This window comes from Amblyraja radiata, chromosome 23, assembly GCF_010909765.2.
Source record: "Amblyraja radiata isolate CabotCenter1 chromosome 23, sAmbRad1.1.pri, whole genome shotgun sequence".
Taxonomy (NCBI): domain Eukaryota; kingdom Metazoa; phylum Chordata; class Chondrichthyes; order Rajiformes; family Rajidae; genus Amblyraja; species Amblyraja radiata.
Genome location: NC_045978.1, coordinates 20,855,239 through 20,927,327, shown reverse-complemented (window position 1 = coordinate 20,927,327; position 72,089 = coordinate 20,855,239). Strand labels below are relative to the sequence as shown.

The 72,089-nt window shown below is 43.6% G+C and overlaps 2 protein-coding genes across 3 annotated transcripts in view; one reads left to right on the top strand and one right to left on the bottom strand.

Moving 5' to 3' along the window:
- The window catches only part of tmem74b (transmembrane protein 74B), a 3,307-nt gene extending 1,451 nt beyond the window's left edge, over positions 1-1,856 (top strand). Inside the window, exon 2 of one of the 2 annotated variants that reach the window (XM_033041718.1) lies at positions 385-1,856. In XM_033041718.1, coding sequence (XP_032897609.1) covers positions 439-1,167 — 729 coding nt within the window. In that variant the 5' untranslated portion in view covers positions 385-438 and the 3' untranslated portion in view covers positions 1,168-1,856. The remainder of the gene's footprint in view (positions 1-384) is intronic. The other variant, XM_033041717.1, reaches the window with a different exon arrangement.
- Positions 1,857-28,201: 26,345 nt separating this feature from the next.
- On the bottom strand, positions 28,202-68,321 carry psmf1 (proteasome inhibitor subunit 1). The gene is made up of 7 exons (XM_033041716.1): positions 68,150-68,321; positions 65,118-65,270; positions 63,959-64,041; positions 55,493-55,684; positions 34,500-34,553; positions 30,212-30,370; positions 28,202-28,622 (listed from the first exon to the last, which is right to left on the bottom strand). The coding sequence occupies exons 1-7, from the start codon at positions 68,276-68,278 to the stop codon at positions 28,571-28,573; spliced, it is 822 nt and encodes a 273-aa protein (XP_032897607.1). The 5' UTR covers positions 68,279-68,321; the 3' UTR covers positions 28,202-28,570.
- Positions 68,322-72,089: the final 3,768 nt, after the last annotated feature.

Here is a 72,089-nt window from a genome sequence, read left to right as displayed (position 1 = left end):
GTTGTCTCTCGGATTTCTATGAAATCTTTTCCCCCTCACCTTAAACATACGTTATCTGATGTTTTTATTCCCTAACCCTGGGGAAAAAGACTCTCATTAGCTCGCCTAGTGTGCTCTCTGTCTGGAATTTGCACGTTCTCTCTGTGACCGTGTTGGTTTCCTCCGGGTGCTCCGGTTACTAGGTTAGAAACCCAGGTTTGTAGATTAGCTGGTCTCTTTAAATTGCCCCCAAAGTGTGGAGAGTGGATGGGAATGTGGGATAACATAACTGGTGTGAACGGGTGATGGATGGTCGGCGTGGACTCGGCGGGTTGAAGGGCCTGTTGTATCTCTTAACAAAACTAGACAAAACTCTGCATTTACCCTTTCTCTTCTTGTTTCCAGTTTTGCAGGGTTCTTGCCGAGCATCGCTGGGATGTGCAGAGCAAACCATCACCAATGGCGTGTGCGGAATGTTACCACCCACTAGAAGTGAGTGACCAAGACCTAGAACTCAGCGGCCTCGGCTCCCGGCCTCAGCTGGCGGCGAACGGCGCTCCCTGCAAGCGCCAGCTTTCAGCACCGAGGATAGCGCCGCCTGCTCCGGATCAAGTGCAGGAGACTTCCTTCACTTCTCACCCCGAGCCGTCTGGTCTGCCCACCGTCCACGGGAGCCGGGCTGAGGTCGTGAATTCCCATTGCAACCGGGACAGACCCCAGGAAACGTCACCTCGCTCCGAGGAGGAGCCTGAACCCGAGGCGAATGGCCAGTCGGTTGACTATGGGTTCATGGTGGCGCTGGTATTTCTGGTGGCCGGCATCTCCTTGGTCGTTGTAGCCTATGCCATCCCGAGAGAGTCCAGGGTGGATCCGGACACGGTGACGGCCCGGGAGATGGAGAGGCTGGAGTTACACTACGCTCTCTTGGGCTCGCATCTGGACAAGTGCATCATCGCCGGCCTGGGTCTGCTGACTTTGGGAGGCATGCTGCTCTCCTTGTTGCTCATGGTCTCCATCTGCAAGGGTGACCTATACGCCAGGAGGAACTTCATGGTGACTGGCAGGGCCAGGAAGACCTACGGCTCCATCAATCTGAGAATGAAGCCGTTGGACGGAGAAGGGCATCAGTCCCTGGTGGAGTCGGAGGTGGTACAGATATGTGAGAATCTCGGCCAGACCGGCTCTTGAGGGAATACTGCCGCTCCCTCAACTCTTCGCCCCGTTCCTCCAACCGCGAGAGTTCCCTTATGAAAAGAGTATTTAAATGCATGTATTTATTATACATTTTCTTTTGGTGAGGAAATGCCACAGGACATACTCGGAACCGACCCTGTAAACCTCGTGGCAACTCAGCTGGACCATAGACGCCATCTCAATCCCAAGGATTCAAACTTTGGTCAGGGGGAGATTGGGGTTAAATTCGTGTTACCGCCATAGAATTTAAGGAGGACGGCAGATGGGGAGGGAGTGGGAGTCGGATAGGTCGCCACCCTTTAAATTTGAGTCATTATGTGCAGTTGTCAATAGGTCTGCTGTCTAAATAATGTGGTACATTGATTGCCACATATTGCATCATCTGTTGGGTCCCACACATATTCACCGAATTGTTAGCGCACAAGAGGCAGTAAGATTGAGCCAACAATGTCTAAAGACAGTTACCAGGAATATTTGGTCCTACACTAGTTTGAACCCATACATATTGATCTCCAGATCCTTGGAGCACATGCAGATCACACTTCGCACATTCAATTCCAGGTAAATAAGTTAATGTTCATATGTTATAGGAGCAGAAGTAGGCCATTTGGCCATTAAGTGTAGTCCCGTCCGTCATTCAATCATGGTTGATCTATCTTTCTTTCTCAAACCCATTCTCCTGCCTTCGCCCCATAACCCTTATATTAATCCTTACTAATCAAAAATCTATCAATCTCCGCCTTAAAAATATCAATTGACTTGGCCTCCACAGCTATCTGTGGCAATGTATTCCACAGATTCACCGCACTCTGACTAAAGAAATTCCCCCACATCTCCTTTCTGAACACAAATGTTTCTGTAGCTCCTTTGCTGACCTTAGGATGTCTTGGAAAATTTAAATGCTGATTTAACTTTTAAATATGGGTATCTAATAATGGATTTGAGTTGTACTGTAACATAACCCAGAACTTCACTGAACTCTAGAGACTATTATAGCACATTGGCAACTTGCACACCAAGTATGCTCCCACAAATGACAATGTTTTAATAATTACTCTTTTCTAAGGGATAAGCATTGTCCAGCTCACCAGGAATCACTCCCTTGCTGTTCTCGAGACTGAGATAAGAATGAGCCTCACCTTAGCCATAAAGGGCACCTCAAACATTTCGACAGTCCGTCAGTTCCCCACTGCATCCCTATGGTTTGTGCTCAACTTTCTGGAGTGGGTCATAACTTGCCCATGTACTAGAGTGCTACCACTGACCAACAATATCTTCAAGCTACATCCCATACAATCCAAACTTGATCATATTAGCTGCCTTTTTGAGGCAGAACTTCCCATAATTCCCTTCAATACCTGCAATGACATAGGAGCAGAATTAGGCCATTCAGCCCATCGAGTGCGTTCTACTATTTAATCATGATTAATCTATTATTCCCTCAACCCCATTCTCCTGCCATCTCCCCATAAACTTTGACACTTTTACTAATCAAAAACCTATCAATCTCCACTTTAAAAATACCCAATGACTTAGCCTCCACATACGTCTGTGGCAATGAATTCTATTAGATTCACCACCCTTTGGCTAAAGAAATTCCTCCTCGTCTCCATTGTAAAGATGTGGCCCTTTATTTTGAGGCTGTGCCCTCTGGTTCTACACTCTCCCACTATTGGAAACATCCTCTCCACATCCATCATCTCCAAGCCTTACACTATTTGACCCACAGTGGGCAGCCACTGCCTCACAGCGCTAGAGTTCGTAAGTTTATGAGTCATAGGAGCAGAATTGGGCCATTCAGCCCATCGAGGCCACACTACCATTCAATTGTGGCTGATTTATTTTTCCTTCTCAAGCCCATTCTCCTGCCTTTTCCTTGTAACCTTTGATGCCCTTACTAATGAAGAACCTATCAATCTCTGCTTTAAAAATACCTAATGAATGGGCAGTGAATTCCACAGATTCCCCGCCCTCTGGCTAAATAAATTAGCTGCAGACTGAATAGCACACCCAGTCATCCCTTCCCGAGGCTTCAGCACAGTGTTGTTGGTGGCCCAAATGCGAATATGGTAGAGTGCATTATGTTACATTGCAGCACAAATCCATTATCTGAAACCTATATTTAAAAGCTAAATAATCTGCATTCTAACCCCAGCTCAGCAGATTTTTTTAATGTGGACTAGTGCAACAGCTTTTACGTAGTATGTTACATATAACTCTTACAGTACAACAGTATTAGATATCATTTTACAGTATTATTAAGGACAGCCTTTCCAACAGCAATGTGATTACAAATAAACTCCAGTGCTATAATAGAGGTGGATTTCTCCAGGAGTTTACTTGTTAGCCCTGCATTACTGGCAGAAGAGTCACAGAAACCCAAAGAACATTGCATTAATGACGCTAACGGTGTATTTCTGGGATTATGTTGGTCCCCTGCCAAAGTTGCAGCGAAGAGCGGGAGAACTTCCAAGGAAATTCATTTCTACTCAGTCATTCCGATCAGGTTTGATTCCCAGTCTCTCTGTTGTGAGAGTGAAAATAATCCAATAGAGCGCTGGATAAGTGTTTTCTTGGCAGTTTCAGCATTTTATTGTCCCTACTTGCCCTTGAGGAAGCTCACAGTGAAATGCCTCCTTATACAGCCAGAGGTTTGCAGGAGGAAGGTGCTCCCGTGATGCTACAAGGTCGGAAGAATTTTGAAAAGCAATAAAAAAGGAACAATGACGGTCATTTGATACATCTTTGTATACCTCCCTGGAAAATCCTTGCAGTCCACAAACCATCAAATGAAAAATCCATAGTCAAAAATCAAACAGCACAGGACAAGAACCGGCCCTTTGGCCCATAATGTCTGTGCCGAACATGATGCCAAGACCATCACTGATCTACCTACACAAAACCCATATCCCTCTATTCCCTGCATATCCATGTGTCCATGCAAAGTCTTTGAAATGCCACTAAGATATCTGCTTCAACCACGGCAGTGCGTTCCAGGCAACCACCATCTTCTATGTAAAAAACATGCCTTGCACATCTCCTTAAATTTTGCCCCTCCCAACTTAAAGTTATGTCCTCTAGTATTTGATTTTTCCATCCTGGGAGAAAGATTCTAACAGTCTACCCTATCTATGTCCCTCAAAATTTTACATGTTTCTATCAGGTCTCCCCGCATCCCCCGGCATTCCTGGGAAAATTACCCAAGTCTGTCCAACTTTCCCCCTGTAGCTAATACTCCCTAATCCATGCATCATTCTGGTAAACCTCCTTCGGAACCTCTTCAATGTCTCCACACCATTCTTGTAATGGGGCGACCAAAACTGCATGAAATACTCCAAATGTGGCCCAACTGAAGTCCTACAAAGCTGCATCATGACATTGACCTTTTAATTAACTTCCTGACCTAAGAATGTAAGTATACCATTGATAGACTCAAAGTGCTGGATAAACTCAGCGGGCCAGGCAGCATCTCTGGAGAGAAGGAATGGGTAAAGTTTTGGGTCGAGACCCTTCCTATAAAGACATGGATGGATATGGAGGCAGATAAGATTGGTCTTGGCATCATGTTTGGCACAGACATTATTGGCGAAGAGGCCTGTTCTTGTGCTGTCGTGTTCTGTGCTCTATGTTGCACTAACTAAAAACTGCAAAATCCTTACAGCCCTCTAATCATCAACCGGAAAATTCATATCCCATGAACCATTCACTGGAATGTTCAAATCAAGTTGCTCTGACACCTTGTGTCTCTTGTTTGTAAACCAGCATCTGTAGTTCCATATGTCGAACTGGAAATACATCAATTAATTAAACAAGCCTAAATATTTTGTCTCTGTCATTAAACATGGAATTCACTTCATGTATTAATGAAGCAGCTTGTGTGGAGTTTGCTAGTTATAACTGATCACTTTGCTTGCATTATGGTGCTTTATTTACCTATGCTCTACTTTTTACAAGGCCATATTTCAGGCATCTCCAGGCTTAGAAGACAGACATGAGGAACACACTTTTTTGCTTCTTCAATGTCGGGTGCCTGGCCTTAAAGGTTATGCTGCAAATGGGTTGTTTGTTCTTGGGTAAGGGAGGAACATCCGATTACTACCCCCATTGCCTGAAAAGACAGTGATGATCTCAAGCCAACATTCATTGTCGGCACAGTGGCGCAGCAGGTAGAGCCACTGCCTCACAGCACCAGTGAACTGGGTTTGATCCTGACCTCAGGGTGCTGGCTGTGCGTGGAGTTTGTGACCCTGTGTGTTTCCTCTAGGTGCTCCAGTTTCCTCCTGCATCCTAAACACGTGCAGGTTTGTAGGTTAATTGGCCCTCTGTAAATTGTCCCTAGTGTGTAGGGAGTGGATGAGAAAGTGGGAAAACATAGAACTCGAGTGAATGGGTGATCAATGGTCAGCATGGACTGAGTGGGCCGAAGGTCCTGTTTCCATGCTGTATATTTCAATCAATTGTCTCTGACTGAAGATGTAGCCCCTGTACCCAACTGCTGGGACATATGTTTTGAAAATATTTCAAAAGAAGCCCTGTGCACATATTAGTTTTAATATGTTCATTAATTTTTGGGTCAGGATATATTGTCTCAAAATTATGCAATGAGTCTGAGGCCCTCTTGTTGTTATAAGACTTTCACTGTATACTTGACAATACATTGACATTGTACCAAATCATATTGCTGTATTCTACAATCCATTACATTTATATTATACAAAACTGACTGTTAGCAGGTAGAAAACGGAGTTTTTAAAAACTTTTTTAATGGTGCAATATTTCAAATGTGTAAATTAATGTCTCAAGCACATCTTGTTGACTGGGAATGTGTTGTTTAACCGTAAGAGACAGTAAAGATTTTGATAAAACACTACAACCTCTGATCTGCGGCTCTCACTATGAAGCTTGGGAAATTAAAAGGATGTTTTAAAATGTATTCATATGTTTGTGGCATTTCTCAGTGTAATCTCTTTTTAATCATTTTTTAAAATCATTAAATAAACACTGTTCTGTTATGCCCACAAGGATCAGACATAATAAAAATATGAATGAGAGTACTTTGAAGCAACTTCCTTTTCTTTCTCTTGCATAGCACATGGAAAAGATCAGTTCCATTTAGATACATAGAAACATAGACAATAGGTGCAGGAGTAGGCCATTCGGCCCTTCAAGCCAGTAACACCATTCAATGTGATCATAGCTGATCATCCACAACCAGTACCCCATTCCTGCCTTCTCCCCATACCCCTTGATTCTGCTAACCCTAAGAGCTCTATCTAACTCTCTTTTGAATGCATCCAGTGCATCTTAGGCAGAGAAATCCACAAATTCACAACTCTCTGTGAGAAAAAGGTTTTCCTCATCTTAGTTCTAAATGGCCTACCCCTTATTCTTAAACTGTGGCCCCTGGTTCTGGACTCCCCCAAACATTGGGAACTTGATTCCTGCATCTAGAGTGTCCAAACCCTTAAGAATTTTATATGTTTCTATCAGATCTCCTCTCATCCTTCTAAATTCACCTGAATACACCCAGTTGCTCCATTCTTTCATCATATGACAGTCCCGCCATCCTTGTGAATTAACCTTGTGAACCTACGCCGCACTCCCTCAATAGCAAGAATGTCCCTCCTCAAATTAGAAGACCAAAACTGCACACAATACACCAGGTGTGGTCACTTTCTGGATGGACATTTCTCCCAAATGTTGGCTTTACTCATGACCATGTAATATGTATGGGTCTTTGTTTGTTTGTTTATTTTTGTTTGTTTAGAGATACAGCATGGAACCAGGCCCTTCAGCCGACCGAGTCCATGCGAACCATCGGTCACACTAGTTCTGTTATCCCACTTTCTCATCCACTCCCCACACACTAGGGGCAATTTACAGTGAGATAATTAACCTACTCTGTGGGAGTAACCATGGACTCTGCGGGCCTGTATCTTTCAATCAATTCAACCAATCTTCATCATTTTGAAGATCGATATATAAGTTGCCCTTCTCTTTCTTGGAACTTAGAACATACAACATCGAACAGTACAGCATAGGAACGGGCCATTAGGGTTACAATGTCTGTGCTGAACATGAAGCCGGGACCTACTCTTATCTGCCTGCATGTAAACCATGTCTCCCCACTTCCCGCATATCCATGTGGCTATCATAAAATCTCTTAAACAAGACTATTTTGAAAAAAATCTTAGTTTAAACAGGCTTTCCGTACAGTTGTGATAGCAGTGCAGGGATTATCTGTGCATATCAAGTGTCTTCATATCCTTTCAAGGCAAGTTGTGGCAATTCAGAAGGGCTCCCAGCATCTGGTATGAGACAGCATGTCGATTACCAAAGGGCTGCAACAACCTGCTGCATTGTACTCTTAAATTGATTGAGGATGAGGTGGCAAAGTTCATTGACACATTAACATGAAGTGTTATGAACAGAGTTGCAGTGAAAAGCTTTGTCTTGCATGTTATCCAAACAGGTCAGATATACTATACATTCATATATTCAAGTCAAACTCATAGTCATAGATTCATAGGGACGGCACGGTGGCGCAGCGGTAGAGTTGCTGCCTTACAGCGCTTACAGCACCAGAGACCCTGGCTCGATCCCGACACACGGGTACTGTCTGTACGGAGTTTGTACGTTCTTCCCGTGACCGCGTGGGTTTTCTCCAAAATCTTCGGTTTCCTCTAACACTCCAAAGACATACTGGATTATAGGTTAATTGGCTTGGTATAAATGTAAAATTCTCCCTAGTGTGTGTAGGATAGTGTTAGTATGCGGGGATCACTGGCCGGTGCGGACTCGGTGGGCTGAAGGGTCTGTATCCGCGCTGTATCTCTGAAACTGATACTGAAGTCATAGAATCATACAGCATGCAAATAGACCCTTTGGCCTACCTTGCCCATGCTAACCAAGATACCCCATCTACACTAGTCCCATTTGTCCATATTTGGTCCATATCCCTCTATGGACCAAAGAGATACCAGAGCTTATGAAAGGACCGTTCAGAAGCCTGATTAGAGAGGGGAAGAAGCTGTTCCTGAGTGGTGGTGCTTGCTTTCAAGCCTCTGTATCTTCTGCCGGATGGGAGCTGGGAGAAAATGGAATGTCCAGCATGAGACAAGTCTTTGAAATTGATGTTATTAAAACTGAACCAAGACCAGAATACAAACTTTATTCACCTTTCCCTAACTGGGATGAAAGGCTCATGTGTCAAAATATTAATGAAATTACCAACTAATTGGAACGGCTTCTTAACTTTTACACAATTATTATGTGAGTGAGACATCTATTACTGAACTGCAGTGCCAAGTCTGAGATGAATATCACAGCCAGCTATACACCACCCAGCTGTAAGAAAATCTAATTATATATAGTGGGATTGGTTGGATTATTTTAACAGCCATTCAACACATGTTATCAGAATGGCCTGAAAGTAAATTAGATGAAGATAATAGTAATTGCAGAATGTTGAGCCAAGCAAATCCTTGGAAGACACAAGGAACTGCAGATGCTGCTTTACAAAAATGACACAAAGTGCGACAGGAACTCAGCGGCTCACGTAGCATCTCAGGGGACCATGGATAGGCGCCCTTTAATGTCGCGATCCTTCTTCAGATGGATTGTAGTGGGGGGGGAGAAAGCTAGAAGAGAGGTAAGCCAGGTAAGAGAGGTAGCTACAAAGCCAGGTAAGTGATACAGGTGAGGAGGCTTTTGATAGGCAGATGGTTGGACAGAGGCCAGAGACCTAGAGTGCTGTTTGTGTGGAGTTTGCGCATTCTCCCTGTGACCGTGTGGTTTTCCTCCCGGTGCTCCCACATTCCAAAGACGTGTGGGTTTGTAGGATAATTGGCCCTCAGGAAATTACCTCTCGTGTGTAGAGAGTGGATGTGTAAATGCGATAACATAGAACTAGTGAGAACGGGTGATCGATGGTCGGCACGGACTTGGTGGGTCGAAGGGCCTGTTTCCATACTATATCTTTCAATCAATCAATTGTTTGTTGATCCAGTATTCTGAACATAATTTTGGACCATTCAAATTAAAGTGAGGGCTCTTAGTTGGAAATTTTATGTGGCTATAAATGAGGGAATGTGGGATTCTGATGCCTCTTTAGTATAAAAAAGGTGTTTAATAAATCTAGAGCAAAACACAAAGTGCTGGAGGAACGCAGTGGGTTAGGCATCATCCATGGATCGAAGTGGACAGACGATGACCCCTTTTCAGTCAGGACCCTTTTTCAGAAATCCAGAATACATGAGAGAAGAGGTAGATAAAATTAAATGGTGATAGGTTAAAATGAGACAGATGGGATGCGTGGGGACAACCACGATCATCAACTGACAGTTATCAGCTAAGTTATGAACTCAGGTGTTCAGGCAATAAGAGTAAGTTAGGTTCACTTCCCAGTCTCTCGCAGTAGTCAAGGGTGAATTAGTTAAAATCCATCTTATCTCCCCATCAGTGACATTTCCAGGATTCAGATACTTGCACTGATTATCAGTGTTACAAATATCTCTCTCCACAGATGGACTTGGAATCAATAATAGTCTATTTGGCTGGGACGAGTTGCACTGGCTGCAATGCATGAGATTACTACATTATCACACAACGAATGATTAGATCTGATTCAGTCGAGCTGACAGATTAATGGCTATTTCTGTCAGTGCAGAATCAACAGTGCTGCTCAACAAACCCAGTCCCTCTCATTCATTTACTTTTCAGAAATGTTCAGAATATTTTACAACAAAATAGAACTCCAAATATTCCCAACTCAACTCCCACACAATCATTTTTACTTAATATGGCCCGAAGTACGCATTGGATATTCATCTGGCTGTGGTAGGATTTAGAATTGTAAACGCACATGCATGGCACAGTGGCGCAGCTGGTAGAGCTGCTGCACCACCGCACCAGAGACCCTGGTTCGATACTGACCTCGGGTGTGGAGTATGCACATTCTCCCTGTGACCACTTGAGTTTCCCCTCACAGACTTGCATGTTTGTTGGTTAATTGTCCCTCTGTATAGAATCCTTCATGTGGAGAAAGTGGATGAGAAAATGGGATAACATAGAACTAGTGTGAATGGATGATTGATGGTCGGCGTGGACGTGGTGGGCCGAAGGGCCCGTTCCTATGCTGTATCTCTAAACTAAACTATAATTATAACGGAGAAAAGTTACTTTTTTTCTTTCAGCCTATTGCAGGCACATACAACATTTTGCTTTAAAAAAATACCTGCCTCAGAAATCTCTATTAAACTTCCCATCTTTTGACCTTAAACCTATACTTTCTAGTATTGGATATTTACACCCTGGGAAAAATGATTTGACTGTCTACCTATCACTGTCTCTCATAATTCTTTATACTTCCAACCGCTCACCCCTCAGCCTCTGAAATCACCAGTACAGGATACTGAGTTGGAAGATCAGCCATGATCATATTGAATGGCGGTGCAGGCTCGAAGGGCTGAATGGCCTACTCCTGCACCTATTTTCTATGAAAGAAAACAACTCTCTTTATAACTAATACCTTCCAATCCAGGCAGCATCCTGGTAAACCTCTTCTCCCACACATTAGGACATGGATATGCAGGGAATGGGGGGATATGGATTATGTGCAGACAGAGGAGATTAGTTTAAATTGGCATCATGTTCAGCACAGGCATTGTGGGCTGAAGGGCCTGTTCCCATGCTGTACTGTTCTACTGTATGTTCTACCCCATCAGCATATTGAAAGGCGACTTGAATACACCCGACTGGTGGAGCAAGCTGATTTTAGCCCCTTGCAATGAATTTGTCTCAGTTACTCCAGTCAGTCAAACTGGCACTTTCATTTATACTCTAGAAGGCATGAGTAACTGTAAAATGTAAGTCAATTCTCTATAATTTAAGCATTGCCATTTACCAGGCTCCTATTTCTCACAGATAAAGCAAGTGCATTAAAGTAATATTTGTGGACTTTATAACCACTCCTGCGTTCTGCAGTTAGCTGCGAGGCATTGTAATAGATCGAGTTGAAACTGAACAAATTTAAACAAAGGATGGTGGGCGCATGGAACGAGCTGCCGGAGGAGGTAGTTGAGGCAGGAACTATTACAATATTTACGAAATATTTAGACAGGTACATGGATAGGACAGGTTTAGAGGGATATGGGCCAAACACAGGCAGGTGGGATGAGTGTAGATGGGGGATGTTGGTCGTGTGTGGGCAAGTTGGGCCGATGGGCCTGTTTCCACGCTGTATGACTCTATTACTCGATGTCTCTAAAGGGTCCCACTTAAGCAGGGGGAACATACAACATAATAATAATAATAATAAATTTTATTTTTGGGCGCCTTTCAGAAATCTCAAGGACACCTTACAGAGATTAACAGGAATAAAAAACATATAATCAGAATAAAATAAATAATAAAGACATCACAGAAACACAAAATAAAAACAGAATTCAGTCCAAAAACAAAAAAATCAAAAACACAATGTGAAAAGAGAGCAGCGGCATCTAAAGCGCGCCAGCGTCCACTCTCCCTTCCGACAGCCATCTTGGACAAAGGCTAACAGGATTACTTACAGACAAAAAAAATCATCCCCCCACAATGGATACCACTGTGGGGGAAGGCACAATGTCCAGTCCCCATCCCCAAGTTCACCCAAAGTCAGGCCTATTGAGGCCACCGCAATTGCCTCTACGGTGGCCCGATGTTCCTGGCCGTTCTCACCGGGTGAACTTGCCCCGGCGTCGGGAGAGTCCTCTCAGCGGCTGGGCCACCTGGAACGGCCGCTTCCTAGCTGGAGACCGCGGCTTCCGAAGCCGACAAGGCCGCGCCGGCCTGGAGCTCCCAGGCTCCCGATGTTGAAATCGGCGCCGCCCGCTCCGCTCCGCAGACCCGCAGCCCGGAGGTGTCGAACACGGCGGACACAGTTCACCGGAGCTCCAGCGCGTCGATCCAGCACGGCGACCCAGGCAAGGCATCGCCCGCTCCGCTCCGCGACAGCGCCCCAGCTGTGCCGCCACCGAGGCCGAGGTGCTGGGCGGTCCCCGCCAGGAAACGGCGCTCCAAGCCCGCTGGTAGGCCACGAGGACGGGTCGACGGGCAGCCCGGAGAAAAAGCTGCCTCACCAACCAGGTAGGGACCTAGAAGTAAAATTGCCCCCAACATTAAAAAGTCCACTTCTCCAACGGACGAAACACAGGACTTACTAAAAACTTTTTAAAAAAGCGAAGTAAACGGACGGCTGCTGGTTAGCAACCGCTCCCCAAGATGGCTCCTCCACTAGAACAGTACAGTACAGGAACAGGCCTTTCGGCCCACAATGTCTGTGCCGAACCCGATGCCAAGACCAACTCTTATCTGCCTTCACAAAATCCCGATCCTTCCATTCCCTGCATATCTATGTGCTTATCCAAAAATCTCTCAAACGCCACTATCATATCTGCCTCCACCACCAGCCCTGGCAGCACATTCCAGGCACCTAGCACTCTCTGGGCACAAAAACATGCCCCGCACATCTCTTTTGAACTTTGCCCCTTTCATCTTTGATATGCCTCATAATTTTATATACTTCTATCAGTTCTCCCCTCAACCTCCGGCGGTCCAGAGAAAACTATACACGTTTATGTTAGTTGAGAGATACAACATGGAAATCGGCCCTTCGGCCCACCGAGTCCATGCCGGCCATCAATCACCCATTCACACTAGTTCTATGTTATCCCACTTTCTTATCCACTTCCTATGCACTAGGAGCAATTTACAGAGGCCAATTAATCTACAAATCCGCAAGTCTTGGGGCAATGGGAGGAAACCAGAGGAAAACTACGCAGTCACAGGGAGAACGTGCATTCTCCACACAGACAGCAACTGAGGTTAGGATCGAACCCGAGTCTCTGGCGCTGTGATGCAGCAGCTCTACCAGCTGCGTCGCCCTTAAATCCAAGTCTGTCCAACCTCTCCCTGAAGCTATTACTCCCTAATCCAGGTGTCATTCTGGTTGACCTCCTTTTCAGTCTTTCTGAAGGTAAATAGCAATTGAAAGATGGGCTAACTGGGTAGAGTGGCATCTCACTCAAGACTGCAGGAACTGAGGGTGACCCATTGCATGGAGTGAAGGTGAGAGTCTACCATCCCTGCCCAGTGTAAACTGAAACGTCCCAACTCACCCAACCCCAACTAGAGTGTGGGAGACAATCTGACTGCTTAATTGTCGACCCAGTGATATGAATGTTGATTTCTCTAATTTCCAGTAACATTCTTTCCCCTTCCCTCTCTTCGCCCCTCCCCCTATCCCTAGTCATCCAACCAGTTCCACTGCTCAATCGTTGTGTCCCGTTTGTTGTCGCACCTTCCCAGCCAATAATTTGAAAGCTGGAAAAGGGATTTCATGTTTCATGTATTTTGTGTTTTTCGGTCTATTGGCAGGTCAATTTCCCTCATGGGAAAATAAAGTTCTATCGTATCGTACACATCTGTCCTGGAAATGAAGTAATTTTTAGAAAACCCAGAATCTCATTATCTCTCTCTCAAGCAAGGGAGTAAATCAATTTATCATCACCACGGCAGGGTATTAAGAGATAAGGTTCCACACAGACTACTATTTGCCTGTACCCACCCCTTTCACACAATAACAAATATATGTATTTTTCACCTGCACTCCATTAACAAATCAAAGATTTATTTTCGAAAAATGACCCATTAAGCTACATGTAGAAGAGGCTAAAATTCCTCTGTCTCTGATTTTGAATTTAGTTTGACCTAGAGATACACCGTGGCAAAGGTCCCTCGGTCCACCAAGTCCACGCAGTCCAACAATGTCCCCGTCCAGTGGTTCTATACTACACTCCAGGGACAATTTACAGAAGCCAATTAACCTACAAACTTGCGCGCCTTTAGAATGTGGGAGGAAGCCAGAGCACCCAAAGAAAACTCACGTGGTCACAAGGAGAATGTACAAACTCTGTACAGACAGCACCCGCAGTCAGGATCGAACCCGGGTCTCTGGCGTTGTAAGGTATAACTCTACCGCTGTTCCACCCCAATTTAATTTAGATTCTCTTTAGCAATATTACTGACGTTACAGCACAGGTCTTTATAATGTCAGTAATATTACTAAATTATTTAGTAATTTGCCAACGAACTGTCAGCTCTAAGCTTGCAACTATAACAGGGTGCCTCGCGAAGCAATGAATCCTGGAAGTAATTCTAAAGCCTGGAGGCAATAGTTAAGCCTATTCTACCCCCGTCATTCCTTCTTCTCCCTACTCCTGTCCAGTGAAAGATACAGATGCATGAAAGCGTGTACCACCAGACTCAGGAACAGCTTCTTCCCCTCTGTTATCAAGCTTCTGAATGATCCTTCCATAAGCTAGGGTACTGTCCGTTTCACCTCTACCCCATTGCGGACATTGAACTTTGTCTCTGGAAATGATGCACTACAATGCTCAGGACTATATTCTGCACTATGTATCTTCTCCTTTGCTTTACTGATTGTACTTGAGTTTGAGTTTATGAATGGTTTATCTGATTTGATTGGATTGCATGCAAAACAAAGCTTTTCAGTCTGAAGAAGGACCCCGACACAAAACGTCACCTATTCTGTTGTCCAGAGATGCTGCATAATCTGATGAGTAACTCGAGCACTTTGTGTGTCTTCACTGTACCTGTAAAACTAAACCTAAAACCAAACGCAGGCTGACTGTTCCTTATTGTTTATGTTTTTCTCAGTGCTTGTTTGTTTTTGTAAATGCCTTTGCGGGAATAGTCTTTTCTAATGACATCCAGTAATTCCAAAAGATGTGCGGGTTTGTAGATTAATTGGCCCCTGTAAATTGCCCCTTGTGTGTAGGAACCAGATGCGAAAGTGGGATAACATAGAACTGGTGTGAACGGGTTTGGCGTGGACTTGGTGTAGCAATGTTACAAAATTTTGAGATTTTAAAAATCAAGTCTGTAATTTATCCCATCAGATAAAGCATAAAAATAAGTTTAATTTGACACCTAATTCACTTTCATATCTCAAGTATTTAAAAAGTTATGGCCATTTTCATACTCGGAAATGAGCATCTTGTTCCCTATTGATTTTCTATGGACATAACAAAAAAGTTGTGATCGTGAACAGTCAAAAGCCCATAACTTTCTTAAAAATTAAGAGAACTGAATGAAATTTTCAGTTATCATAGATTGAAGCATTCTGAAACAAATATAAAATAATCTTACTTGGATGACCTGAAATTAAAGCATATAATTAGTTAGTTACCTAATTGTAGCTAATTTCAGACTTCAATTACTAGATCTAAACATCTATCCATTTCTTAATAAATTATTAACATTTTTAAATCGCCTAAATGTCCAAATAATATTCACAAATAATTCACAATAAAACATGATTTTAAAATCTCATTTACATTAATTTATAGACCAAATGGAAGGAATTCAGTGTTCAATTGCTGTAAATAAATGCCCATTTAAATCAGCTTTCCAGTGGGTCCCTGTGGAACGCGCTGGTTTAGAACGTTCACATTGCGGTAGATTTGTGCCCCAAATGCCCAGAAAAATACTGCGCGATATAATGGGCCCAAATTGAGCTACTCGCAATATTAAACTTTGTATAAAGGGATCTTTAGAAGCCCTTTTAATGTAAAAATATACAACCTAACTTCTGCTATTTGCTTTATGAGACCCTGCGGTTGCTGGCGGTCGCGGGTTTAGAGATTGATTTTTAAACTACTATAACTATTATTCAAGGCCTTTAAACCTAATAATAGCTTTTGCGACGGGGTCTTCCAGCGATTTTTCGTTAATAATTAACTAGGCTGAACATCTTCGATTTGAACAGCCTAGAGAAAATCGCGTTTTAAACCCGCCCCCTCTAAACGGCGCCAAAATCGCGCACACCCGCAACGGCAGATTTTCAAAGACGCTTCAGGTAGGCTTTGCAACATACCTACTTGGTGGGTTGAATGACCTGTTTCCATATCGTATCTCTGAACTCTAAACCAAATTAAACTCAACGTTTTTCATTTCTGCGTCCCTGAATTTCATGTTCATAAGCTATAAGAGCAAAATTAGACCATTCGGCCCATCAAGTCTACTCCGCCATTCCTCTCAACCGCATTTTCCTGCATGGTGAATGGATTCAACTAGAATGGATTCAGAATGTACAATGCATTGTTGCATGCAATGTATGTTGCATGTATGCAAGAATGTTTTCAGCAATACATGTAACAATGTATTCAGCAATGAGGTGAAAGAGGGAACCTGGTCGAGGCTGACCTACCGGACGTGAGCACACAGTTAGCTGCAGACTCCGCCCAGGACAGGAAGGCTCTGCAGGAACGGAAGGGACGTCACGACCGCGGTGCCACAGGTGCTGTCGCCGAGGGAGGACGGACGGAGCCGCGGCTCGAGAGACTAACTGAGACTAACAGAGGCAAAGAGGTTTGCCACGCACTGCAAGGGAGCAGTGGACCAGACAGGAAGAGCGGACGGAATTACCACTAGACAGCCAAATCAGTAGGTAATTTACGGCTGGGGTGAGTACTTTCCCATTTATAGGAGGTAGGATTATATAAATAAGGGGTGTATCAATACAGTAGGGGATTCTTAAATAGGACCAGTTAATTACTTATATAAGATGGGCGGTCAGGAGATGTGCCAATACTGCGAGATGTGGGAATTTGTCGACACCATTGATGTAGAAGATCCCTACAGCTGCAGTAAGTGTTTGAGGCTAGAGGAACTCCAGCTCCGCATTGATGAGCTGGAGACCCAACTTCATACGCTGCGGTACATCAGGGAGGGGGAGTATTACCTGGATGTTTTGTGCCAGGGGATGGTCACACCGACCAGTTTAACTAATTCAGTAGGCAGTGAGCAAGGAAAGGAAGGTGTGGCCATAAGCGAGGCAGGTAGGGGGAACCAGGAGGAGATGCGGCAGGAGCCACAGCCCTTGTCCCTGACGAGCATGACCGAGGCTCTTACTCAATGTAAGGACGGGATCAGGGGCTGTGGGAGGGATGAGCAACCTGGCTGCAGCACCGTGGATCAGGAGGCCATTCAAGAGGGGGGAGTTAGAAGAAATGCCGTAGTGATAGGGGATAGTATTATTCGGGGGGTAGATAAGGTTCTCTGCGGCCAGCAGAACATGTCCCGAAGGCTGTGTTGCCTACCCGGTGCTAGGGTTAAGGATATCTCTGCGATGCTGGAGAGAAATTTGCAGAGGGAGGGGGAGGATCCAGTGGTCGTGGTCCATGTGGGGACCAATGACATAGGAAGGACGAGGAAGGAGGATCTGCTGAAGGAGTTTGAGCAGTTAGGGAATAAATTAAAAAGCAGAACCTCGAGGGTACTGATCTCCGGATTGCTACCTGAGCCACGGGCCAAATCGGCGAGGGTACGTAAAATTAAAAAGCTAAATGCGTGGCTCAAAGACTGGTGTGGGAATAATGGGTTTGGTTTCTTGGGCCACTGGCACCAGTACTGGGACAGGGGGGATCTGTTCTGTAAGGACGGACTTCACCTGAACGGTGCTGGGACTGGGGTCCTGGCAAATCATATAACTAGGGCAGTAGAGAGGTCTTTAAACTAAGTAGCGGGGGGGAGGTATCAAGGGGTGTAATAACGGCAGGGGTAGAGGAAATAGAGCAGGGTATCAGTGGGGAAGCGGAAAGTCAAAATGTGACAGGAGACAGAATGTGTGAAGATAAAGCTCTAGATGTAAAAGGGGCAAAAACGGAAAGGAAGGGTAGTAAAAATCATCTGAAAGTGCTTTATCTAAATGCACGGAGTATTCGTAATAAGATAAATGAATTAACGGTGCAATTAAGTATATATAGTTATGATATCGTGGCCATTACGGAGACATGGCTGCAAGGGGATCAGGACTGGGAGTTAAATATAGAGGGGTACTCGACAATTAGGAAAGATAGACAGGAAAGAAAGGGAGGAGGGGTGGCCCTTTTAATAAGGGAGGGAATAACGGCAATAGAGAGGAAGGATATTGCGTTGAAGGATCAGGATAGTGAAACAGCTTGGGTACAGATAGAGAATAATAAGGGGAAAAAAACACTAGTGGGTGTAATTTATAGACCTCCAAATAGCTGTGACGCTGTTAGTCAGAACATAAATCTGCAAATAGTTGACGCATGTAAAAAGGGAACTGCTGTAATCATGGGGGACTTCAATTTTCATATTAATTGGGCAAACCAAACTGGGCAGGGTAGACTAGAGGAAGAGTTTATAGAATGTATTAGAGACGGGTTCCTAGAACAGTATGTCACAGAACCGACAAGGGGGGAGGCAATCTTGGATCTGGTCCTGTGTAATGAAGCAGGATTAATTAAAAATGTCATAGTTAGGGACTCGTTGGGAACAAGTGACCACAATATGGTCGAATTCCATATTCAAATAGAAGGGGAGCAGGTTGAAACTCAGGCTAGGGTGCTTAGTCTAAATAAGGGGGATTATGAAGGTATGAGGACTGAGCTGATCAAAGTTGACTGGGATAGCAGACTCAAGAATAAGACGGTACATGAGCAGTGGTGTACGTTTAAGGGTATACTGTATAACCTTCAAGAAAAATTTATTCCTATGAAGAAAAAAAGGGGTAAGGGTAAGAACAGTCAGCCATGGCTCAGTAAAACTATAAAGGATAGTATTCGGCTGAAGGCAAGGGCATATAAGGTAGCCAGAGATAGTGGGAGGGTAGAGGATTGGGAAGCATTTAAAGGTCAGCAAAAAATAACTAAGAGATTAATTAAGACGGTGAAAATAGACTATGAAAGGAATTTAGCGAACAACATAAAAACTAATAGTAAGAGTTTTTATAGCTATATAAAAAGTAAAAGGGTGGCTAAGGTGAACGTTGGTCCATTGGAGGGTGAGACTGGAGAGTTGTTGGTGGGGAACATGGAAATGGCAAAGGCATTAAACGAGTATTTTGTATCAGTCTTCACCATAGAAGACACAAAAAATATTCCAACGCTGGATAAACAGGGGGCGGTAGGAATGGAGGAGCTAAATACTATTAAGATCACCAAGGAGGTGGTATTAGGGAAATTAATGAGACTGAAGGAGGATAAATCCCCTGGGCCTGATGGATTACATCCAAGGGTCTTGAGGGAGATAGCGGTGGGGATTGTGGATGCATTGGTGATAATTTTCCAAAACTCCCTGGAGGCAGGAACGGTCCCAGTGGATTGGAATATGGCCAATACACCTATATTTAAAAAAGGAAGTAAACAGAAGGCGGGTAACTATAGACCGGTTAGTCTAACATCGGTGGTGGGTAAAATGTTAGAGACAATTATTAAAGAAACACTAACGGGGCACTTGGATAAACATGACTTCATCGGACAGAACCAGCATGGTTTTGTGAAGGGGAAGTCCTGTTTAACGAATCTGCTCGAATTCTTTGAGGAAGTAACAGCCCGGGTGGATAAAGGGGAACCGGTGGATGTGGTATACTTGGACTTCCAAAAGGCTTTTGACAAGGTGCCACATAAGAGACTATTGCTAAAAATAAAAAATTATGGGATTGGGGGTAATATATTAGCATGGGTAGAGGATTGGCTAACAAATAGGAAGCAGAGAGTGGGGATAAATGGTTCATACTCGGGATGGCAACCGGTAACTAGCGGGGTTCCGCAAGGGTCGGTGCTGGGACCCCAGTTGTTCACAATTTATATAAATGATTTGGAGGAGGGAACCAAGTGTAATATATCAAAATTTGCGGACGATACAAAAATGGGAGGAAAGGTAGGGGATGAGGAGGATAGGAAGAGTCTGCAAAAGGATATAGATAAGCTAGGTGAGTGGGCAACAACTTGGCAGATGAAATTTAATACTAATAAATGTGAAGTCATTCACTTTGGGAAAAAAAATGATAGGGCAAGTTATTTTCTAAATGAGGAGGAGCTGCGTTGTAATGCAACGCAAAGGGATCTAGGGGTATTAGTACATGAATCACTAAAAGTTAGTATGCAGGTGCAGCAAGCAATCAGGAAGGCCAATGGAGTTTTGGCCTTTATTGCTAGGGGGATTGAGTATAAAAACACGGAGGTCTTGCTGCAGCTGTACACAGTATTAGTGAGACCACATTTGGAATACTGTGTACAGTTCTGGGGTCCATACTTAAGAAAGGATGTACTAGCCCTGGAGGCAGTGCAGCGAAGGTTTACAAGATTAATTCCTGCAATGAGGGGATTGACATATGAGGAAAGGTTAAGTAGGCTGGAACTCTACTCTTTGGAGTTTAGAAGAATGAGAGGCGATCTCATTGAAACATATAAGATCGTGAGGGGCCTTGATCGGGTGGATGCACCGAGGATGTTCCCAATGATCGGGGAAACTAGAACTAGGGGCCATAGTTCAGAATAAGGGGGGGCTCTTTTAAAACTGAGATGAGGAAGAACTTCTTCACCCAGAGGGTGGTTAATTTATGGAATTCACTGCCCCAGGGAGCAGTGGAAGCAGAAACTTTAAATATATTTAAGACTAAAATAGATGGTTTTTTAGCTGCCAAGGGGATAAGGGGCTACGGGGAGAGGGCAGGGATATGGACCTAGGTATGGTTAGTATAGTAAGACCTGAGTGATCTCCTGGACAAGTGTCGATCGCCTGGATTGGGGTCGGAGAGGAATTTCCCGGATTATTTTCCCGAATTGGACCTGGGTTTTTATCCGTTTTTTTGCCTCCCCCAGGAGATCACGAGGTTCTTGGGGTGGAGAGGGGTGATAGCGGTATAAAGGGGAGGGTAGTGTCTTGTGTTCTGTGTCTTGTGTCTACTGTTTGTGGGTAAGTGTGTCTGTTTAGTGTTCAGCCATGAGCGAATGGCGGTGCGGGCTCGACGGACCTGGTGGTCTACTCTCGCACCTACTTTCTATGTTTCTATGTTTCTAATGCTTTGAACAATACATTCAGCAATACTTGCAAGAATGCATTCATCAATGCATGTAACAATGTGTTCAGCAATGCAGTGACGCACGCAGCAATGCATGCAACCATCTGGTCAGGAAAATGTTCATCACGTTTTTGCTAATTCACGTCATCTTTGTTCTCCACCTCTGGCCTCGAGTCCTTGATCCGTGCACCAACAGGAAAATCTTCCAACCAATCATTCAGTCCAGACCCCTCGTCATTTTATACACTTCCGTTAATCTTCCCTCAGCCTTCTCTTCTTCAAATGGAGCAGACCCAACCTCCCTGATCTACCCTAGCTGTAATTCCTCATCGCAGGAACCATTCTTGTAACTCTTTCCTGGACTCTCTGTAATCCTTTCACAACCGCCCTAGGATGAGGAGACCAGAATTCAACACAATACTCCAGCTGAGAAGGGATCAATGCCCAGCAAGGTTTCCCTGCTTTTAGACATTGCCTCGATTGTGTTTGCCTTAATAACCACTTTCTTAATCTTTTCATAGTCATAATCATTAGTCATACAGCATGGAAACAGGCCCTTTGGCTCAACTTGCCCACGCCGACCAACATATTACATCTACATGAGTCCCACCTACCCGTGCTTAGTCAATAACCCTCTAAACCGGTCCTATCAATGTACTTGTCCAGTTGTCTCTTAAATGTCATGATAGTACCCGTCTCAACTACCTCCCCTGGCAGCTCGTTCCATATACCCAACACCCTTTGTGTAAAAATAAATTCCCCTCAGGTTCCTATTAAATCTTTCCCCCCTCATCTTTTCATAAAGGTTCACTTGTAGAGGGGCTGAATGGTAACAGTGGTGGATGGAATGCCAGTCAAACTGGATTCCTTGTTGTGGATGATGTTGAGTTTCTTGAGGGTATTTGGCACTGGATCTCTAGCCAATGGAAGAAATTCCATCACCCTCCTTATTTGTCGACTTTTAGCGCACAAACAGGCCCTTCGGCCCACCGAGTCCACGCCCACCAGCGATCACCCCCTACATTAGCACTATCCTGCACACTAGGGACAATTTACAATTTAACCGAAGCCAATTAACCTATAACCCTATGTGTCTTTAGAGTGTGGGAGGAAACCGGAGCACCCGGAGAATACCCATGCAGGTCACGGGGAGAATGTACAAACTCCGTACAGATAGCACCCGTAATCAGGATCAAACCCTCAGTAACCCCCCCTAAACCCCAATATTGATGGTGGAGCATATTGCACCAAGGGTAGGCGTTCAGATTCCATTGTGACAGAAGGAGATTGGCTGTCAACTTAGCTGTAGGATATATATTAATTGTCATTATTGTTGTTCTTGAAAATTAAAACATAATCGGTGGAAATATCAGTCAATTACGCACATGCAGCTTGATGGGCTGAATGGTCTCCTTCTGTGTTGTACTACACAGATCCTGAGGATGCATTGTAGGCATTGGTGGAGTTTGACTAGGGGTTGTGTGAGATCGGAAGGAGCAATATATATTAGCAGAGAGAGAGGATAAAGTCATGATCTGGGTTTGGGGATAATGGTTTGCTTGGAGAATTTTATATTTTATCAGTCATTGTTATAAAGCACAGAAGGAGGCACTTCAGCCCAGCTTGCCCATACAGATCAAGATACCCCATCTACATTGATCCTACCTGCCCCTGTTTGGCCCTTATCCCTCTAAACATTTCTTATCCACCTGTCCAAATGTCTTTTAAATGTTGTTAAAGTACCTGCCTCAACTATCTCCTCCAGCAGCTCGTTCCATATACCCACCACCCTCAGATGCCCCTCGGATAATCTCTCCCCTCATTGAGTCACCCAGCAGGGGAACCATCTTGGCACAGCTCTTCTGCCCTTTTCCCTGCACTGGGCTTGACCCCAGGGCTTGATAGTTAAGACAGAGTGGGGATTATGCCAAGGTTACAGTCTGTAGCGGGGAACATTTCTGCTGCATCGACAGCAGCTGAATAATTATTACCGGTGAGCAAACGCAGAATCATTTGTGAACACTTTCAGACATTCAACCCACTCTAATTGACCCATAACTCCAATAGGTTATGTTTGACCGAAATCTTTTCCTGCCTGAATCCTAATTAAAAAGTCACTACACAATTGTCATTCAATTGTAAAATATAGCCACGTGCCAAAGATTAAAAACCGTAATGCAGTCTCTCACCTCCTTGAGCTGTCGATACACATCTCATTGAGGGAGCCTGCTTCAGTTCTAGTGCCTTATGAAGGCATTAAAATCATGAATATTTAATGTCAAAGCAGTAAATTTTAAATTAATTGTTGAAAGAATAAGTCAAAAGGCAACATATTCTTAAATCCAGAGAACAGCCATTCCATCAGTGGATTAGCAGTCAAAGGCTGGGTCTGTATTCATTCAAAATGCCGCAAAGAGTGGAATCCTGGAATCTTTTACCGTGGAGAGTAGTTGGGTGGAATGCTGCTGGGAAACATTAAAACATTTTTATAAGCCCCCCCTCCCCCCCCAGTCCCTTCCACCCTTTGGGATTGTTTGCATCCATTTGATGGAGGTAGAAGTTTAACCCAAGCAGCAGCTATCTCGGAGCTCCCTTGGTATTACATTCAGTGTCCCAGCCTCAATTATGCGTTCCATCTCCATGAAATGGGCTTTAACCCAATCTAGAACTGGTTAGCACACAATAAACAGCTTCACACTGTACTTCGGTAGGCGTGACAATAAACCAAACTTAACTAACCCACCTCCCTCTATCTCACAGGCAAGTTTATGAACACTGAGTCAAATAAACAGTTTAATCCAAGAATAGACCTATCTATACACACAAATTTTTCCGGTAAAACAATTTAAAAAATGTATTAATATCAAGGGGCTGTCCCACTGCGGCGACATAATCTGCGAGTTTAGACGAGGAAAATCGACCGGTAGGTAAAATGCCCGCTAAACTTTATTATATTTCTTAAAAGTGTCTCCACTCCTTCTCCCCCACCCTTCTCTCTCCCTCTCCCCCCCCCCCCTCCGAGCTCTCTAAAGGACTTACCATACACTGTGGCAGCCGTTTACCTTCCTCTCTCCCCTCCTCTCTCCCCCCCTCCTCCTCTCTCTCCCCCCCCTCTCTCCGCCCTTATCCCCCTCCTTTCTCCCCCCCTCACTCTCCACCCCTATCCCGTCCGCCCTCCCACCACTCCCCCCTTCCCCTCTCCCCCTGCCCCTCCCCCCTCTCCCTTCCTTCCCCCCCACTCCCTCTCCCCACTCACCATTTCCTCTCTCCCCACCTCCTCTCCCCTCTACTCTTTCTCCCCCCCTACCCCCTCTCCCCACCCCCCTCTGCCCTCTACTCTCTCTCCCCCCCTCTGCCCTCTACTCTCTCTCCCCCCCTCGCCTCCTCTCTCCCCCCTCTCGCCTCCTCTCTCCCCCCCTCCTCTCTCCACCTCCCTTCTCTCCCCTCCACCTCCCGCCCTTCCCCACCCTCCCCCCACCCGCTCCCCTACCATCCCCCTCTCTTCCCCCCCCTCTCCCTCCCTTCCCCCCCACTCTCTCCCAACCCCCTCTCTCACGCCCCCCTCCCCCCCCGTGTGTGTGGGGGGTGGTTAGAGTGTGTGAGATGCCGCAGGCCCCCCTCCCACAACCGCGTGTTGAGGGGACGGGATCCAACGGGTCCCCCTTGGTCTAGTATTATATAAAACTCTGTGTGAGTGTGTGTGTGCGAGTGTGTGTGTCATTTCGCCTTTGATTCACATCTCCTCGAAAACCCGACGCCGAAACGGTGAAATTTATACATATTGCGGTAGAGATTTACCTCATGATTTCAAAATCTCCATATCTGTAAATTTGGTTAATTATTTTCCGAGCTTTTCACCAAACTGACATTTTTTTCAAAAAATAACCGCTGGCCAGCGGATGACGTCACAATGCCTTTGCTTGTGGTCCACCTGGCTCGTGGCTCTGCCTCCCCAGATTAAAGCAGCTGCTGTCAACGCGCAAGTGCACTGTTTTCCACGAGTTACACCACCACTCTTTCCCCCTCCCCCCGTTCTTCAAAAGGCGCAGAAAGAACGAGCAAGTTCTGCAGATCCCGAAGTCACCGGAGGCGCTCACAAGCTTTTGAAGAACTTTCTCCTCACGGCCTGCTCGGCGAGTGAAGTCATGCCCCTTCCCCGCCCCCCCTCACCCACCCCACCCTCCGCTTCTCCCGCTCCGGGTTTCCAGAGAGTCGGGCCGTGTACTCTCTCTCCCTCCCCGGGCTATCTCCACTTTTCTCAGCCCACTCACTCGCCCGGCTCCCCACCTCCTCTCTCCCCGCTCCTCTCTCACCACTTCCTCTCTCCCCACCTACTCTCTCCCCACCTCCTCTCTCCACTCCTCTCCCCTCCCTACCCCCCTCTCTCCCCATCCTCTCTCCCCACCCCCTCTGCCCTCTACTCTCTCTCCCCCCTACCCCCCTCCTCTCTCTCCCCTCCCTCTCTCTCCCCCCTCGCCTCCTCTCTCTCCCCCTCCTCTCTCTCCACCTCCCGCCCTTCCCCACTCTCTCCCCCTTCCCCCTCCTCTCTCTCCCCCTCCCCCCCTCCCCTATCCTCCCCCCTCTCCCCCCTCATCTCTCTCCACTTCCCCCCTCCCTCCACTATCCCCCTCCCCCCTTCCCTCTCACCCCCCTTCCCCCCTCTCTCCCCCTCCCCCAGCCATCCCCGTTCTTTCCCCTCCCCACCCTCCCATCCCTTCCCCCCTCTCTCCCCCTTCCTCCTTTCTCACCCTCCCCACCCCTACCCCTCCCTCCCCACCTCCACCCCCGTGTGTGTGGGGGGTGGTTAGCGCGTGTGTGACGACGCAGGCACCCCCCCCCCCCCCCGCAACCGCGTGTTGAGGGTCCCCCTAGGTCTAGTATAACTATAAGAATATCCGCAATGTTAAACACATTTAAATGAGCAGTGGATGACATATAAATCAACAGAACCAGCTCAGGATCATTACTCTGTTGTCCAAGTGTGCATGGAATTCATAAACATAAAAACTTTAATGTCAATTATGCTCGTTATCCATTTAGTAAACTAAAAAGCAAATGAAAAAATACTGACTTTAAAAGAGTGTATTAATTAAAGAATATTGGGATTTACTTTGCAATCGAGGATGCTTTAAATTATCCATGAATTAAAATGCACACAGTTGGAGAATTAAATGTGCAGACCTACCACCCCATCATAAATCAGATCTGAAATTCTAATTACAACTATGGATCGTGATGTCCCAATATACAATGTTTCAAAGTCTCCTATTTACGCTAATGGCAGCTGGTTATGGACGTTACCCATCAAATCAAACATCTGTAGACCCAGCCATCAAGCTACAATCACCATGGAGATATAATCCCAAGAGAACTATGCTCATGTTTTAATAACTATAACAACCTTAGGATGTCTTAGCGAGTACTTTCATAGGGCAAATAAATATAGAGAATACTGTGAATACTCAGCATCTCCGGCAGTAGCTGTGCAGACAGGAAATGTGTTTGCATTTCAAGTCAATTCCTTTGTTTCAGAACAGGAAAAAAGATTGGAGACTTTACAGGTTTTAAGCAAGTGTAAAGCCAGGGAGAGTCAGAGCGGAGAAAATAACAAACGCAGAAGCCAGTCAAAATTTTGTGACAAGAAGAATTGTCCAAAGCAAGAAAGGATGATAATGAATGAGAAAAACAAAAATTTCACCAACGGCAGGATGGCACAAGAATATGCAGGGAATGGAGGGTACAGATTATGTGTAGGCAGATAAAAATTGATTTTGGGATTATGTTTGGCATAGTCATTGTGGGCCGAAGGGCCTGTTCTTGTGCTGTACTGATCCAGCATTTCTCAAGTTCACTTTACCCATAACCTTGATTCCCTGATTAAAATTATTTTACTTTTGTTTTCTATGGAACCATTCTCTGAATACTAATACAATTATCCCAGATATGTGATAGAAGATTTGCAAAACATTTTGCTTGTAACCAATTATTTTTACAAAAGCAATTTCCCAGTTGTTGTTAGTTAGCTGCATATCTATCAGTGGAGATCCAGAGGAACTGTGAGAATTCACTATTAATGGGTAATTGCTGAAAGAATGTAGCATTCAGATTTTAAATCCAATTAAGCTTGCAGTGATATCCAGAATGTTGTACTTATCGATCATTTCTCACTCAAACCATAATCTGTCTTTTACAAAAAGCATCACATTAAATAATGAAGAATTAAAATATATTTTATGCAGATAATTACATTGAAAAAACTAACTTCCCTGAATACCAGATCAACATCATCACCCAGGGCCTTTGACACAGGAGGTCAATTGATTCATTGGAGGATTTGACACAGGAAGCAACGAGATACTGTATTTCAGTGGCAGAAGGGTCAGCTACCAGAGGACACAGGTTTCAAGCAATTTGCAAAATATATGAGACGATGAGCAGAATTTTGATGGGGAAAGTGCTCTTGTAGTCAGATTAAAACAGCACAGGCATAGGCCCATCGCAAGGAGAAGGTGCAAACTCCACACAGACAGTACTCAAGGTCAGGATCGAACCTGAGTCTCCCGCACAGTGAGGCAGCAGCTCCCGCAGCTGCACCACCATGCCGCCAATTGCTTTAGACTTTAGAGATACAACGTAGAAACAGGCCCTTCAGCCCACCAAGACAGTGCTGACCAGCGATCATCGCGAACATCAGTAGTATCTACACACTAGGGACTATTTACAATTTTTTTTACCAAAGCCAATTAACCAACAAACCCGCACGTCTTTGGGGTGTGGGAGGAAACCAGAGCACCCAGAGAAAACACAGGGAGAACATACATACTCCGTGCGGACAGCACCCGAGGTCAGGATCGAACCTGGGTCTCTGGGACTGTAAGGCAGCAACTCTACCGCTGCACCATTGTGCCACCCTAATTGGTAATTGCTGAACCTTTGGATTTTTGAATGGAAATGATTGACTGCCCGAAAGGGAATTAAAAACAGTGACAGGAAAGGAATATGAAATTGTGATTAATTGGAAACCTGCATCAAACAGGCCGCCAGGCTGCTTGGCATCCCCGGCACTATACAAAATAAGTGTGTACAAAATAAGAATCAAGTACATCAACACAAAAGACTAGGAATCAAACTACTCTCTTATTTCTCCATCAGTTTATTAAGTTTAACAGGGTCACCAAAACCGAAATATTTATGCATTTAACATCACCTGCCTTCCGAAACAAAATCACAGTGACAACTGCTCGAGTGTACAGCAGCAAGTCAACACTTGGGCAACATGCCACGTACCTGACCAAGTAGTTGGCTGTGCTTAAGAGTTTTACTCGTCGAGTTCGTCAACCATAGTGGTTCAGCTGGAGCTGTTAGTCTTCAGAAAGAGATACACAAGAGCAAGTAGCAGTTGTATAATATCCATTTAATCAAAGGTAGCAAAGGCCACAGTATTCCAGATTGTGATGGACGATCGAGGTTTCTTGAAACCAAACGTCTGAGTGGCAAGGTGGGGGATCACATGAATAAGTCGTCGTATCCGGGGGGAGGGAGGTGATCTGGATCAGGGCTGAAAGAGAAAAACGTTTTGTTATCATGTTTGTTAACCTTGTCAAGGACCCCTCTCCTGACTCCTTTACTTCTTTTGTAGTAAAGCACCTAGAATTATACCCAAGATAGACACAAGGTGCAGAAATAACTCAGCGGGTCAGGCAGCTTCTCTGGAGAAAAATGATGGGTGATATTTTGGGACGGAACCCTTCTTCAGACTGCAAATTATACACAGAATTGTACAATTAATAAACCTGCACTGGCGGGCAGCACAGTGGAGCAATGGTAGAGTTACTGCCTTGCAGTGCCAGAGACCGGGGTCGATCCTGACTACGGGTGCTGTCTGTATGGAGTTTGTACGTTCTCCCTGTGACCACGTGGATTTTCTCCGGGTGTTCCGGTTTCCTCGTACATTCCAAAGACGTGCAGGTTTGTAGGTTTATTGGCTTCTGTAAATTGCCCCTAGGGTGTAGGGTAGAACTAGTGTACGGGATGATTATTGGTCAGCGCGGACTCGGTGGGCTGAAGGGCCTGCTGCCATGCCGTATCTCTAAATTAAAGGCATAAGAAACTGCAGATACTAGAATCTTAAGCAAAACACAAAGTGCTGGAGGAACTCAATGGGTCAGACAGCATCTTTGGAGGGAATGGACGGTGTTTCGTGTCAGGACCTTTGTTCAGATTGGTCAGAGACCAAAGAAGGGTCCCGACCCAAAATATCGTCCACAGATGCTGCCTGACCCACTTTGTTCCTTCAACACTTTGTGTCGAGCTATACACAGTTTTAAATTGGTCTAACCAAAATTCACATGGGCTTAGCATAATTTATTTTGTCCCTTTTGACATCATTGATAGCGCTTGGTCTTTTTTTAAAAAATAGTTTTGCCAATTTGTGACATAACTTTTAATGATTGATGTATTTGTACTTTGAAATTCCTCTAACCCAGCCAGACTTGCACTTTCCATTAAATAGTGACCTCTCTATTCTTCCCACCAGAATGCATCGCTTTGAATTGATCCATGTTAACCTTTATCTATTTATTTCTTCTGCAAGTTTATTAGTGTCATTTTTTTTTGTGGGGGCGGAGGGAAGGGGAATCGTCAATAATGATCATCTCTTTCCTCCACTCTGCGAACTCTGCGAATTTAGACAGTGTGGTCCCGATTCCAGAGTTAACATCCTTAATATTAATTACCAATAGCAGAGGTCCAGGCATCGATCCTTTTGAAATATCACCACCAGTATTTCCCCAATGTGAATCACTTCCATTCTCTGCTTTCTGTCTTGCAACAGTAAATTCTACAAATTGTCTCTGACCATTGATTCCCTGACCTTATCTATTTGTCTATTTTGGGTTGTTTATGAAGGACCTTTGGAAAATTGTGCTATAATTTATTCTGCGGCTGAAAAGAACACTTTAAGTTGTGCATCTGATCGTGGCAAAAATGATTTTGAATTGCGAATGCAGAAGAATATTCCACACTGACAAATAGTAAATCAGAAATGAGTGTTCTACTAGTGTACAGACACACCTACAATTGGACAATTGGTGTTGTATCTGTAAAGGTTTTGCTGAATATGTATCGAGATAAAAACCTCACACGTACTCAGAACGGCCACGTCCAATTGGCCCGAATGGATCAAACCTGGCCCCGGGCGGCACGGATCCTGGAGGAAGTTGTCCTGGTATTCCCGATGATGGGTCAAAGCCAGAGATCGGTACTCCAGACCTCAATGGATCTACAATCATCCCACCTCTTCGATCACTGGCGAGCAAAGAAGAAACGGAGAAGCACATTAGGACCACTGTTTAAAAACTTCATAAATGTAATTTAATGTGTCCATAATTGAAGCTACATGGAGACTGATCCAATAATTGCCCACACCGATGCGACAGCCAAGAAGGCACACTAACGCATCTACTTCCTCAGGAGACTAAGGGAAATTCAGCAAGACTCTAATGAATCTTATAAATCTTATCAAAAAATGCTGCTTAGAAAGCTTACTGGCAGGTTGGGTAATAGCTTGGTTTGGGAGCAGTTCTGGCCAAGACTGCAAGAAATTGCCAAAAGTTGTGGATGCAGTCAAGTCCATCACAGACCAGACTTCCCACCATTGGCTCCATCTATACTTCACACTGCCCCACACCGGTCAGTCCTTCATCTCACTGATCCTGTCTGGCGGAAGGTACAGTAGCTTGAACACGCGCTACACAGCTGAGAACTATATTCTGCACTATGTATCTTCCCCTTTGCTCTACGTATTTTACTTGAATTTGGCTTGATTGTGTAGCATATCTGATCTGTTTAGGTAGCATGCAAGATAAGGCTGTACCTTGGCACACATGATAATAAACCTAAACAAAACCTAGAAATGTAACTAGCAATTATTCTTTGCTTACACATCTCAGAATGAATGTGCCGTCAAGCAGAAGTGAGTGGGATGGGTAAAACACAAAGTGTGATCCAATCACGCTGCTCTAATTAGAAAGCAGATCAAAGATTTTGAGGCAATTTCTAATTTATTTGTTTTTCAATTAATTGATTGGCACCAGAACTGAGAACAAAGCGCAAAGTGCTGGAGTAACTGAACAGGACAGGCAGTAGCCGGAGAGCATTGATCGGTGATTTTTGTAATCGGGAGTCTTCTTCAGACTCTTGGTTCTCCTCTTAATTTTTTGCCGGGCGGCACAATGGCATAGTGGTAGAGCTGCTGCCTTACAGCGTCAGAGGCCCAGGTTCGATTCTGACTACAGCTGCTGTCTGAACGGAGATTGTGCGTTCTCCCTGTGACCACGCGGGTTTCCTGTTTCCGGGTGCTCCTGTTTCCTCCTAAAGGCATACAGGTTTGTAGGTTAGTTGACTTCTGTAAATTGTTTCCAGTGTGTAGGATAGTGCTAGTATATGGGGTACTCGCTGGTTGGCGCGGACTTGGTGGGCCATGGACGCTTGTTTCAACAATGTATCTCCAAAATCTAAACATTGTACTGATCTATCTCTGTGACCGATTGTAACTGACCAATGCACTTTAGATCAGTAATGCATTGTATTACATGCTTTGACACGATTGAGTATGTAACGCATGGTGAAAATCCAAGGATAACTATTGTCAGCAGAGATTTTACGCAGCACAACCTCGAGGAAATGAAGGAATTAATGAGTTAGAGTACTGCTAATTTTGATGAAACGGAGGTGAGAGTATAATTTTATGCAAAAATGCATAGATAATAAACATCTACTGATGCATTAATCCAACTGCTAAAAATAATCACTACTTAATTTTTCTGAATGTTTTTTTATCTGTGGGATGTGTAAGTCACAATCAATGCTGATGTTTACTGTCCAGGAAAACTGGAAAATAATTTTAGGTAGTGCACAGTTAAAGACTCCAGCTGCAATGGTCTTGATGAAAAGAGGAGGTGATTTATTGCTCTTGACTTTCTTAAATTACTGACAATAATGGAGTCTCAGGAATATACCAGGCCTTGCTGCTGTACAGCAGAATGTGACTGATAGTAAGGAATTGCAATTTCTATCTTGTAGTGTGCATTCCATCAGGAACTGTCGTTCATCCAACAAACTGGTCACTGATGCTAAATTGTAGTTTAACATTCGCAACCAGAAAGAACACAGGAGACACTTCAACTTTAACACAAAATGGTAAACTGCCAACTGCCAAGAGGCTTATGACAGCCATTTTAAACTGTTGGACAGGATGATTCACGGAGATGCTTATATCCCATCTCATCAAAATCACTAATATAGAGCTGTTCAATATATTTTATACAGTTGTCCTGACCTGCACTGGCTAATTAAGCAAGGCCTGTGAAATGATATATGCAAACCCGAACTACTCAGTCAAACGTATAGGTTTTAAAAGATGGAATTTTAAAGTCAGTAAAATGTCCAGCAATTGACACCAATTAAACAACACATCATCGTAAATAAATAAAAGATGAACTAGTGCAGAGAGGGAATTGAAGACATTTTTACCATGGTATGCAGTTGAAATGGAGAAGTGAAAACAATGGTTTGGAGAGACAGCTGTCTCATTGAAATTTGGTTTAACAAGGAACCTATTCTCAACAATACCAGTCATACAGCATGGAAACAGGCTTATCAGCCCAACTTGCCCATGCCAACCAACATGCCCCATCTACACTAGTCCCATCTGCCTGCGTTTGGCTCATATTCCTCTCAACCTATCCTATCCATATGTCTAAACGTTACTTAAACATGGTTACAGTACCTGCCTCAACTACCTCCTCCAGCAGTTCATTCCATACACCTACAATCCTTTGTGTAAAAAAGCTATTCTTCTAGTTCCTATTGAATCTTTCCCCCTCACCTTAAACCTATGTGATTCTCCTGCTCTGGGCAAAAGACTCTGTGCATTCATCCTATCTATTCCGGATAGAGCCTTTAACTAACACGACCAGTGCAATTTAAGTGTAGATGCTGGTTTGTAATCGATCTATTCCTCTCATGATTTTATACACCTCTTTATGACCATCCCTCATCCATCTGCGCTTCAAGCAATAGAGTCCTAGCCTGCTCAACATCTCCCTGTAGCTCAGGCCCTCGAGTCCTCGCAACCACCTCGTATATCTTCTCTGCACCCTTTCCAGCTTGACAACATCCTTCCTATAACATGGTGACCAAAACTATCATTTGGACAGTGTTCCCAGCAAGTACTGATTTCCCCAAAAAAGTGTCTTTGTCTCGTTCTTGCCTTAGATCTCCTTTTGTTAGCTGTGCATTGGGTTATTTTGCAAGTGAGCCAGAAACCAAGCATGGAATGCATCACTGTCTTTCATATGGGACTAAAAAAAAGGCAGTATAAGGTCGCTCTGACAGCTCCTTGGACATACCTAGAAGTGCAGCGATATTAGAGATATCCCTGGTGTCTTGCTCAATACATGTCTTTCAAATGTATCTAGTCATTATCACAGTGCTGTGTGCATGGACATTAGCTGTCAGTCAAATTTACGGTATCATCACTGTGCTATTTTTCAGAGCAACTTGGATATAAAACATGATGTTCAGAAAAGCACTGTGGAAAAGTCCTTACCGATGGGAAAGTGGGGCTGGCAGACACAAGATAAGAGCTTACACAGGGAACAGCCAGGAATACACTTAAACCAAATGAAAGCAATTTTAATGAGATCAAAACAAAACCTTACCTATCCATCCCCCACAGAGGTAACAGTGCAGTTCATATGAGGCTTTCAGATATAATAAACACAACCTTAAATATTTCAGTATAGGAATGCATTACATACAGATTTTTCTTTTTGTTTTGGGGCATGGGGCATAATAAGCATGAAGGTAATGGAGAGGAATAAGACAGGGCATCTAAAGGCACAAAGTGCTGGAGTAACTCATCAGGTCAGGCAGCATCTCCAGAGAACATGGCTTGGTGATGTTTTGTGTTGAGAAGCTTCAGAGGGAATTTACTCTGATTTGGAATATTCAGGGCAATTGTAACTGAAAACTCAAGCAGGAACTGTAAAACCCTCCAACTGAATCAATAATGTCCAAGGTTGCAGGGTTCCCTACAAATTGTTGTACAGATAATTCTTGTTAAATTCGAGGCATCCGTAAATCACCTCAGGATATTTTACCATATTAAAGGGGCAGTACAGGGGCAAACTACTCTTTGGTAAAGAAAACAAATGGTGATGCTGCCTATAAGAAGTAGCAGCAAAAACAGAACATAAAACTGTACAACACAGGAACAGTTGGACCAAAGGGCCTGCTTCCATGCAATGACTAGAAATTCATTGGTAAAATGTTATCATATATTTGGGTCGAGAAACCAGTGTAGAAAATGCAAGTGCACAAATGTTCATATTTTCAACATTCAAAGGAGAAACAACATGATATAAACTCCTACCTAAATGGATCAAGATCATCTCCCCCTGTTGCAAATGGTGCCATAGGGCCAGACCTGGAGGTTGGGAGTGGTGGAGAGAAAAAGACAATTGTTAGCTGTACAAAAGGCACAAAGCTTCAACATCTGGGGTGACACAGTTGAGCAGCTAGTAGAGCTGCTGCCTCACAGCGCCAGAGACCTGAGGTCGACCTTGATTTCGGGTGCTGTCTGTGCAGAGTTTGCATGTTCTCCCTGTGTGAGTTTACTCCGACGCTCTGGATTCCTCTCACATCTAAAAGATGTTCAGGTTTGTAGGTTAATCAGCCTCTGTAAATTGCCCCTAATGTGTAGAGAGTGGATATGCGAATGGGATATCGTAGAACCTGCGTGAACATGTGATCAATGGTGGGCGTGGAGTCGGTGGGCAGAGTTCAGTTTCCATGCTGTATCTCGAATCCGAACTAAACTAAATCCCAAGCAACACAGTGTCAACTGTGGTGAACTTTTCAGGTAATGGAATAGCCTATAAACATTCTCCTAAATACACCAGTTGTTCAAATGGTCTTTCCCCCCTCCCCTCCCGAACACACACAATGCATGGAAACTTTAATCCACGAGCAGACAGGTTAATGGACGTGCAAGCTCCTATATATTGAAATATGACCGAGATTGACATGCTAGTTTACTTGCTGGGTTAATGGAATATGTTGCAGATTAGTTTTTCTTTGTTTTTAAGATATACAGCATGGAAACAGGCCCTTCGGCCCACCAAATCCATGCTGACCAATGATCACCTGTACACTAGTTCTATCCTACACATTTGGGACAATTTACAGAAGCCAATTAACCCACAAATCTGCATGACTTTTGGTATGTGGGAGGAAACCCGAGCATCCAGAGAAAACACAGAGAGAATGTACAAACTGGGTTTGTGGATTTTGCTGGTCTGAATCCACGTTGCTCGCCGGGCCAAATCCTGTATCCTACCACCTCTGAACAGAGACCTGAAGTGTAGACATGGATTCAGACCAGTGAAACCCAGAGAGCCAGATAACAGAGAGGAAGGGGCTGTTCCTGAGTCAGGTGGTGTACGCTTTCAAGCTTCTGTATGGTCAGGATGGTTTTTTAATTGGCGACTGTAAATTGCTCCTAGTGAATAGGTAATCTGGGTTGAGCTGATAAGAATGCGGGGAGAATGAAAATGTGATTACTGTAGGATTAGAATAGCTCGGTGGATGGTCAGCATAGACTCGGTGTGAAGAAGGGCCTGTTCTTGCACTGCATCTCTCTATGATTCTGCCCCAGAGATCCGGGTTTGATCCTGATGTTGGGTGCTGCCTGTGTGGAGTTTGCATGTTCCCCCTGTGACCGCATGGGTTTCCTCCTGGTGCTCCGGATTCCTCCCATATCCCAAAGATGTGCGGGTTTGTAGATCAATTGGTCTCTGTAAATTTCCCCCTAGTGTGTCGGGATTGGATGAGAAAGTGGGATAACATAGAATTTATGAACAGGTGATCAATGGTCAGCGAGGACTCGTGGGCTGAATGGCCTGTTTCCATGCTGTATCTTTCAATCAATGGCACTATTTGAAAGATTTTCATTCCTTTTACTAAAAAAAGTTTAAATTATTATTTCACCAGCCTTCACGCACGGAATGACTGCTAACACTCGAATCGGAGTTGCCCATCGTACACCTGTCTCAAATTGACAGCAGCATTTGTGCCTATTCACCCACTTACATCCACACACATGCTGAAACTCTATACCCACTCTTCAGTAGATTGCTGCTCGGCAGCAGAATCTAACAAGGTGATTAGGCGTTGGTTTGCACATCAGAGAGTACAGGATGAAGGAACAGAAATATTTCACTGGTGGCAGAATCTGCGATTCTCCCCCCTCAGCAAAAATACCCATGGGGAGATTTTTTAATTGTTCATATTCATGAAAGGTTTTGATATGGAAAGACTGCTTTCAGTGGCAAAAAGGTCAGTAACCAAAAACAGAAGGGAGGAGACCTGATTTTTCGTTTAGGTGGTTGCTGTATGTATTCAGTGAGCTGCTGCCTGAGAAGGTGGTGAAAGCTGTTTCAATCAGGTTTTCCAAAGAAGAATTGGATTTGAAGGGGAAAAATTTGCAAGGCCGAGGACAGGATATGAGGTGGGACTAATTGGAGACCTTTCAAGAAGCTTATAAACACATGGAAGACTGACTGGCCTATTTCTGTGCTGCACCGTTCAATGATTACACAGAGATTATTCTTTGGTGGAGGCTGTGTATGGTCAGAGAGAAACATTTCTGACAACATGGGTTTTTATGATTATTTTCCAGGGTAACTGTACTTGTAAGGGTTGCTCAAAAAAAAAGAATAGAATAAATCAGATTGACTGTGTAATAAATAATTGCAGATGCTGGTTTAAATTGAAGGTAGACACAAAATGCTGGAGTAACTCAGGGGGTGAGGCGGCGGCATCTCTGGAGAGAAGGAATGGGCGACGTTTCAAAACGACGCCCATTCCTTCTCTCCAGAGATGCTGCCTCACCCGCTGAGTTACTAAATCAGATTAACTCTCACCCAGTGCACATCCTAAAGCTATTCTCTCCCAAACACTTGTCCACCATGCAGTTAATGCAGGAGAGTCATCGCCTGTTTCATTTTCAATGACAGCAAGATAATAATCTACGGAGAACGTTATTCGCATCTGACATTTGCTGCCGTCTCAAAGGCAAACATCTTTGCAGCTTCAAAGCAAAATCATTTTAAATGCTAGCTAAATTAGATGCTAAAAGCTATCATTGATGAGCACAGCATGGGTATGACAAGATTTATAATCTGTAAGAATGGCAATTTCAATACATTAATGTTGCTTCTTCTCTCCAAAGCCTCTAATTATAATATCATTTTTTAAAAGAAAGGACCAGTTAAAAAAAGTACTCTTACAAATTCAAAATATTTTGAGATGCTTTGATGAGGTGAGAATTGAGAAGCTGTTTAATTTGGCCGAGATAGCAACCAGAATCAGATATTAGATGACTACCTGGGGAAATGAGAGGGTTTAATTTAATCAACATTGTTATTATCACAGGAATATATTCTCTGATGGTATGGTGCAAGCTTTTGAAAGGTGATTGGATAAATTTACAGGAATGTAAATCCAGGGCAGTGAGATAAATAGGGTAGGTAGAGATAAGTAGTACAGTCGATTGTGCTTCCTTGTGACAGCTCTAGTGATCTGGGTTTGATCTCTACATCCGGAGCTGCCTGTGTGATATTTTCATGTTCTTGTAACCGTGCAGGTTTCCCCGCAGGTGCCATAGTCTTTTCCACGTTTCAAAAGTTAATTGGCAATTGCAAATGACTTGGATGAAAACGTAGGCAGTTTATTTTCTATGTGTGTTAACTTACGTAGGACATAACATAAAGTGCTGAAGGAATGGCACAGTGGTGCAGCTGGCAGTTGCTGTCTCACAGTGCCAGAGATCCGGGTTCAATCCTGACCTGTCGGTGTAGAATTGCATGTTCTCCTTGTGACTGCTTGGGTTTCCTCCGGGTGCTCCGGTTTCATCCCACATCCCAAAGACGCGAGTTTATAGTTTAATTGGCGTTTGTAAATTGCTCCTAGTGTGTAGGGAGTGGATGGAAAAGAGGACACCATAGAATTTGTGTGAACGGGTGATCGATAGTTGGCGTGGACGTGGGCCGAAGGGCCTGTTTTCTTGAGTACAGTGTCCTCCATAATGTTTGTGTTTAATTGACTCCTTAATCCAGGTATAAGAGAGCTCTCAGCACCTGGTCTTTCCTCCAGTCTTTCCATCACCTTTGGAAACTTTTATTGCTGTTTATCAACATGAGGACCAAAGTTGTGCCAATGAAAGTCAAAGAAGCCATTATGAGACTGAGAAACAATAATAAAACTGTTAAAGAGACATCAGCCAAACCATAGGCTTATCAAAATCAACTGTTTGGAACATCATTAAGAAGAAAGAGAACACTGGTGAGCTTACTAATCACAAAGGTACTGGCAGGACAAGGAAGACCATCACAACTGATGACAGAAGAATTCTCTCTATAATAAAGAAAAAGACCCCAGCACCTGTCCGACAGATCAGAAACACTCTTCAGGAGTCAGGTGTGGATTTGTCAATGACCACTGTCCGCAGAAGACTTCATGAACAGAAATACAGAGGCTACACTGCAAGATGCAAACCACTGATTTGCCGCAAAAATAGGAATGGACGGGTTACAGTTTGCCAAGAAGTATTTAAAAGAGCAACCACAGTTCTGGGAAAATGTCTTGTGGATAGATGAGATGAAGATTAACTAATATCAGAGTGATGGCAAGAGCAAAGTATGGAGGAGAGAAGGAACTGCCCAAGATCCAAAGCATACCACCTCATCTGTGAAATACGGTGGCGGGGGTGTTATGGCCTGGGCATGTATGGCTTCTGAAGGTACTGGCTCACTTACCTTCAATGATGATGGTAGTAGCATAATGAATTCTGAAGTGTATAGACACAACCTATCTGCTCAAGTTCAAACAAATGCCTCAAAACTCATTGGCCGGCGGTTAATTCTACAGCAAGACAATGATCCCAAACATACTGCTAAGGCAACAAAGGAGTTTTTCAAAGCTAAAAAATGGTAAATTCTTGAGTGGCCAAATCAATCACCCGATCTGAACCCAATTGAGCATGCCTTTTATATGCTGAAGAGAAAACTGAAGGGAACTAGCCTCCAAAACAAGCATAAGCTAAAGATGGCTGCAATACCAGATGGCAGAGCATCACCAGAAAAGACACCCCAGCAACTGGTGATGTCCATGAATCGTAGACTTCAAGCAGTCTAAACTAAATTCAAACTCAGCGAGTCAGGTAGCATCTGCGGAGTGAATGGGCAGGTGACGTTTCAGGGTGGCACCGTTCTTTAGTCTCCACAGAAGGGGAGCAACTTATGTACGATTATCTTCAAAAATTTAGTGAGAGGTTAGTACTGATGGATGCAATGGAAGGAAATAGACAGGGAGAAGACAGATTGATAGGATTATTCTGAGAGCTAGCGTAGATACACAGGGCCAAATAGCCATCTTCTATGTTATAGGAAAATGTGAATTGCAATATGAAAGTGAATCTGAACAAACTAATATTTAATTAGTTATGGGTACACAATTTACTGACATATTCTGAATGGATGATATAAAGAAAGTTATTTCTTGGGAAAAAAACTTTCCTAAAGTTTAAAAGAATGCACGTAGATAAAAGCTCATTAATATGTTATACAGTAGTTATTTTCCAAGAATTTGAACAGTAAACTGCCTTTAAGCTCTCTGGGGAAATTACAGGATATTTCACACCTATTGTGTAAAAAGGTCTTTTACTCCAGTCTGTTTGCCAAGGGAAATAATTAGGCTTTTTTTCAAAGAAAGACTGCAAGGAGAATCAGGATTTAATATGATTTCACAGGTTTTCATTTAAAAATGTTTGGAGATAACGTACATCAGAAATCACCAGGAGACACAAATGGGCAGTACATCAGCTGCCTGTTATACTTCATATTGAACTTTCCAATGCACGGACCAAGTGGTGGATATCACCTGTATTCAGTAGCTGTCAAACTCATATTCAACTCCAAACATGCATTTAAACCAAGTTAAATAAGTCACTAATGTAGGGAAGCCTCGCATGTTCTTGGATTTGTATGATTACAAATACATAAATTGAGCAGAGTGAACGTAACATTATTCTGCACATTCCCTTGTCCTGAAATGAAGCTGATTGCTGCTCTATGTCAAGTCTCTCTGAGTATTTTCTTGGGTTACCATCAACAAGGTGAAAAAGTAAATATCCAGATTAGGCAACAAGGCATTAAAGTTAGGCAAAGGATGCTAGACTAACTCAGTGGGTCAGACAGCATCTCTGGAGAACATGGATAGGCGATGTTACGGGTCTGAAATATTCTTTTTATAAACATTCCACTCTATACTAAACACTGGGACATTTAGAAATTGCAGATGCTTTGATTGGGTAAGACTAATTGACTATAATAGCAGTTATGGGAGGCTAAAGGTTCAAGATTCTAGCATCTGCAGTTCCTTGTATCTCGGTAAAGGCATGTTGAATACTTTAGAATGTGCTTTATAATGGGGCCAAACACTGAACAATAAATAAAGGACGAACTTTAACAATCCAGCATAAAACTTATCCTGATATTACTAAATAATGAGGAAAAGTTATAGGCTGCCTGTTCCACCTTTGCTGGAGCTGAGAGCGGGGCAACTCTTTGCGTGCTCTTCCCAAAGAAGGATCTACTATCATGCAATACATGATATGGATTATGTGCAGGCAGGGCAGCACAGTGGTGCAATGGTAGAGTTGCTGCCTTATAGTGCCAGAGACCTATGTTCATTCCTGACTACGGGTGCTGTCTGTATGGCGTTTGTATCTTCTCCCTATGACCGTGTATGTTTTCTCTGGATGCTCCAGTTTCCTCCCACATTCCAAAGACATCCGGGTTCGTAGTTTAATTGGCTTCTGTAAATTGTCCCTAGTGTGTAGGATAGAACTAGTGTATGGGGGTGATCGTTGGTCGGTGCGGACTCGGCGGGCCACTGTTGCCTCTCTGTATCTCTAAACTAAACTAAAAATAAGTATTAGTCTTGGCATCATGTTTGGCACAGACATTGTGGGCTGAAGGGCCTGTTCCTGTGCTGTACTGTTCTATGCTCTTAAATTTCAATCCCAGGATTTCTCAATGTGCTTTACTGCCAATTAATTAATTTCAGAAGTGCAGTTGACCTTGTAAATTACCTGTTTTGTACACAGCAAAGTCACACATTCAGTAAGGACTTAATGAAAAAAATAATGGTCAGAATCCTGGGAAAGAGTCCAGCATCTTCATCAATCAATGCCATATGATTTGTTTGTACTAACCTGTGAGAGCAGATGAACCCTCAGTTTAATATCTCATTTAAAAAACATTGATGCACAGCGTTAATTCTGCATGGGCGTATCCAGTTTAGTTTATATTTTCACATGTACCGAAGTACAGTGAAAAGCTTTTGTTTGTGTGCTATCGAGTCATTGAAAAGACAATACATGAATAAAATCAAACCGTCCACAGCCCTAAAGGATTAAGGGTACAACATTTAGTGCAAGTTATAACATTAAGGTCAGATAAAGTCCGATTAAAGATGGTTCATAGGTCTCCAATGTGGGCGATGGGAAGTCAGGCACTCACGCTGATGAGAGGACGGTTCAGTTGCCTGATAACAGCTGTGAAGAAGCTGTCCCTGAATCTGGAGGTAATCTGTGTGGGGCATGGGAGAATCACGCAGTGTATAAGACAGGCATGCTGATGTATCTTGATGCATAATGACATTGGTAGACCATCAGTAATACTTGCAAATACATCTAACACTCCGATCTCCAGAACACAAACTATTAAATTGATAAACAGCCCAAAAAATTGCAGTGATACCTCAAACCAATTATATATGTTACTGAATCCTGCTTCTACAGAACATCAATTTAGTCAAGGTAATAACTGTCTCTTTGCAAAATATACCCTCAGACACACTCCGGGGAGCAGAGAACACAAAAGGACCAATCCTTCACGAGAAATGATATGGCTTACATAATTACTGCCTCTCTACTTCCTCGTGAGCATTTTTTTATTTTAATTTACACATTTTTATCTGGACTTTGTTAGGAGGATGAAATTTATTACCGGAACCCCTTTTTTAAATGACTACAATCATTCTGGTGGGGTTGTTGGGCAGACAGTTCCAGGATTTAGATCCAGCAGTGATGGAAGAAATTGGCATATTTCCAAGTCAGGATGGAGCCGACTTGCAGGGGAACATGTTGGGTTCCACACCCTGGCTGCCCCTTTAATGTCCTGCTGGTTGCAGGTATGTGAGGTGCGGACAGAGTTGCCAGAGTGAGTAACTGCAGTAAGGATGGTTTAGGCCCATTTGTGTCCTGTGTACTGAGATACAGTGAAAAGCTTTGTTTTGCATGCAATCCAATCAGATCAGATCATACTATGCACAAATACAATCACATCTAACAAGTACAATTGGTAGAGCAAATGGGAGGAGACAGAATATAGTTCTCAGCAATGTAATTGCACCAGTTCCATGGACAAAGTCCAATGTCTGCAATGGGGTAGAGGTGAATTGGACAGAATCCTAGCTTATGGTAGAACCGTTCAGAAACTTGATAATAGTGGGTAAGCTGTTCCTGAATCTGGTGTGTACAGTTTCAAGCTTTTGTAACTTCTGCTGGATGGGAGCAGGGAGGAGTTTTTGATTGTGTTGGCTGCTTTTCCGAGGCAGCATGAAATGTAAATGGAGTCACTGGTCTGTGTAACAAACTGGGCTACATCTACAACTTTCTTCAATTTCTTGCAGTCTTCCAAACCAAACCAAGCCGCCCCTGCACCTCCCCCAAAGACCAGAGACCAGAGAAGAGAGAGCTGATGATGGTGGTTGTGAGGAGTTAGGCTGATCGGAAGATGAACCAGGATCTGGCCTCGGGAGGTGCCCCCGGAGCACAAAGGTGGACGGGCGAGGAGAGGGATGTTGGATCGCTGGACGATCCAGACGAAGGAAACGGCTGGAGGCCCACAGCAGCCTGGGCTCGTCTGCATCGGCTCCGCTCCATAAGACCTAGAGCGCGTACCGGAATGGCTCCAAAACCTGGCACCTCTTGCATGCAGTCTCAGTGCACTATTTCTGTACATTTTCCTAACCGGGGATTGTTCTTAGGTATGGCAATATTTGACTGAACTGTATGTAAAAAAAGAATTTCACTCCGCGTGCACACATGTGGCAATAAAGTTCCAGTGACCATTGGAAAAATGCCGAATTTCCTTGGTCTCCTAAGAAAGCAGAGTATATTTTGTAGATAGCACACACTGCAACACAGCACCTCAGCATGCTAACCACTAAACTACAGCGGCAACTAATCAGTCACCTGCCTTTCGGGCTTCCATTCAGAGAATTTATGAAGCTTGTTCAGAAATAATCGTTGGAGATGGCTTCATGTACAAGTCAAAGCACTGAATTGAAAATGAGGTATTAGAACAATTAAAGAATGCAGAGCTTAAAAGAACGCTCTGCAAAATAAATTTAAATAAGGATGCAGGTGATGTTCAGGCGGCAGCCCAAGGCCAGCTTTGTGTACAATTCATCACACCAAAGGCCACGCACTAAACATATTTGAGCTTACCCAATGAATCTAATTAATTAGGGCTACACACAAACTTACCTTTATTAAGCAGCAGAGACTGTATTGCCCAAGAACTGTTGCAGGCTATTAAAAATAAATCAATTCTCTGAAGCACGGTCCATGGAATTTAAATCACATCAATCCCAATAAAAACAAAAACTGGTTTGTTTAATCTTCATAGGTGTGATTTAAATACTGAGGGAAAAATACAATTTGCTACTGTCAACAAGAGTTACGCACTATCATTATCTATCTGCAGAAGGTTCACTTAGTCTAAGATCAGATACTAAGCTGCCAGTAAATAAGGTGGATGTTGAGCGATGGTACACATCGAGAGCCATGATAGTGAGAACGTTTATCAGTGTAGTGTCTACACATTCCCTCACTCATTTGTTGACTTTTACTATGAGTGGTTAAGGCCTCTCTGATACATCACATGCATAGTCATGGGCTCTATACTGTGCCCATCTAAAAAGGTGGCAGGACAATTTTACATAGAGTTGTAGTCATACAACACGGAAACAGGCTCTTTCGGCCCAACTTGCACATACCAACCAAGATAGAAACATAGAAATTAGGTGCAGGAGTAGGTCATTCGGCCCTTCGAGCCTGCACCTCCATTCAATATGATCATGGCTGATCATCCAACTCAGTATCCTGTACCTGCCTTCTCTCCATACCCCCTGATCCTTTTAGCCACAAGGGCCACATCTAACTCCCTCTTAAATATAGACAATGAACTGGCCTCAACTACCCTCTGTGGCAGGGAGTTCCAGAGATTCACCACTCTCTGTGTGAAAAAGATGCCCCATCTACACTAGTCCCACCTACCCGTGTTTGGCCCATAACCTCTAAACCTTTCCTATCTCATCCTCTATTGTAATACTCCCTCACTAAGCAGACAAACTTCTCATTTTTTGAAACCCAGAAAAGATAAAATCCTTGATTTATGTTTAAGAAGGAACTGCAGATGCTGGAAAATCGAAGGTAGACAAAAATGCTGGAAAAATTCAGTGGGTGAGGCACCATCCATGGAGCGAAGGAAATAGGCGACGTTTCGGGTCGAGACCCTTCTTCATAAATCCTTGATTTATGTTAGCTTAGAAAACAGCATGGAAACAGGCTTTTTGGCCCACCGAGTCCACGCCGACAATCTGTCACCCATTCAATGTTATCCCACTTTCCTATCCACTCCCTACACACTAGAGGAATTTTTCCAGAGGTCAAATAACCTACGAACCCGCACATCTTTGGGACGCAGGAGGAAGCTGCAGCATCCGGAGGAAACCCATTTGGTCACATGGAGAATGTGCAAGAGGTCAAAATCTATCCCAGGTCTGCGGAGCTGTGAGGCAGCAGCTCTACCAGCCTGGCCACTGTGCCGCCCAATATTCCTGTAACAAATTCTGCTTTGTTTAATGTCCTTCAACAAAGATCCAAGATGGGAAGGTGGGGATTTGCTTATGCATATTTCAGACTTAGTCCTACACACCATTAAATCTTACAACAGGAAGCATTTGGTTCAATGATGCAGTGATGCCTTTTTAAAGAGTTGTAAAATTCCTCTTACTTCCCTAATAACAAACTAACTCCCCAAAGCTGCTGTTTCCTGAACAGTTCTACTTTCCATTTCATTACAGAAAAATTACAGTAAATTCTGAATCTAGCCCCAGCTTTCCACCAGTACATGCTGGATCACAATTTACACTGTGAAAATGATTCTTCACAAGTCCTCTGTTACACAAGGTTATTTGAACAGATGAAAACATTTGATGACACTTGGAGGGAGCAGCATCTTTAGATAAAAGATTCAAATGAAACAAGTTCCATAACAGTGTGTACAGTCACAAATGTCTCACCTTTGGCAGCCTATTTAAAGCACTTTCACTCACATCAGGTATTTGCTAATGTTCTCCACATTAGGTGAGTAAAGCATATATGTGTAGGGAAACACGTGACGGAACAATCATAGTTAAACCACTTTGCAAAAGTGCCAATTTAGAAAAGGAATGAATTAAAAGAAAATTGTATATGAAGAAGAGTCTAAAAAAGGGTCCCGACCCAAAACATCACCTATCCATGTTCTCCAGAGATGCTGCCTGACCCACTGAGTTCCTCCAACACCGTGTCTTTTTTTGTAAACCAGCATCTGCAGTTCTTTGTGTCCCTTGCGATTCACCTTGAGGTTCAATCCCTTGTCAATTTCCTTCTTTTAAACCCGTGATTCAATTCTCCTGGTTCTACCTCCTACTTTGGGTGTTAAGAAGGGTCCTGACCTGAAACACCACATATCCATGTCTTCCAAAGATGCTGTCTCACCCACTGAGTTGCTCCCAGCACTTGGTCTTTTTTGTAAACTAGTATCTGCAGTTCCTCGTGTCCACCTCCTCCTATTGTTCCACAGTTTTGAATCGTTTCTATTGATCTAAGTCCAATTTTATTGTCTTTATATATTTATTAAACATTCATTCAAGGGATGTGGGGATGACAGGCTAAGCCAACATTTAATTGTTCTTCCCCAGTTGGATATAAATTAGAATGTGCCCCAACCCATCCTTATTTGCTGACTTTCCCTCCGACTATTGATCTTAGGGAAGTTGAAGGCACAATGCAGAAAGTAGATTGGAGAGGACAACTTGGTCACAGGTCTATGGTTATTGCAGGTCAGGTCAAGAGGACAGGCTTTCACTATTCCTCCCACAAAACTGCATCTCTGCCCAGACACAAGCCGCATAAAAAAACCCATAAACAAACTGCACCTTCATGGTCATAACTTGACCTGCTTTCTTGCTGTTTCAATAGGTTAAAAAGCTTTTAAGCTTCTATACCTTCTGCTGGACGGGAGAGGGCAGAAGGAGGAACGACTGGGGTGGGAAAGGCCTTTGATTATGTTGGCTGCTTTGCCAAGGCAGGGTAAAATGCAGATGACAGGGAGTCTGGTCTGTGTAACTTGCAAGACCTCAAGCCTTAGTAATGCTCAGACTAGTCATAGGGGGAACAGGGTTAAGTGTACATATAAATAGATCTCTGCTCCCATAATGTTCCCCAAGGCCAGTTATTTGACTGATATACATGGGGGCTTATTGCCCACATTTCAGCTGCTTGCCTTTGCACAATATCATATAGGCTGGGAAAAAGTTTTGCAGTGTCCTAAAGAGGCCCGAGAGCCGTTGGAGAGGTCGCAGAGGGAGGAGTGCTGAAATCTGCAACGTTCCAAGATCCACTTCAAAAAAAGCAGCTGATTGGGAGTCAGATCCCTGCTGATTGTACTGTATTGTAGCAGTTTGTTTTGTATTGTAGCAGTTTGTTTTGTATTGTATCCTAGGTAAGGGGAGTATGAGGGCCAGGGCAGTTTACTGTTCTGGATGTCAGATGTGGGAAGTCATGGAGTCTGATAGCCCTCCAGACGTCCACATCTGTGCCAGGTGTATCGAGATGGGGCTCCTAAGGGACCGTATTAGGAACCTGGAGCAGCAGCTCGATGACCTCCGTCTGGTCAGGGAGAGCGAGGAAGTCATTGATAGGAGTTACAGGGAGGTGGTCACTCCAAGACCACAGGAGGCAGGCAAGTGGATCACGGTTGGGAGAGGCAAGGGGCACAGGCAGGGACTAGAGAGTACCCCGGTGGCTGTACACCTTGACAATAAGTACTCCTGTTTGAGCAGTGTTGGGGGGGACAGCCTACCTGGGGGTAGCGACAGCGGCCAGGCCTCCGGTACAGAGACCGGTCCTGTTGCTCAGAAGGGTAAGGAAAAGAAGAGGAGAGCAATACTAATAGGGGACTCTATAGTTAGGGGGTCAGACAGGCGATTCTGTGGACGCAGTCGGGAGACCCGGATGGTAGTTTGCCTCCCTGGTGCCAGGGTCTGTGATGTGTCTCAACGTGTCCAAGATATCCTGAAAGGGGAGGGAGAGGAGCCCGAGGTCGTGGTACATATAGGTACCAATGACATAGGTAAAAAAAGAGAAGAGGTCCTGAAAGGAGAATTTAGGGAGTTAGGAGGGGAGTTAAAGAGTAGGACAGCAAAGGTAACAATCTCGGGATTACTGCCTGTGCCACGCGACAGTGAGAGTAGGAATGGAGCAAGGTGGAGGATAAATGCGTGGCTGAAGGACTGGTGCAGAGGGCAGGGATTCAAATTTCTGGATCATTGGGACCTATTTTGTGGAAGGTGCGACCTGTACAAAAAGGATGGGTTGCACTTGAACCTGAGGGGGACCAATATCCTGGCGGGGAGATCTGCAAAGGCTACTGGGGAGACTTTAAACTAGAATGGTTGGGGGGAGGGACTCAAATAGAGAAAGCTATTAGACAGTGTGTGAGGCAGGAGGCAGAGAAGGAAAGCATTCAGACCCAACATGTAGGGGGGAAAGAAGAAAACAATAATAAACAGAGAATAAGAGGTGGTGGGGTTCTTAAATGGGTGAGCAGAGAAACAGAGGGGTGTAAAATGCGGGCGGAAGCAATAGGTAGCAAGGTGAAAAGTAAAAGTGGCAGGCAGACAAATCCAGGGCAAAAATCAAAAAGGGCCACTTTTCAACATAATTGTATAAGGGGTAAGAGCGTTGTAAAAACAAGCCTGAAGGCTTTGTGTCTCAATGCAAGGAGCATTCGTAATAAGGTGGATGAGTTGAACGTGCAGATAGCTATTAATGATTATGATATAGTCGGGATCACGGAGACATGGCTCCAGGGTGACCAAGGCTGGGAGCTGAACATCCAGGGATATTCAATATTCAGGAGGGATAGAGAGAAAGGAAAAGGTGGTGGAGTAGCGTTGCTGGTTAGAGAGGAGATTAACACAGTGGAAAGGAAGGACATTAGCTTGGAGGATGTGGAATCGGTATGGGTAGAACTGCGAAACACTAAGGGGCAGAAAACGCTGGTGGGTGTTGTGTACAGGCCACCTAGCAGTAGTAGTGAAGTTGGGGATGGCATCAAACAGGAAATTAGAAATGCGTGCAACAAAGGCAAAACAGTTATAATGGGTGACTTCAATCTACATATAGATTGGGTGAATCAAATTGGCAGGGGTGCTGAGGAAGAGGATTTCTTGGAATGTATGCGGGATAGTTATCTAAACCAACATGTAGAGGAACCAACGAGAGAGCAGGCTATTCTAGACCGGGTATTGAGTAATGGGGAAGGGTTAGTTAGCAGTCTTGTTGTGCGTGCCCCCTTGGGCAAGAGTGACCATAATATGGTTGAGTTCTTCATTAGGATGGAGAGTGACATTGTTGATTCAGAAACGGTTCTGAACTTAAAGAAAGGTAACTTTGAGGGTATGAGACGTGAATTGGCCAAGATTGATTGGCAATTAATTCTAAAAGGGTTGACGGTGGATATGCAATGGAAGGCATTTAAAGACTGCATGGATGAATTACAAAAATTGTTCATCCCAGTTTGGCAAAAGAATAAATCAGGGAAGGTAGTGCATCCGTGGATAACAAGGGAAATCAGGGATGGTATCAAAGCAAAAGATGATGCGTACAAATTAGCCAGAAAAAGCAGCATACCAGAGGACTGGGAGAAATTCAGAGACCAGCAGAGGAGGACAAAGGGCTTAATTAGGAAAGGGTAAATAGATTATGAAAGAAAACTGGCAGGGAACATAAAAACTGACTGCAAAAGTTTTTATAGATATGTGAAGAGAAAGAGATTAGTTAAAACAAATGTAGGTCCCTTGCAGTCAGAAACAGGTGAGTTGATCATGGGGAACAAGGATATGGCGGACCAATTGAATAACTACTTTGGTTCCGTCTTCACTAAGGAAGACATAAATAATCTGCCGGAAATAGCAGGGGACCGCGGGTCAAAGGAGATAGAGGAACTGAGTGAAATCCAGGTTAGTCGGGAAGTGGTGTTGGGTAAATTGAATGGATTAAATGCCGATAAATCACCAGGGCCAGATAGGCTGCATCCCAGAGTACTTAAGGAAGTAGCTCCAGAAATAGTGGATGCATTAGTGATAATTTTTCAAAACTCTTTAGATTCTGGAGTAGTTCCTGAGGATTGGAGGGTAGCAAACGTAACCCCACTTTTTAAGAAGGGAGGGAGAGAGAAAACGGGGAATTACAGACCAGTTAGTCTAACATCGGTAGTGGGGAAACTGCTAGAGTCAGTTATTAAAGATGGGATAGCAGCACATTTGGAAAGTGGTGAAATCATTGGACAAAGTCAGCATGGGTTTACGAAAGGTAAATCATGTCTGACGAATCTTATAGAATTTTTCGAGGATGTAACTAGTAGCGTGGATAGGGGAGAACCAGTGGATGTGGTGTATCTGGACTTCCAGAAGGCTTTCGACAAGGTCCCACATAAGAGATTAGTATACAAACTTAAAGCACACGGTATTGGGGGTTCAGTATTGATGTGGATAGAGAACTGGCTGGCAAACAGGAAGCAAAGAGTAGGAGTAAACGGGTCCTTTTCACAATGGCAGGCAGTGACTAGTGGGGTACCGCAAGGCTCAGTGCTGGGACCCCAGCTATTTACAATTTATATTAATGATCTGGATGAGGGAATTGAAGGCAACATCTCCAAGTTTGCGGATGACACTAAGCTGGGGGGCAGTGTTAGCTGTGAGGAGGATGCTAGGAGACTGCAAGGTGACTTGGATAGGCTGGGTGAGTGGGCAAATGTTTGGCAGATGCAGTATAATGTGGATAAATGTGAGGTTATCCACTTTGGTGGCAAAAACAGGAAAGCAGACTATTATCTAAATGGTGGCCGATTAGGAAAAGGGGAGATGCAGCGAGACCTGGGTGTCATGGTACACCAGTCATTGAAAGTAGGCATGCAGGTGCAGCAGGCAGTGAAGAAAGCGAATGGTATGTTAGCTTTCATAGCAAAAGGATTTGAGTATAGGAGCAGGGAGGTTCTACTGCAGTTGTACAGGGTCTTGGTGAGACCACACCTGGAGTATTGCGTACAGTTTTGGTCTCCAAATCTGAGGAAGGACATTATAGCCATAGAGGGAGTGCAGAGAAGGTTCACCAGACTGATTCCTGGGATGTCAGGACTTTCATATGAAGAAAGACTGGATAGACTTGGCTTATACTCGCTAGAATTTAGGAGATTGAGAGGGGATCTTATAGAAACGTACAAAATTCTTATGGGGTTGGACAGGCTAGATGCAGGAAGATTGTTCCCGATGTTGGGGAAGTCCAGGACAAGGGGTCACAGCTTAAGGATAAGGGGGAAATCCTTTAGGACCGAGATGAGAAGAAACTTTTTCACACAGAGAGTGGTGAATCTCTGGAACTCTCTGCCACAGAGGGTAGTTGAGGCCAGTTCATTGGCTATATTTAAGAGGGAGTTAGATGTGGCCCTTGTAGCTAAAGGGATCAGGGGGTATGGAGAGAAGGCAGGTACGGGATACTGAGTTGGATGATCAGCCATGATCATATTGAATGGCGGTGCAGGCTCGAAGGGCCGAATGGCCTACTCCTGCACCTATTTTCTATGTATCTATGTAAGCATCACATCTTTTTTTGTGTCTGGCTCTGATTTAGTTTCTGCATGTATTGGTGATTTTTGCTGGAAATGTTTTAAATTATGCAGGATTTGGACCCACCAAAGGCAGCCCCACCCTGTGGCAGAAACAGAGCATTACAACCAGCATACAGACCAAGTGCCAACAATGCCACGATGCACAGACAAGGATTTACTGCAGTGAGCTGGTGGTGACATTTCGTCTGTCTCCAGGTGAAGTTGAACGGAAGCAAAGAGGGAGATTAATTAATTATACAAGTGCAGTAGTTAATCAGCTTAAATTTAAAAAAAATATTAGATGTTGCGCACCAGTGCAATTATTATAAATCATATCCACAATAGAATTTTAAGGACCTAGGATGTTTGTTCTTTATATTCAATGTGGGCAAATTAGATTTGTGTTATTAATATATTGCTATTTTACATCTTTTTTCTTTTCAGTCTTGTATAATTATGGTAAATCAAATTTCACTGTACCAATTGGTGCATGTGATAATAAATGTAACTTGAACTTGAACGTGTTACGTGTAATTTATTTTCTTGTGTTTTGTTTCAGTCTATGTGCTTGTGATGCTGCTGCAAGCAAGATTTTCATTGTACCTGTACCTCGCCATAGTAAGAAACCTGACTTGATTAGCCAAGTACAATGGTTGGGATGACCCAATGTCCTGTTCTTGAACTGTATGACACCATGACTTGTGGCTTCATTCCACACTTCCCTCAACAACATTTCCTGCATTCAGCCCATACAACCCAACTTGTATTTTACATTAACAATGTCAACATTGTAAAATGACCTGTAACCGTAGACACGAGCAACTTTGGATGCTGGTTTACAAAAAGAGGCGCAATTGCTGGAGCAACTCATCAGGTCAAGCATCATTCATGGAGACCATAGGGAGGTGGCGTTTCAGGGTAAGATCTTGTTTCCGTAGGTTCGTTTCTCAGACAATTTTATAAATACCATACCGAGTAGCCCAAAAGAATATTAGAGTACAGGACTGAAACATGGTCAGAAGTCACTTTTTGAAAAGGTCTTGACGAAGATGTTGGGAAAGGTGGGGCAGGAGACAAAGGTTTAGGTCGGCAATTCTACAGTTCAAACCTGGGTAACTTTCAGAAATTCTTAAAGGACAAGAATCAGAGGAGAGCAGAGATTTCAGAGGTGTGTACGGTGCAGGAAGTTTAAAGAGGTTAGGTAAAGAGGTAAGAGAAGGTGGAATTTGATTATAAGGATAAAAAAACATTACAGTCACGGCTTTGGTGCTTAGGTGTTAAAGTAGGAAAAGAGTTGTGATGATGTGGAGTAACAGCTCACACAGTGATCAGCAGAAGGTCATCATTAGCAGTGCCAGGAAACGCCTGTTGTCTATCATCATCATTTCTTCCCCAAGTGTATCCAGTTGTTGTCGCTTGGACTCCTTCCTTCCGTACTCTTCCAGTTAACTCCCAAGAATGAATCCGGAACCTTTCTACAGACACTAACTCGCCCAGGATTGGCTGCTTACTCTGGTACTCAGTTATATCCCTTATCTAGCTCTGCTCATTTCAAATTGTGCTTGAGGCTCTCTCAGTTTTGTCATGAATGTCCTTGGATTTATTGTAAGCAACCTGAACATTCTCACCCACCTATTTCGATTTTGCATCACTTACAGAAACAGTATCACACCTCCTGCCAGTCCTTCCTTTGCCCGCAGGTGCTCCACTTACTGAGGCTCCCCAGTCACACTTTTGTCTCATTAATGTCACTAGGTACCAAATTTTCAGCAAAGCTGTCAGTCCACGATGAACCCAACAAAAGATAATGAACCTCTTGTTGGCAGCAGTGGATGTGTGCAGCGTAGACATGAATATCAACTCTGTGGGTGTGGATATTTCTCCCCTACTGAATATTGTGAAAGTTGGTAGAGCTGCTGCCTCACACCTGGGTTCGATCCTGATGTCAGGTGCTGTCTGTGTGGAGTTTGCATGTTCTCCCTGTGACCACATGGATTTTCTCCTGGTGCTCTGGTTCCCCCCCCCCACATCCCAATGATGTGCAGGTTTGTAGGCTAATTAGTCTGAAAATTGCCTTGTGTGTGTAGAGAGTGCATGGGAAAGTGGAATAACATGGAACTAGTGTGAACGAGTGATCGAAGGTTGGCGTGGACCTGGTGGGCTGAGGGCCTGTTTCCATGCTGTATCTTTCAATCAATCAAGTGCCACGGATTAAGAGATACGGTTACAAACTACGTATTGCTTCCAGCATTGTCTTATTTTTAATCCGACTCCAGACTTTCTGATCATATTTTAATCCAAGACAATGTTTTCGTGATACATCGCAAATGTAAATGATTTTGTGATACAGCGCAGAAACAAGCACCTTGGCCCACCAAGTCTGCATAAACCAGTGATCACCCCATACACTAACACTATCCTACACACTAAGGAAAATGTTACAACTGAGAGTTACTGGAGAGTTACTGGAGAGTACTCTGAGGGATAGGATTTACATGCACTTAGATGGACAAGGGCTGATTAGGGATAGTCAACATGGTTTTGTACAAGGGCTGATTAGGGATAGTCAACATGGAGGTCGTGTCTCACATATCTGATTGAGTTTTTTGAGGAATCTGACTGAGGCTTAAATTTTTCGCACATAGGGTGGTAGGTGTATGGAACGAGCTGCCAGAGGAAGTAGTTGAGGCAGGTTCTATCACAACGTTTAAGAAACATTTAGACAGGGACATGGATAGGACAGGTTTAGATGGATATGAGCCAAATGCAGGCAAGTGGGACGAGTGTAGATGAGGGCAAGTTGGACTGAAGGTCCTTTTACCACGCTGTAAGACACAATGACATGGATAGGAAAGGTTGTGAGTAATAGGGGCCACATGCAGACAGGTGGGACTTGCCCACCCTGGGCAAAAAAGATTTGAAGATGCAGGGTAGTTGTTCCTCATCACCTAGACCATTGTGTTCTCCTACATCACAATAGAGACTGTACTACCAAGATACTTCGATGTCTGTAAGGTGTTTGCACTTATCGGAGTTCAGGAAATGCACTGTATTAGTAGAGAAAGGAACTGCAGATGCTGGTTTACAAAAAAGGACACAAAGTGCTGGAGTATCTCAGCGAGTCAGGTAGCATCTCTGGAGAACATGGGTAGATGACATTTTGGGTTGTGTCCCTTCTTCAGACTGATACTGTATTAGCCTTGCCCTCAACCCTACCTCGCCAACTTACTCTGCTAGGCTAAAGGGTTAAGTCAGGGGTCGGCAACCTACGGCCCATGGGCCGGATCCGGCCCATAACCTGAAATCATCCGGCCCGCAGACTTATTTTTTTTCAATTAGTTTTCACGGCCTGGGCGCTACTGCCAGTCCCCGGGACACGAGGGATCTGGAAACTGCAGCCAGACCCGGGGACTCAAGCTGATCTGGGAACTGCAGCCAGTCCCGGGGCACGCGAGGGATCTGGGAGCTGCAGCCAGTCCCAGGGCACGCGAGGGATCTGGGAACTGCAGCCAGTCCAGATGACACGAGTTGATCTGGGAACTGCAGCCAGTCCCGATGACACGAGTTGATCTGGGAGCTGCAGCCAGTCCCGATGACACGAGTTGATCTGGGAGCTGCAGCCAGTCCCGATGACACGAGTTGATCTGGGAACTGCAGCCAGTCCCGATGACACGAGCTGATCTGGGAACTGCAGCCAGTCCCGGGGCACGCGAGGGATCTGGGAGCTGCAGCCAGTCCCAGGGCACGCGAGGGATCTGGGAACTGCAGCCAGTCCAGATGACACGAGTTGATCTGGGAACTGCAGCCAGTCCCGATGACACGAGTTGATCTGGGAGCTGCAGCCAGTCCCGATGACACGAGTTGATCTGGGAACTGCAGCCAGTCCCGATGACACGAGCTGATCTGGGAACTGCAGCCAGTCCCGGGGCACGCGAGGGATCTGGGACTGCAGCCAGTCCCGGGGACGCGAGGGATCTGGGAACTGCAGAAAACTGATTGAAAAATTCGTGAAAACTAATGCGAAAAACACCAGGTGTCACACTAGTTAGTATGTATTATCAGTATATATTATTAACATGTATTATTACTAGTTTATGTATTATTAGTATGTATGATTACAAATTACTAATTTAGTTAGTATGTATTATTATTACCTCCATTTAACTATGGTGATAGATGTGGCCCACCATCCGCTCAGAGACATGTGTCCTGGCCCCTATGCAGAACAAGGTTGCCGACCCCTGGTATAAGTCAAAGCGAGCAGCCTTTTAAATGGAATTACAGACTCGTCACTCACCAGGGAGATTGCCTCTGCGGGTGACTGGGAGGTATGTAGAGTGGGCTGGGGTCTGTGAGTGGTTGAGCACAAGGCCGAACCGACTTGTTTTCTTTCAGGGACCCTCCTTCCTTCCTCGGTTTCGTTCCGACCAAAGGAGAAATAATCACTGACTCAACACGATGCCGTAACTCATCTTTCTTCTTGAAAACTCTGGGGAGGGAAGATCAGAAAATGCACACATTAGAATTTGTAAAACTGGATAAATGAGAAAAGTGAATATCCTCCGAAATCCATGAAAACGTGTAATGGATGTGGGTGCCCAGACCACTCACCCTGTGTAGGTTGTTTGTATAGTTACCCAAATAGTTTCAGTCCCGACCCAAAATATCATCTATCCATGTTTTCCAGTGATGCTGCCTGACCTGCTGAGCATCAGCATCTGCAGTTCCTAGTTTCTACTCTTGTTTCAGTCTCCTCCTCTTTCCCCCTTAAGGTATTTATCTTGCTTTCAGGAAGCACATTACAAATCAAATCAACTTGCATTCATTAAAAAATTCCCGTTTACCTCTCGGATTCCCTCTAACCTGTGTTCGATGGAAACTGAAACTTCTATCAGTGGATAACATTTTTCCCTATCTATCATATCAAAATACTTCACAATTGCAAATTCCGTTCAGAACTCACCCCAAATCATCTTTGCTTTATGGGGAAAGATCCCAGCTTCTCTAGTCCCTACACATTACAGAAGTATTGCATTCCCCAGTGCCCTCTCCATCCTTTGTGAAGGATCATCACCAGCACTGGACACATTGTTCTACCTGTAGCTCAATAACCATGTTATAAAGGCTTAGTATAACTCCCTTACTTTTGTACTCTATGCCTCAGTTTATAACACTAAAGATTCCATATGCCTTTTTAAGAACCATTTTAACTTGTCTTACCATGTTCAAGTAAAAATGTTATGATTTTTGTGTTTTCTCAAGAGGAAAGAGACCCAGTGTGTTCAGCCTTTGCTCAGATGTAAAAAAATATAAAGTGCTGGAGTAACTCAATGGGTCAGGCAGCATCTCTGGAGAATATGGATAGGCGACGTTTCGGTTGGGATGCTTTTTTTAGACTGTGGTCTTTATCACTCAGAGATTGGTTGGTATATGGAATGAGCTGCCAAAGGAGGTAGTTGAGACAGAACCTAAAACAACATTTAAAATAATTTGGACTGATACATAGATAGGAAAGGTTTAGAGGGATGAGGGCCAAACACAGACAGGTAGGACTAATGCTGCTGGGGCACCTTGATCTGCATGGGCAAGTTGGAATGAAGGGGCTGTTTCACCTTTGTATGACTCTATACAAACTATGACTCCAGAAGTGCTGCCTGACCTGCTGAATTTCTGTAATACTTTCTTTTTTTTAAACCAGCATTTATAGTCCTTGTGTCTACATTTCCGCAGATGTCCTTGCATGTCTTGCATCATCCTTGTAAATCTTTTCAATACCTTACATCCAAGTTTGATCTAACCAAATTTAGGTAGATTTAGCCTAACTACTCAATTCTATTCTTCTAGAAATAATCTCGCTTTTTTTACCATACAGCCATGATAACTGTGACACAGCTTTTAGCAAGTGGCATATTTGTGGTCTGAGCTCCCTGAACCTTTCTCAGACTTGCATCTTCCAGGCATTCTTTCGATAAAAATGTGATACTTCGCATTTATTCATATCGAACTTCATTTGCCATTTATGCAATAATTTGGTGAATGCATTGATGTGCTCATGTCATCCAATCCAATGCTCGGTATTGACAATTCGCCCCATTTTGATATCAACTGCAAATTTAGGCCCAGAGGCAACCCGAGGAAAGCATTTTCCTTATACTGCAGATTGCCACGACTGGGAATGAGCTGCATGAAAGGACAGTGGAAGAAAACTTAATATCAGCTTTCAAAAGGAAACAAGGTCAATGCTTCAAAAAAAATATTCAGAGAGATAAGTGGTAAAAATAGGAGGCAAGGTCGGTTGTGGCATGCTTGTACAAGCTTAATGGGCCAAATCGTCTGCTGTATTATAATGCTAACCACTCACACACATATATATGTCAGGGAGTGCAGGAGCTCAAAATTAATTCTAAATTCTCTGCAGTCTCAAGCCCAATATCCTGAAAGACGAATTGCAAGTTCTTGTCAATACTAAAAGGTGCAAACTATCAGCTGAGCTCACAATCTTTGATGCACTTGAGGAACTCGAGGGACTAGTCAAGTTGCACGATCCCTCAAATGTTTGAACTCTTTCTCAGCTTTTGTAATATGGGTCAATTTCTTGTCTGATCAATGGAGACATATTTCTTTGTCCTTTTGCACCCTCACCTATTTATTCTACATGTCGTTTATCGAGTCACTTGGCCACTGGAGGATGTTTTTTTGTTTTTGTTTTTTTTGTTTTTGTTTATTTTATTAGAAGTTAATACAGTACAAAACAATACAGTGGTACCTAATTTTAGGTGCCAACTATGTCATAACGTAATACATTCTATGTACAACCTCTAGTTTTATGTTTTTGAAAAGGACGTTAAAAAAAACAAAAAAAATAGAGAGAAGAAAAAGAGGAAAAATAGATAGTAGAAAATAGAAAAACGTGAAGTGTGTATATAAGAAAAAAAAAAAAAAGAAAGTAGAAATAGGAGAAAAAGACCCTTAAAAAAGAAATTTTCAAATCTTTATTCGGAGATGTAAATCTATCCACGACCTGACCTGAAATCAGTAATCTTTACGGTACTGCTGCATCACATGCTTCCAAAAAGTCGATGAAAGGGGACCAACTCCTTAAGAATTGGTCATATTTATCTATTAGGCGGAGTCTCATTTCTTCAAGGTGTGCTATGTCCATCATATTCCTAATCCACATTTTAATAGTTGGTATAGCTGTATTTCTCCAAAATTTAAGTATCAATTTTTTTCCAATTATTAACCCATAATTAAAGAATACTTTTTGGTCTTTATTTAAATTGATATCTTCTACTATTATTCCAAATATAATCCATTCCGTATTAGGTTCTATTCTTGACTTGAAGAGCTTTGTAAATATATCAAATATATCGCTCCAAAATGTATTCAACTTTGTACATCCTACAAATGAATGTGTTATATTGGCGTTTTGAAACAAACATTTATCGCATCTGGGAGAGACGTTTGGGTAGAATTTATTCAACCTCGTTTTTGAATAATATAGTCTATGTAATAATTTAAATTGAATTAAATTATGTCTTGCATTAATAGAGCAATTATGTGTGTTCATCAGATACTTTTCCCATCTATCTTTCGGGATCTTTATCATTAATTCATGTTCCCAATCTTCTCTTAGTGCCTCTGTTGAGGGTAATTCTCTATTTAATATACTATTATAAAAATATGATATTAGTTTTGTGAATCAGCCTTAATATTCATTGCTTCTAATAAAGGGTCTAAAAATATAGTTTCTATAGTAATCTATGTATATATTTCTTCATAAAGTCACATATCTGTATATATTTAAAATATTGATTATCATTCAGTTTAAATTTTGATTTTAATTGTTGAAATGATAACAATTTGCCCAATTCATACATATCTCCTATGTTTTTGTCTGCTAATTTAGCAAAATTAATTAATCGATTCCAAAACAGTTCTTAGCAATATAATCAAACTCAAAATTTGAGATCAAATCAAACAATAGGATATTTGTTATTCTGACAGTTTTGTCTATAGACTTTAGAGATACAGCGCGGACACAGGCCCTTTGGTCCACCGAGTCCACATCGACCAGCGATCATCCCTTACACTAACCTACACCTGTATGTCTTTGGAATGTGGGAGGAAACCGGAGCACCTGGATAAAACCCACGTAGGTCACAGGGAGAATGTACAAACAGCACCCGTAGTCAGGATCGAATCCAAGTCGCTGGCGCTGTGAGCCAGCAGCTCTACCTGTTGCTTTTACCAACTACTTTTAATATTATTCACATGATTATGATCCAGCGCTTTTAGAAAACCGTATTGTGATAGGTGAAGTGGACAAGAATCCTAACTGCATTTTGACCCGTCGTTATTCTTGACCAGGTGGGCGATGCTGGGATCAAAACAAACTTTAAAGCTCTTGAACTAAGGAAGGATGGGGAGAAATGCTTGGGACCCTTCGCACCTGCCAGAAAGAACAGATGAGCACCACATGATGAGCATAGGACTGGGTTTCAATCTGGTGCTTTCAGAGGTCAATAAAACAGATTGATCTACAGTCTAGATTTGCAGCTGTTTGGGATGAGGAACCAGAGAGGGAGGATGTGGAGATGTGCAACTCGAGGAACTGCTGCTTGCTGAGTTTGAGGACCTTTTGTGTAGCATCCTTTTGAAGCAGTGAAAAGTGAGATAACTATGCCAAAAAGGTACCAGCTGCTGCTCAACACTGTCATTATCAGAATCAGGCCCCACACTGGAGACCAAGGTACTGCTGCTTTTTTGAAGTTGCTATATTTTAAATAAGATATTAGGCTGAGGCTCCATCTGTTCACTCATGTGAATGTAAAAAACTCTGTTGCATTATTTGAAGCTAGATAGTTCTCTCAGTTATCCTGGCCAATTTTCACCTCACTGTAGTTTGTGAATTTATACTATGCCTTATAAAAAACAAACACAGAAAGTGCTTGGTGTAACTCAGCGGGTCAAGCAGCATCTCTGGAGAACATGGAAAGGCAATGTTTCAAGTCCGGACCCTTCTTCAGACTGATGAGACTATGCCTTAGTTTGAATGCAGTATTTATTACATTAAAACCTTGGATTTGCCCCATAGAAATGGGCAGCATAGTGGCACAACGGTAGAGTTGTTGCTGGCTTACAGCTCCAGAGACCTGGGTTCTACGTGGGTTTTCTCCGGGTGCTCTGGTTTCCTCCAACACTTTAAAGATGTACAAGTTTGTAGGTTAATTGGCTTTGGTAAAAAATGTAAATTGTCCTTAGTATGTAGGATTGTGCTAGTGTATGGGATGATCGCTTTTCGGCACTGACTCACTGGGCAGAAAGGCCTGTTTCCTATATCTCTAAAGGTTAACATCTAAAAATAGTGAATACAAGAAGACTGGCTATGAAACATTTTGTTTAATCCTGCCCCACACCCCCCAACACTGAAATTTAATGATCTGTACTTCAGTTCAGATTATGACTATGTGATCTTATTCTTGTTCGGTGACAATCAAAGCATCTTGCCCAGTCACTGAACTGATGTCAGAGTCAGCACAATATTGACTCTTCCTGAGAAATGCAGTGTTCTGGGCCTGTTGAGTAACCCGAGCTGTAATTGCAGTGTGAGAGCTAGAAAGTCTGCATTGGGAGTGGAATCGTTCTCACAAACAGCAGCAGCATTGAATGAATAACACAATCAGCCAAGCACAGTTACACAAAATAGGTGAGGAGATTTGCTGAGAACACAATTTTGTCATCCAATCTGCATTTTTCTCAGAAACTATGGTAACCCCCTGGGCTCCACTTTCCCAGAGCAGGTTATCGAATATTTTTTTTCTCCTGGGTTTTAGATACCTCTTACAATGCAGAACAAAATAGCAACATTTTATGAAAGCTGATTTACCTCAGAATAGAGACAAATAGTATGGAAAACAATCGGCAGGTGATGCAGTTTCTTAGTTTAGAGATACAACATAGTAGCAGGCCCTTTGGCTCAATGAGGCCAGACCCAAAATCTCACCCGAGTTTGAAGAAGTGTCCAGACCAAAATGTCCATCAATATCCTCCAGAGATGCTGCCTGACCTGCTAAGTTACTCCAGCACTTTGTTCTACACAAGCATCTGCAGTTCCTTGTACCTACATAAAATGTTTTGTCAGATCCCTTTTCCAAATTATCACCATCCCCTCTGAAGAATGTTGACTGTTTATAATCCCTTTTGGATGAGCAAACCTACGTCAGCAGCCAATTTTAATATCTGCGCATAATTTCTGTGCAAGGGTCAGCCTCCTGAGAAAATGAAATATGTAGATTTCAGACTTCTAAATGTCACCCTACAGTTGATCAACCTTCAAAGAACAGATTGAGAATTAAACCATCACTACTGCTCTGCATGGGTTTGCACACCATGCACTACTTTTGCTAACTATGCTTCTGTTTACTAACGAAGCCTTGTGTATTTTTAGATCAAATTTCATTTAATTAAAAAGTGATCTCCAGGCACATTAGTAGTCTCACCTGGCACCTGATGGAAGATGCATAACAATGGGTAGAGCTGCTGCCTCACAGCACCAGCGATCCGGGTTCCATTCTGATCTCGGGGTGCTGTCTAAATAGAGTTTGCACATTCTCCCCGTGACTGCATGGGCTTCATCTGCGTGCTCTGGTTACCTCCCACATCCCAAAGACATACAGGGTTTGTGCATTAATTGGATGAGAAGGTGGGATAATATAGAACTCGGGTGAACAGGTAATCGATGGTCGGGGTGGCCGAAGGGCCTGTTTCCATGCTGTATCTCTAAACTACACCATTTGATAGTGTTCAAACCATTAAACCAGTTTAACAGACCGACCAGTAGAACAGTGAAAATGTTTTGTATAGAAAATACAGCTTGATGTTGACATAGTAAGAAAGATGAGGAAAGCAAGAGAACATGTAACACATTTTACATTTGCGTTAGAACTCAACTTAAATATTACGATTGGAGGGTCTAAGCTAATAATTGGAATTTAGAGTAGCAAAGAGTAGATTTTGAGTAAAACTGACCATAGAACTTGTTTGAAGAGCCTGATTTTCATTGACAACTCATCAATTTTCCATGTGTTACATTTATAGTGCTCTCCATAATGTTTGGGACAAAGACCCATCATTTATTTATTTGCCTCTGTACTCCTCAATTTGAGATTTGTAATAGAAAAAAAATCACATGTGGTTAAAGTGCACATTGTCAGATTTTATTAAAGGTCATTTTTATACATTTTGGTTTTTACCATGTAGAAATTACATAGTCCTCACATTTCAGGGCACCATAATGTTTGGGACACATGGCTTCACATGCATTTGTAATTGATCAGGTGTGTTTAATTGCCTCCTTAATGCAGGTATAAGAGAGCTCTCAGCACCTAGTCTTTCCTCCTCATCATTAAGAAGAAAGAGAGCACTGGTGAGCTTACTAATCGCAAAGGGACTGGCAGACCAAGGAAGACCTCCACAACTGATGACAGAAGAATTCTCGTGAAAATAAAGAAAAATCGGCAAACACCTGTCCAACAGATCAGAAACACTCTTCAGGAGTCAGGTGTGGAATTGTCAATGACTGTCTGCACATGACTTCATGAACAGAAATACAGAGGCTACATTGCATGATGCAAACCACTGGTGAGCCGCAAAAATAGGATGGCCAGGTTACAGTTTATGAAGAAGTACTTAAAAGAGCAAACACAGTTCTGGAAAAAAGGTCCTGTGGACAGATGAGATAAAGATGAACTTATATCAGAGTGATGGCAAGAGCAAAGTATGGAGGAGAGAAGGAACTGCCCAAGATCCAAAGCATACCACCTCATCTGTGAAACACGGTGGTGGGGTGTTATGGCTTGGGCATGTATGGCTGCTGAAGGTGCTGGCTCATTTATCTTCATTGATGATACAACTGTTGATGGTAGTAGTATAATGAATTCTGAAGTGTATAGACACATCCTATCTGCTCAAGTTCAAACAAATGCCTCAAAGCTCATTGGCCGGCAGTTCATTCTACAGCAAGACAATGGTCCCAAACATACTGCTAAAGCAACAAAGGAGTTTTTAAAAGCTAAAAAATTGTCAATTCTTGAGTGGCCAAGTCAATCTCCCAATCTGAACCCAATTGAGCATGCCTTTTATATGCTGAAGAGAAAACTGAGGGGGACTAGTCCCAAAACAAGCATAAGCTAAAGGTGGCTGCAATACAGGCCTGGCAGAGCATCACCAGAGAAGACATACAGCAACTGGTGATGTCCATGAATCGCAGACTTCAAGCAGTCATTGCATGCAAAGGATATGCAACAAAATATTAAACATGACTACTTTCATTTACATTACATTGCTGTGTCCCAAACATGAATAAGAATGAATGAATGAATAAGTTTATTGGCCAAGTATTCACATAAAAGGAAATTGCCTTGGTGCTCCGCCTGCAAGTGACAACATGACATACAGTGACAGTTAGGAATGACACATAAAACATAAAAAAATAAAACATTATCAATTAACAAAAAAACCATTATGGTGCCCTGAAATGGGTGGACTATGTATAAACACTGCTGTAATTTCGACATAGTGAAACCAAAATGTATAAAAAATGTATTAAAATCTGACATAGTGCACTTTAACCACGTGTGATTTCTTCTATTACAAATCTCAAATTGTGCAGTACAGAGGCAAATAAATAAATCATGGGTCTTTATCCCAAACATTATGGAGGGCACTGTACACCAGAACCAAGCTCTTCTTGTATATTTACCTGTCATATTGCTGCAGGTGTTCTGAGTTGATATAGTCATTTAAATTCACTGTTAAATCTACAACCTGTTCAGATTGGTAATTCTGCAAAGCGAGAAAAAAAATTAGCGATAGAATTAATATATCATGAGACTGTTGCACACACGTGAGAAAGATCATTTAATCTATTCCTATTCATTCATCCAGCCTCCCAACACATCTAACCGTCTTCATTACATCAGCCGATCTTCAAGATAAGTATTCATCACTCCTCCTGTGAAGAATTTACTGACATCCATGCTAAATGTTTTTATTTGATCCTTTGAATTTGTTCTGGGCTACCTTGACTACCACACCAATTTAGTGTTGTTTGGATTGATCATTTTATATCTGCAATTTAAATTCCACCTCAAGCAGAAAGATGAAAAACTCATATCTCTTTCTTCATAAATTGGGCACCTGACACAACAATAACTTGCATTTCTGTAATTGCCGTTAACATAGCAAAACATGCCACAGGACCACCAAAAACACATAATGTGCTGGAGTAAGTCAGGGGGTCAGGCAGCATCGCTAGAGAACATGGATAGGCAACATTTTTGATTGAGACCCTTCTTCAGACTGATTGGTGTAGGACAGAAGAAAGATAGAAGACAGGTGGGGACAGGACAAAGCCGGGCAAGTGATAGGTGAATACACGTGAGGGGTGTATTGATCGAGAGATGGGTGGACAAAGGCCAGAGATGAAAAGACAAAATTACTGAGATAAGGAATGAAGAGGTGTGAAAGGTAAAGCCAATGGGGGGGGGGGGGGGTTTATTTGTAGGTTAGTTACCTAAATTAATGTTACATAGGAGGGATTTCAGACAAAATCTAACTCTGCTTCTTCGGCCCACTGGGTCCATGCCGACCAGTGTTCACCCCATACACGAGCACCTCCTACACATTTGGGACAATTTACAGAAGCCAATTAACCTATAAACCTGTACACCTTTGGAGTGTGGGAGGAAACCGGAGCACCCAGAGAAAACCCACAGTCGGAGGGAGAATCCTTAGTCAGGAGTGAACCCGTGTATTTGGCACTGTGAGACAGCAGCTCTACCACCCTGATCACCCTGCTAAGTTATTCGCATGTTGTGAAATAAGATTTCAATCAGTTACTGGATTAATTATATACATACCAAAACATTAATGATCACACTGGCATCTACAGTGATTGCCTTCAGCAGAATTTCTTTCTGATCGTTGTCTGAACGATAACGCAACGTGTACAGCTCATGATTGGCATTCCAGCCATTTGGCAACAGCTCCTTCTTCATCTCATCAGACGAGCCCTGCAAAGGAGTGCCACACGTAATGTTGTCAAGTCATCCACATCCTACTGCAAAACATTCTCCCATTAAGACTGCTGTGGAGGCCAAGTCATTGGGAATTTTTAAAGCAGAGATTGACAGATTCTTGATTAGTAATGGTGTCAAATATTATAGGAGAAGGCAGGAGAATGGGGTTGAGAAGGAAAGATAGATCAGCCATGATTGAATGGAGGACTAGACTTGATGGGCCAAATGGCCTAATTCTGCTCCAATGACTTATGAACATATATTTAAGATGGTGAAATAAACAAAATGGTGCATGGGCAGGTATGACAAGTAGTAAAGGAATGGAATAGATTAATTAGGATAAATGGTCAGTGTTTCCGCTGTGACACCATGGTGTGTTGTGAGTTGGCTTGACATAGTTTTATCAAACATTAGAATTTTGCAGATCCTATAGCAATGATTTGATGTTGAACATAAATCAGCACAGTTCTCCTACATCACTACAGGATCACTATATAAAACAATTTTATTTCTGGTGCAAGTTTCTTCTGCAAAGCTCAAAAGAAAAAGTGATTTTCTAGAAAATCAATTCCATTATATTTAGTCCTGTAGTACTTTTTTTTATTGATAACTTGTATTAGAAATGTTTTGCTTGAACAAATTCATACTCAAATGACCCATGCTGGGCAAATCGTGGTGGCTGCTCAGGGCAATGTCCTAGACTCAACCATCTTTAGCAAGTCAAGAGCGTTTTATTGTCATATCACCAAAACAGAACAATGAAATTCTTTATTGCAACATCATAACAGGTTTATGAACATGGTACTCAATAGACAATATAATAAAGAAATAAAAAAAAGTTAAGTACACATAAAAATAAATACTGTATAGTGCAAAAACAAGACAGCCTAAAGTCCTTAGTGCAACCATGACATGTTTGTAGTTCTACATCAATGACCTTACTCCCTCCCCAAGGTCACACTGAGGATGTTTACTGATGGGTGTGCAATGTTAATTCCATTCACAACTCCTCAGCAAATTTTGAGATGTAGGCTAAAAAGTGATAAGTAACCAATGCACTGTTGTTTGCACTTCAGATTTCAGTGGATGAGAAAGTGGAAGAACAGAACATTGCAAAGACGTGCAGGTTTGTAGGGTAATCGGCCTTTGTAAATGAGAAGTAAAAAATGGATGAGAAGGTGGGATAATAGAACTAGTGGAACCAGTGATCGATGGCCAATATGGACTCAGTGGGCTGAAAGGCCTAAGGACTTTCCTTAATCTATGCAAAAGTCACAAGCATGATGGTATATTGTCCATTTGCCTGATGAATGCAAAGTCAACAACACTCAAGAAGTCTGACAACATCCAGGGAAAAAACAGCCATCTTCATTGGTATCCCGTTAAAACATTTATTCCCTCCTCCATCAGCAGATGCAGATTGTGCTGTGTAAAATGGATTTAAAAAGGAAAGTCATACCTGATAGAAAGATTTGGACACACTTTGAAAGTAAAGCAATTTCTCAGGGGACTGTCTCAACAGGTGTTATTTAAAGGAAGTTGGTGAATACATTGCAGATGCTTTAACCATAAACTTCCAAAATCATTTTGACTTGGGAAATATTAGATTAGATATGAAAATTGCATTTGTTGCTCCACAATAAAGTCCTCTTAAGAAACACCTCTTAAGCTTAGTATTTGATAGAAAAGCACTTCATAAAAAAGACAGCTGGAATTGCAGCTTGAAGATTGGACGGCAGGTTATTGACTTGGCTGGGAAATTGGATCAACGATCAGAGGCAGAAATAAAGAAAATTGAGAGGGTGTGATCATTGGTGTTCAGCAAGAATTTGTGCTGGGAATGCAACTGTTCAGAATATTTATTAAGACATAAAATGATGGGATGGAATTTGCTGATAACGGCAGCAGGGAAGATTGCCAATACCAAGGCAGCTTGGCAATACCCAGGGCACCTCCCTAGATAGGCATTAAACCCACCTTGTTGGGCATTGACCTGGTGTGCACCTCTCTGGAGTGGGAAGGAACTATTCCTGAATCTGGAGGCATGTGTTTTCAAAGTTTTGTACCTCTTGCTTGTTGGGAAAGGAGAGAAGAGGGAGTGGTTTAACATCTACCGAGGAAGGATGAGAATACCAATGGCAGACTTTTGTGATCCCCAAAGCAGCTTGAAGACCCCTGGGGCCAGTGTCATAGTCCCGTCAATCCAGAGACCACTGGACCCCACTGAATCCTTACTCTCAGAGCTAAGTTACCTGGTCCCACTGCACCAAGCAGCTCTACGATCCAGGGGCTGCTGTTCAACACCAACCTGGGATCAATGCTCACCTTGGTTGAGAATACCAAAGGTGCAGACCCTCAGTCTGGGGCAAACATTCTGATCCCGTGATCCCAGCATCTCCAAAGATGCTGCCTGACCCATTGAGTTACTCCAGCATTTTCTGTCTATTTTTTGTGTAAGGCAGCATCTGCAGTTCCTTCCGACACACTTCTGATCCCCAAAGGCAGTTTGAAGACCCCCTAAGGCTGGGGGGAGGAGACCCTCCTTAACCCAGAGGCCAATTGACAATGAAACTCTCTTGACACACAGACCCCTCACCCTCTGCCACCTGACTCCCTCGTGCAGTTATGTGCCTAGGGGGACGGGGTTGATGCACCTGTTCGGCCCAGGTGAGGGCCACACACCTGTCGGGGGTAAGGAGGGGGAGAGGGTCCGGTTGCAGCTGAGGGGCAGGGAGAGGGAGGACGCCAGCGCAGCCCCAGGCAGTCAGGCCGCACTTTCGCTTTCGCTTCCCCTCTCGCCTCCCATCTCCCAGGTAACGGCGGCCCGGGGCCTAGACCCGCCGCCAAGCCTCGGCCTCCGCCTCTCCCCTCACCTGGTCCCCGGTCCCCAGGCACTTGAAGCCGGCCCTGACGAGCTCCCAGTGCACGAAACAGACCAGCGCGTCCTGAGGAGAGACCAGGTCGCGGGCCACCGAGTGGTAGAGCAGCTCCAGACCCGCCATGGCGTCGAACGCGCGTCCGTGCCGGGCTCGTGCACTGGGCCAGCGGCGGGAGCGCGCACCAGCCCTCGTCCTCGACGTTGTCGCCGGGAGGCTGCGGACGGTGACATTTCTCATTGATTTTTTTTATTCCATTTGTGACTTTGCTATCAATGGCTGGGATAAAAATGGTTATTCGTTGAAAATGTCCGTCTGGGAACGCGGTTGTTCGGCCCATCTTGTCCGTGCAAAAAAGAGCTGTCCAGCCTAATGCAGCTCACAGTAGCAATGTTACAAAATTTTGAGATTTTAAAAATCAAGTCTGCAATTTATCCCATCAGATAAAGCACAAAAATAAGTTTAATTTGACACCTAATTCACTTTCATATCTTCAGTATTAAAAAAGTTATGGCCATTTTCATACTCGGAAATTAGCATCTAGTTCCCTATTGATTTTCCATTGACTTAACACAAAAGCTGTGATCGAGGACTGAAATGGCCATAACTTTATTAAAAATTAAGAGAACTGAAAGAAATGTTCAGTTATTATAGATTGAAGCATTCTGAAACAAATATTAAACAATCTTACTTGGATGACCTGAAATTAAAGCATATAATTAGTTAGTTACCCAATTGTAGCTAATTCCAAACTTCAATTACTAGATCTAAACATCTATCCATTTCTTAAGAAAAGATTAACATTTTTAAATAGCCTAAGTGTCCAAATAACATTCACACAAGAATTCACAATAAAACATGATTTTAAAATCTAATTTTCATTAATTTATAGGCCAAATGGAAGGGATTTAGTGTTCAATTGCTGTAAATTAATGGCCATTTAAATCAGCTTGCAAGTGGGATTTTGTGGAACGCGCTGGTTTGTACCCCATATGCCCAGAAAAATACTGCAAGATTGAATGGGCCCCCAAATTAGCTACTCGCAACATAAAATTTTGTATAACGGGATCTTAAGAAGCGCTTTTTAATGTAAAAATAAACAGCCTACCTTGCGTTGTCCCCTACATGAGATCCGTCCCGTTGGCGGTGGTCGCGGGTTTAGAGGATGATTTTTAACTTACTATAACAATTAAATAAACCAATTTAGTTTAAAAATAGCTGCAGCGAACTAATGTCACAGCGATTTTTCATCAGCAACTAGGCAGGCTGAACAACCTCGATTTGAATACCCTAGAGAAAATCACGTTTTAAACCCGCCCCCTCTCAAAGGCGCCAAAATCACGCACACGGGCAGCGACAGATCTGCAGCGCAGCTGAAGGTAGGTTTTGCAACATACCTACTCACAGCCCTGCAGGTCAGGAGAGTCAAGAGTGTTTTATTGTCACATGTCACGTCCAAATGCTGTTCAAATGTTAAGATGACTTTTAACCTCATTGGAGATCCTCGGACTATCTTTAATTGAACTTTTCAGAATTTTATCCTGCACTAAACGTTGTTCTCTTATCCTGTTTCTGATCACGGTTGGCGGCCTGATTGTAATCATGTATAGTATTTCCACTGACTGGATAGCATGCAACAAAAAAGCTTTTCACTGTACCTTGGTGTATGGGGGTTGCACGTAAGACCATCGGGTCAAAGGGCGTGACGCATGGAGCAGCTCAATCCTTCTGGAAGACATGGCAGCCTCCTGCATACATTAGTAATTCACAAAACGCGTACTTTCCTACCTGATAAAAACCACTGAAATGGTCAATTTTTGCACTGTAAATAATTGTGGAGGGTGACAGCGCTCTGAACCAATGCTCTAGTATCTTTGCTCCGAAACCGAGCACGAAGGTATAAGCGGCCGAAGGAGCGGATCCCTCGCGACAGCCCCCACTCTCCCCCTGGGGTCAGCGCTGTCCGGCCATGGCCACCCTCCGCCCCGTCTCCCCCTCGGCGCCGCACTGTAAGGGGCTGTGGGTCGGCAGCGCCCACACATGGGGCCAGGTGGAGTGGGGCCGCGGCTCCGGGCAGCAGACACACGGGGACGAAAACCCGGCAACGTCCCCGTCAGCTGCAGCAGAGTTAGGGACAGTCTTCTCCCTCAGCCCACCGGCACCCTGACCAGCACCCCGAACCCGCCCTGACCTCCCCCGACCAGCACCCCCCCCCCCCGGTTGCGGGGACAGACGGCCTGGGGTTCGCCAGTGTGGAACCAGTCAGCGCGGAGTCCAGATGCTGGGACAGAAGATGGGCCCACCGCGTGTACTCCACTAGGCGTTGTGTGGCAACAGTACGGGTCCTCGACTGCTGTGCAACCTCCCTATGCGCGACAATTAACTAATTAACTAAATTGAACCAAACCTAGCTAAAACCAAAATTAAACTTTCCCACCCCTTCAAGCCGCGGGTTCCTGACCCTCAACACCCTCTGTGTGAAGGTTGCTCTCATCTCACTGACATTCTTTACACCATAAAACTGTACAGCACAGTAACAGGCTGCTCATAATTTGATTAGAGTACAAAGTCCTGGAGTAACTCAGGCAGGGTCAGGCAGCAACAATGGAGGACATTTCTGAAGAAGGGTTCCGACCCGAAATGCCACTTACTATTTTTTTCCAGAGGTGCTGGCTGAGTTACCCCAGCATTTTGTGTCTATCTTCTGGAGGACATGGATGGGCAATGTTTTGGGTTGGGATCCTTCTTCGGAGTCTGAAGACCTGCTGCCTGACTCACAGAGTTGCTCCACTACTATTTGTTCTATGCAAGACTCCAGCAACTGCATTTCATTGTCTCCAGACTTAGTTGACTGATGCCCAATCATTTTAACCCCCCCTCCCCCCCATATCGTCTGTGTGTGATCAATACCCCTCCATTCCCTGGTGCAGGTCTAAATGCCTCTTAAACAGCACTGTTGTACCTACTACCACCATCCTTGGAAGCATGTTCCAGGCCTCTACCACACTCATCATCAAAGATAAAGACAAAATGCTGGAGTATCTCAGGCCAGGCAGCATCTCTGGAGGAAATGAATAGGCGATGTTTGGTTTTGAGACCCTTCTTCAGACTGTTGTGTCATTCATATCCCACCCATTCCAGTCAAATCCTGCATTCCAGTTTGTTTCCTCTCCTTCACCTGCTCATCTCCTGCACTTAGCTGCTCTTGGTACCTAATTTTTCTTCCCAACCCCCCCCTCCCCACAATTCCTCCTACCCACCATCCCTCCCTCTGGTTCCACATTTCACTCACTTCCATTCTTATTAGATTCCACCATCTGCTCCCTCTCTACTTAGCACCTCCATACTCGGCCACTATCTCCACTCCTGCCTCTCTCACATGGCTCTTTGGTCAATCAACCCCTCCTTCTCCAGATCCACCTATCATTTTCCTGTTCCTGCCCCTACCCCTTTTCCTCACCTTTTTTTTTACCAGCTGACTTCCCTCTACTCCATCAATCTGAAGAAGGGTCCTGACCTAAAACGTTGTCTGTCCATTTTTATACACAAATGCTGCCTGTCCCGCTGACTTCCTCCAGCAGATGTTTTTAACTCAGAATAATACAAGCCTTATTTTCAAGAATACATCCTTCACTTCTGAGAGGCCCATTCAATAGACTGATAACAGCATTGAAGAACCTGCAGTGTGAAGTGTAGATGAAGTCAATGGTGGGGTGACGTTGGTTTATGCGATGGACTGGGCTGTGTCCACAACTCTTTGCAGTTTCTTGCTGCCTTGGGCAGAACTATCGCCAAACCAGGCTGTTATGCATCTCGGGAGGATTTGACTGCTTTGACCAGCACTCCCACATATTTTTGGAGGAGTATGCCAGGAGTGGGCTGACTGCACCAGCAGTTATGTGCTTAAGCCACATTTGGTTTGAGGCATTTAGGGCTT

Bases quoted from the DNA above. Each gene is read 5' to 3' on its own strand.
- psmf1 (XM_033041716.1), bottom strand. From the start codon at position 68,278: ATGGCGGGTCTGGAGCTGCTCTACCACTCGGTGGCCCGCGACCTGGTC. The intron at 55,685-63,958 runs GTAAATATACAA...TTCCCTCCCCAG, and splicing joins CACCTGCAGCAATATGACAG to AGTTTTCAAGAAGAAAGATG. The intron at 30,371-34,499 runs GTAGGAGTTTAT...TTTGCTCGCCAG, and splicing joins GATGATCTTGATCCATTTAG to TGATCGAAGAGGTGGGATGA.